The 72,089-nt window shown below is 37.1% G+C and overlaps 4 protein-coding genes and 3 pseudogenes across 4 annotated transcripts in view; all 7 read right to left on the reverse strand.

Annotated features, from left to right (window-relative positions):
- Nucleotides 1–5,842: 5,842 nt before the first annotated feature.
- On the reverse strand, nucleotides 5,843–6,781 carry LOC112912123 (olfactory receptor 52J3). The gene has a single exon (XM_025988862.2). It carries the CDS (start codon nucleotides 6,779–6,781, stop codon nucleotides 5,843–5,845), a length of 939 nt encoding a protein of 312 aa, XP_025844647.2.
- Nucleotides 6,782–13,281: 6,500 nt separating this feature from the next.
- Nucleotides 13,282–14,460, reverse strand: LOC112912091 (olfactory receptor 51L1-like; annotated as a pseudogene).
- Nucleotides 14,461–29,035: 14,575 nt separating this feature from the next.
- Nucleotides 29,036–30,044, reverse strand: LOC112912090 (olfactory receptor 51A4-like; annotated as a pseudogene).
- Nucleotides 30,045–37,923: 7,879 nt separating this feature from the next.
- Nucleotides 37,924–38,856, reverse strand: LOC112912089 (olfactory receptor 51A7-like; annotated as a pseudogene).
- Nucleotides 38,857–48,605: 9,749 nt separating this feature from the next.
- On the reverse strand, nucleotides 48,606–49,550 carry LOC112912101 (olfactory receptor 51G2-like). Its single transcript, XM_025988838.2, has one exon. The coding sequence runs from the start codon at nucleotides 49,545–49,547 to the stop codon at nucleotides 48,606–48,608; it is 942 nt and encodes a 313-aa protein (XP_025844623.2). The 5' UTR covers nucleotides 49,548–49,550.
- Nucleotides 49,551–62,168: 12,618 nt separating this feature from the next.
- Nucleotides 62,169–63,131, reverse strand: LOC112912088 (olfactory receptor 51L1). The gene has a single exon (XM_025988828.2). It carries the CDS (start codon nucleotides 63,129–63,131, stop codon nucleotides 62,169–62,171), a length of 963 nt encoding a protein of 320 aa, XP_025844613.2.
- Nucleotides 63,132–70,555: 7,424 nt separating this feature from the next.
- MMP26 (matrix metallopeptidase 26) overlaps nucleotides 70,556–72,089 on the reverse strand; it is a 4,050-nt gene continuing 2,516 nt past the window's right edge. The window contains exons 4-6 of the mRNA XM_025988827.2: nucleotides 71,388–71,513; nucleotides 70,735–70,896; nucleotides 70,556–70,656 (exon numbers count right to left, since the gene is read on the reverse strand). Coding sequence (XP_025844612.2) covers nucleotides 70,556–70,656; nucleotides 70,735–70,896; nucleotides 71,388–71,513 — 389 coding nt within the window. The remainder of the gene's footprint in view (nucleotides 70,657–70,734; nucleotides 70,897–71,387; nucleotides 71,514–72,089) is intronic.

Genomic DNA, 72,089 nt, shown 5'->3' on the forward strand with positions numbered 1-72,089 from the left:
TAATGAAGAAATGGGAATTACTGGGAATGCTGAATAATTAGATTGCCTATTTCAAATATTAAATTAGCTTTGTGCATAAAAATGTTTATTACTTTGGATGATTGCAAAAACAAAATAAGTACTGAAATGGAAAGAAGAATCTATTCACTCAAAGATATTATACTTCCATTAAAATTAATGTGCATTAGGAGTCTACATATACACACTTTTATTTACAAATGTACATGAAATATATAAAATAATATATGATATATTTTCAATGAACAAGTAAAAAATACAAAACAACGTATTTTGAAATAGCATAACAATGTCAAAATGTTTGGAGGTCACTGCAATACAGATATCATTATTGTCTCTCATTCTAATTTATGGAATTGAAACTGTTTAAGTTTCAATTTCATACAATACTTTAACAATGAAAACTATTAGCTGGAAAAATGACTCCACTCAGACCGATTTCCAATAAGATATACTAAAAAAATTGGTTTCCCATGCTTTTTAAAAACTAACATGGTAGTTTCTGTTGTCAAGATGACAGTTTATGTAAGTACTGTCATTCCTCCCAGAAAGCTTTAGGTATTTTATAATTGATGTTATATATATATTTATCTTTAAAATCAATAGAAACAAAAAATCAATAGAAACAGTTATTAAAGGACAAGAGTGAGCAGTCTAGCAGATACTTGCAAACACGAGGGATAGTTATTTCAAAGATAGGGAGGGATGTGAATATTTTTGTCTTGAGGTTTTCAGAGAAGCCAGAGGCAAAAAGGAGCAAAAGGCAAATTCCTAAAGAATTAGGTGGAGTTCCACTGTAGTGCCTCCACTACACAAAACTCCTTCCCTGGTTGGGTTTTACAACAGATACAGATGCCACAGTGTGTCATCCATATCCCTCTTTCAGATCAGAAGTTCTCAGCCATCTAACTACTGAAAATATAACCTTCTTTACTTCTTCTCTTGCCTCAATGAAACTTCTTTGTCTAACACCACATCCCCTTCCTGGGAAGCCCCCATAATGGCTGGTTGATGAAGAACCATAAGCTTACTCTATTTACCCTAATCAGGACAAATTTGAAGTGACACTCCAGCTCCAGAGACTCCTGTATAAACATCTGGCTGACACTTGCCCTTTCATTACAAATAACTTTCTCCCTCTTTCTTCACCCACCTCTCCCAGGTGCTGATCTTAGGAGCAAAGCTATATTAGTTTTCTAATGCCTCTATGCTAAATGACCAGAAATGTAGTGCCTTAAATCAACAAAAATTTATTTTCTTGCAGTTCACTTGGTTAAGAAGCTGATGCATATCTTGCTGAGGTAAAATCAAGTTTTCAGCAGGTCTGAATTCCTTTCTGGAGACACTAGGGGTAAACATATTTTGTTGCCTTTTCCAGATTCTATAGGTTGCCCACCTTCCTTAACTCATGGCTCTCTTCTCCATTTTCGGAGCCAGCAATGAAAGCTAAGTCCTACACATGTGGTATTGCTCTTACTTTTCTTTAAATATGTGTATGTACCCTGATGTCCATAGCAGCACTGTCAACAATAAAGAATTTCTTTATCTATCTATCTATCTATCTATCTATCTATCTATCTATCTATCCACACACTATATACTAAGTATACTTAGTATATATTAGTTTTATATATACTAATATATATTAGTTTATATATATTAGCTATATATGTATATAAATTTACTGAGCCATCAAAAAAAATTAAATCTTGCCATTTGCAATGATGTGAATAGAGCTAGAGAGTATAATGCTAAGCAATAAGTCAGAAAAAGACAAATACTATATGATTTCATTCCTAGGTGTAATTTAAGAAACATAACAGATAAACAAGGAGGGGAAAGAGAGAGGTGAACTATTAATCAGACTATTAACTATAAAGAACCAACTGAGGGCTGCTGGAGTAGAGGTGGGGGGGGTTAAATGGGGTGATGGGGATTATGGAGGGCACTTATGCTGAGCATGGGTGATGTATGGATGTATTAAATCACTAAATTCTACACTTGCAACTACTATTACAAGGTGTGTTAAATAACTGGAATTTAAATAAAAACTTGTAAAAAATAAATGTATAAATAATTACACAATTGAGTCATCATGTCTCCTTCACTGACTCTTTCTTCTGTTCCTATTATTGTCCACTTTCAAAGACTTGTGATTACATTGGTTCTACATTGATAGTCCAGGACACTTCCTATCTTGAACAACCTTAATCCCATGTGCAGTGTTAGTTCCTCTTTACCTATAAAATTTAACATATTCACAAATTCTAAAGATTAATATGAGGATGTCTTTAAGGGGGCATTATTTTGCCTCCATGAAAATCTCCATCTCAGGATGTGCTTTCTAAGAAACTCAACCTGTGGGATGCCTGGGTGGCTCAGCAGTTAAACATCTGCCTTCCACTCAGGGCTGATCTGGGAGTCCTGGGATTGAGTCCTACCTCAGGCTCCCTGCATGGAGCCTGCTTCTCACTCTGCCTCTGTCTCTGCCTCTCTCTTTCTGTGTCTTTCATAAATAAATATATAAAATCTTAAAAAAAAACAAACAAACACAACCTGCAAACACTGCTTACACAGTGTCTTGGAAGAGCCTACCAAGAAATCACAATGGCAAAGAAAAACTCACAGTAAATAATCACCAAATGTCCAAAGACATTTTTTAAAAAGCTACCAATATAGTAAAAACCTGTGTGAAATAGAATTAAAAATAAACCACTTCAGGTTTTTACAATATATGTAATAGGAAGCCTTAAAGAGATGAAAGAGAGAGAATTACAACCATGAAGAAAGCACAGGAGATTTTTGTTAAAAGGATCAAAAATAGAAACTTTAAGTATTGAAATTAATTATATTAAGGGATTAAAGAATAAAATGGAAACTGCTGAAAATAAAAATTTGGGGTTTTAAAAGTAAACATGTATCTTTAGGACTATAGCTAAATAAATGATGGAACGAAAGAAAAGTTAAAATACATGGAATAAAGATAGGGCATTCCAACTTTATTTTTATGTACTTACAAAAGAATATGGTGGGAAGTGGAGAAGGAAATATTCAAAGAAATAAAGTTTGAAAAGTAATAGGTAAAGAAATATCTGGAAGCAATAGATATATAATATATATCACATAAGAAAATAAGGATTGAATACTGAACATGACTTTTATAAAAATTTATAAATCTAGACTTATAATGAAATTTCAGAACTTTGAAATAAAGATGATTCCAAAAAGAAAAAGAAAAAAATCCTTTCAAAAGAGTGAGAAAATGATTGGCACTGGTTCCATTGATAGCATTAGTTGCAGGAGAACAAAAAAGTTGAACAATAAATTCAGAAAGATGGTGGAATAGAACTTGGTTCCAAAATTCAATAAATTCTTTATTTACTATTCAAATATGAGAGCAGATATACTTAGACATAAAAGTATAATTAAATATTAGCAGACTAAGCAGGGTTGTAGCTAGTAGGAAAAATAGATATTCTCCATAAAGACTGTGAATGCCACAGAAAGAAGATATTCATGAACATTTATTGTAGAAAGAAATAATTAATATATATACATATATATATATATAATCAAATAAAAATGGCCTGGAAACACAGTTCCAGATAATTCCAAAATGAGAGATAGAGGTATACAAGAAGAACAGGACAAGGCAAAAGGGGTATATAATTTTTGTTTTGTTCAGAGTAGGATAGTTATAAATTATTATAATTAGAAAGCCAATATTTGACTAATGCTACAAAGTTAATGAAACAAAGTAAAATTAAGAAAGCAAGAAAGGGGGCACCTGGGTGGCTCAATGATTGAGCTTCTGCCTTTGGCTCGGTGGTGATCCCAGGGTTCTGGGATTGAGTCTTGCATCGGGCTTCCCACAGGGAGCCTGCTTCTCCCTCTGCCTATGTCTCTGCCTCTCTCTGTGTGTCTCTCATAAATAAATAAAATCTTTAAAAAATCAAGAAAGTTAGAAAAAAGAAGGTATTGAAAAATGTGAAATTTTTAAGCGATCGAAAACAGAGATCAAAAAGGCAGAAATATATTCTTATTGATTACAATTCTGCTACTCAATAATTTTACCAAAAATTATAAAACCTGCATAAACTATCTTAAACTTCACCAAAAAAATAAATGCAAGGAAATGCAAGATACTTTCTAATCAAATAATAATAATAGCATGAATACCTACTAAGAGATGAATACATAAGTAAAATCAAATGTTATAAAACAAAACATGAAATGTTTTAATCTATATAAATTAATAACAAATGACCTAACTAAAATACCGTGACTGGTTGTAAAATTTAAAATATCTGTACTGTGTGTCAGAAAAACAAATGATACATTTGCCTCTGGAAAAATAGGACAAAATCTGTGTTGGAGCAGTGTTGAAAGTAATTTCCACTTTAATTCTGTATATAATTGTATTAAGCATTGTGTTTGAGAGGAGTGCAATGTTGAAGGTCATTAATTCGTGGAGTTGTAAGAACAAGGATTTGCATTATACTTTTACTTTAGTTTCTTTTGTAAGTAGTCTGAAAAAGAAATTTTTTTAATGTAAAGACATGTAACAAGTCTGATGATGCAAAGGGTCATTGCTTGGTCTTTGGGAAATATTGAACCAACTAAAAGCGCTCAGTAGTATAAAAAAAAGGCAACTATTCATAGATTCATTTCAGAGCTTATACATTAAGTCAGTGGAGGAACTAGAGATAGATCATGAGTCCAGGATGGGAGCCCTTGTTTGGGAAGATGGAATATTTCAGGGTCAAATGTAGATTGAGAGAACAAAGTGAATAAAGTGATAGGCAAAGACCAACATATTTCACATAGAAATACTAAACATAATTCAATTATAAGACTACACTTGTGTTTATGGACCTTACTACAGTGATAGTCATTAATATGATACTATAGATAAGTAAGAAATAATTTGGGGGTGCCTGGGTGGTTTAGTTTTGCATCCAACTCTTGATTTTGGTTCAGGTCACTAGCAATGTCCTGAGATGGAGCCCTGTATCTGGCTCTGTGCTCAGTGGGGAATCTGCTTGAGATTCTTTCTCTCCCTCTCCCTTTGCCCCTCCCACTCTCTCTCTCTCAAATAAATAAATAATCTAAAAATAAAAAAGAAATAGTTTTGAAATTGCATGTTTGTTTTGGCTATCATTCCATGGAATCTTACATATTTGGCAGATCATTGCACTTCAAGCTACAGATTTGGCAACGATTTTTTTGAACCCATTAACTTGTTTTTTTTTTTTAAAGAATGTAACAGAATGCAACCTCCTAGAAGGCCAGACATTTTGTGTTAACTTGGTTCATGCATTTATCCCTAGCAATTAGAATGAGTCAAGACAACAATAAATACAAAATGAATATAAGTTAAAAGCATAATAAAATGAATGCACAATGAATGGACAAACAAACCAACGCATGATGTAGGACACAGGGTCATATCTCCACTGCCACATTTCTCTAATTATAGAATGCAAAAAAAACGAAAACAAAAACAAAAACAAACAAACAAAAAAAAACAAAACAGTATAACATGTTCTTTGCCCAGAAAAAGAGAAGCTTTATATTATGAAGGACTCTGTGGGAAGACATGCAGACAGAGGCCACACAGCTCCTTCCAAGATAGCCCTTTGAACTTGAGATCCAGTGAAGTTTCCACGAGTTTTAGAATCCATTAGTCAGCAATTATGAATAAATCAACTTGTATCTCAATCTGGCAGTAACAGATTAGGACTAGGAGATGTTTGCTAAAGCAAGAACACACAGGTCTTTGTAGATGGATGAATATCCTTAGTAAAAGAACATGTCATGAGTCTTATTTTTTTATAAAGACATGGAGCACTCGCTCTCGAATCTGTTTGGTCCTTACACCATAAATGATGGGGTTGAGTGATGGTGGGATAACCAAATAGAGGTTGGCAACAAGAATGTGAATGTAGCGTGGTATGTTGTGTCCAAATCGGTGAGTGAGGAAGGAGAACACTGAGGGGATATAGAAAACACAGATGACCCCAACGTGAGAACCACATGTGCTGAGTGCTTTTAGCCGAGCATCCTGTGATGGGAGGCGAAAGACAGCTCGGAGAATGTACATGTAGGAGATGCCAATAAGGACCAGGTTCAGGACAAAGAAGGAAACCACGAAAAGCCCATAGATGGCATTGACACGGATGTTTCCGCAGGAGAGTTTGGCAATGCCCATGTGCTCACAGTAGGAGTGAGCTATCACGTGAGCCTGACAGAAGGGTAGGCGGTAGATGAGGAAGACCATGGGTAGTGTCAGCACAACTGGACGAATCACAATGCACATGCTGATGCCGACCAGCACTCGGGATGTCAAGATGGTTGTATAGTGGAGGGGAGCACAGATGGCCACATAGCGATCAAAGGCCATAGCCAGCAAGACCTCGGCCTCCATGCCAGTAAAAGTATGGATCAAAAACATCTGGGCCACACAAGCTCCAAAGTTAATCTCATGAGCATCAAACCAGAAGATTCCCAGCATTCGGGGCACAGAGGTTGTGGAAAGGGCCAAATCAATAGTTGAAAGGAGGGCCAGAAAATAGAACATGGGCTCCCTCTGCAGGGTCTGCTCCATCTTGATGACTAGCAAAATTGTGGCATTGCCCAGTAAAGCCACGAGGTAAACAGAGCAGAAAGGCAGGGAGATCCAGGCATGGGCCCCTTCCAGACCAGGGATTCCAACGAGGAAGAATGTGGCTGGGTGAAAAATGCTCCTATTGTGGTATATCATCCTGTCACTGGTCAAAGGAGGTGAAGTTGCTCCTCGTCTAGGGGAAAAATGAGAGAGAATGAGAGATAGAGATCAAAAGAGAGATCAGAAGGAGAAGGAGATGCCATGTCAATCACTAGCTTAGTGTTTCAGCATAGAGTTGATGTCATGCTTAATACATAGTAAGTCTGTTACTGAAGGACATATATGAGATATCTCATAGCCATTTGATGAAGCAGGTCAAGGCAACTTTCAGAGTTTCCACCCTGTCTGCTCATTGAGTTCTAATCCCAAACATGGAGTTTTGCAGTAAGCTCAGTGAAGAGATCTAATAGTTGGAGCTTATCATTCATTTTGAAGGAGAATAGGATGTGATTCCACTCTGGAAAATATATTCTGGAGAGTGACACTGGCAACATTAAGACTACAGTTGAGGTCAAGTTAACATGCTACAGGGGTAGTCAAAAATGACTTTAAGCAAAAAAAAAGACTAAGACAAAGAAAGAAAGAAAATATATTTAAAAAATCCATAATGAAAATAAATTACAGATCCAGGTGTATAGGTGCTCACACAATTAAAATCTTAATTCTTTTGACTGATATGTTAAGAAATTCTGACCCAAGCCCAGCACCCTCTCACAGACACCAAATCAGATAATAAGGGCCCCTTGAGATACTGGCCAGGAGTAGAAACAGCCATTGTTTATGATTTACAGACGGCGCCAAGTACCAGTTGGGAAAGAGAAAAGGAGGATTGTGTTCTGCCATTTTCACACTTGCTCACTCTCCACAGCATATCCAGTACTCTCAGAGCACCTATTGATTTTACTGGTGTTAATTTTACCACTGCTATGGAGTGAACACTTGCTTACCAGTTCAAAAACACTGGAAATCTGGATAGAGAAACACAAATGGTTTTGGTACTAGAGAAGGTATTTCTTTTTTTGCAGTTCTCTAGGACAGTCATGTCTCAATAGAGAAGAATCTATTTCCACAATGATCTTCAGAGAAAGATACTTCACAGTTTCAGAAACTACAGAATGCATCAAACAACTCAGAATGAGATAAAGGAACTTGCACTGGAATATAAGGTTCAGCAGTTTAGCCAAAAATAAAGCAGAGATGGGGCTCCTGGTGGCTTGGTCAGTTACATATCCGACTCTTGATTTCAGCTCAGGGTCTTGAGATCAGCATAGACTCTGCTTGAGATTCTCTCCTGCTCCCTTTGCCCCTACTCTTCTCAGGCATGCATGCTCTCTTTTTTTCTCTCTCTCAATAAATAAAATTTTAAAAACATAAAGCAGAGATATCCATTTTTGTCTTTGACATAGCTTCACTTTATCATTTAATTTTTTTTTCAAAATAGGAAACATATCAAGGTAAAAAAAAAAAAGAAACTGTCATTTATTAGTTCAATCCAACAATGAAAGAACAAATGCTACAAAGTGCAGAGACTCTTACTTGTCTGTAAAAATGTCAACACCCTTGCCAAGTAAGAAACCATTGCCTAGAAAAATGATGGCCAAGGCCAAGGTAGAGAGTCCGCGTTGTTTACTATGGAGCAATGCTAGGAGCCCCCTCTCAACAGCAGCTCTCCACTGGCCTCATCCCTTCCTACCGACATGGAAATTTATTTCATCCAACACAACTGACAGGATGATATTAAATGCATCGGATCTTCCTGAGACTTCTAAAAATAATCTTATTATCACCTAAAGATAAGATTTTGTGTTTTTCCTTCCTGCTGCAGTTAGCCATTTGGTCCAGTTCTCAGGCTGCTCTACCCATGTATGTCTGCATTTCCTACAATGCCTGTTCACCAGCTGATTCACCTTTTCCTTCCATAAGGAATCAAGACTTACACACAGCATCGAGCAGCACAGCCCTTAACACCTCTCTCTGAGGAAGCATGGAGAGTGCCTTTATGTTAGGCTTCTAGCACCTAAGGGATATTCCTAAGAAAACATCCCGTTTTAATCCCAGTTTTACACCAAGCTCTGGGATTGAGTCCTTGGAGACTGCTCACAAACCTCTAGATTCTATTCCCCAAACCTAAAATCCCAAGGAACATAAAAGCAACCTGAAGAATATGTAAATAAAAGTTGAAGAGTGGGGATAAAGCACATAATTACTGTCATTTATACTTAACACATGTGAAAAAAGATACACTGTGTCTCCATGTGAATGTGACTATGTGGGTCAATTCTATGGCTTACTGACCTTCTACATATAAAAGAAACTAGCTCATTTATTTATTTAATCATTCATTCATTCATTCATTCATTTATTGGAACTAGCTAATTTAAATTCAAATATTTTAACTAGCATAGAAAGCTTTTTAAAATTTTACTATTTCTTTACCCTAAGTTTTTTTCCAACCTCCTCTCATATAGCTGCTTTGAGTTTCTCCAAGTAGCACTAAAGACATAGATCCATGATTCTTTTCCCACACTATTTTCTATACATTTTCCCTGTCACAACCATGATTTCACTTGTACAAATTTCAAAAGTCCTGTTGATAAGTGCCTACATTTTTATCCTGGAGCCAGAGTGCTGGTGTTCAAGTTCTGACTCTGCCACATATGAGCTGCATGACTTTGGGTGACTCATGTAGCATTTCTGTGCCTCAGTTTCCTTAACTATAAAATGGATGTCAAAATAGTGCCTTCCTCATTGGGTACATGTACATTTGAGATACAAATTAAATGTCTCTGAGGCATTTAAAACAGTGTCCCGTACTTAGTAAGTGGTTAGTTTTATCTTTCTTCTTCTTCTTCTTCTTCTTCTTCTTCTTATTATTATTATTATTATTATATATTTCATCTCACAAGAACAACTGCATAGATATTATTCAGGCAGAGCAACTTTAGGAACCACTTACCAATCACTGTAGCCAGTTTTCTTCTGAAACCTCTGATGATATTAGATATTTACTTTTCAAATTTTAGAATTAATCAGGTATATATCACGTATATCCTATCAGAATGTGATTTTTTTGGACTGAAAAAATAACATCTCTTTATCACACAACTGAAGTTTCCACAAGTGTCCCTAAGACAACAGTTAGGCCTAAGAAATAAAGCACTGACTACAAAGTATGAGAAGTAATATTTTTATTTGACCTTGCCAATCTTCTCCATCATTCTCTACAAGCATTAAAGTTATCTCCTACAAATTTATAGTTTTTGTTCACCTGTACATATACAGTGAAATATTCTCTTGGTTCTAATAAGGTCTTTATATACATAATCAAAATCATAATCAAGACATTTGTTTAACAGCACATTTCTTCCTCCATGAGTGTGAAGCAGGACACACTGAATCTTGAGAGTTGCTAAAAGATATCTTAGATCCATAAAGGGAGCTAAGTTTAGGATCAAGATAAGACACAGAATCTCAACAGCAAATATTAAAACAAACTTGGCCCATAGTAAACACAGTTTAGGCATTCAACTGTTATATAAAACCAGACCAACATCTTTATTGTTGTAAAAGCCAATAAATTATTTTAATGACAAAGAAAATCTGAATTATCTTTTCAGAAACATAAAATGTAAAATATCTCAACAGACTTTATTTCTTTTCTTTTTTTTCTTCTGAAAGACCTCCCCAGCAGTGGCCTCAATTCTGTAGCTCCAATCTGAACTGATGGCTTTTCGTGTGCCTAGTTGGGAATGCCCTACTCTACTCTCCTGTCTTAAATTCACTTTTTTTTTTCATACCTCATGCCTTCTCATTTCACAGACAGCTCCCTAGTTTTTCAGGAACACATCCTGATATAATTTCCAAAGACAGTATGAAAAGAGATATAATTTCAAAATATCTGTATGACTGAAATATTATTTTCCCCTCAACTATGATTGATATTTTGGCTTTAGTCATTATTGGTGGAACTGTGTCCCTCCCTACCATAAATTTATATGTCGAAGTCCCAATATGCAGTATGTTAGAACATGACCTTATTTGGGAATAGGGTCATTATCAATGCAATAATTTAACATAAAACTAGGTCATACTGGAGTAGGGTGAGCTCCTAATTCAATATGACTGATATTATTTTTTTTTAAAAAAGAAGCTCTGTGAGGAAATACATGTACATGGGGAAGGCACCATGTACTCTAGGCAGGAGGCATGGAACAGACACTTTCTCACAGTTCTGAGAAGGAAGAAGCACTGCCAATACCTCCATCTCAGACTGCCTGCCACCAGAGCTCTGAGACAAGAAATTTATGTTGTTTAAGCCATTCAGTCTGTGATACTTTGTTACCACAGCTCTAGTGAACTGAGAGTTATATTGGTTGAAGATGATTTTATAAGCATGATTACAATGATCATTTATGGTCCACATGGAAATCAAGGATTCTGATACCATTGTAATTCACATTTCTTTCAGGTCACTTCTTGTGATTTTTCTTTAGTCTTTGTAATATATTAGTATTCTCTCCTTAAATTTCTGAAAATTCACCCTCATTTACTAAATGAATTGGGCCTTTCTAAGGTATGGATCTATGACATTAAAAGTTGGAAATTATTTTTAATTTTTTGAAATTATATTTAATTTTAAATCTTTATCTTTTTCTTTCTCTTTCATACCTCTTCTTTGTTGACAGTTGGTGTTCTACATTGATATTTTATGTATAATTTTTCCTTATTTCATATTTTAGTCATGATTTCTCTCTTTCTTAATATTATGAGATATTTCTTTAAATGTATTTTCCCATACGTGTGCTAATTATTTAAAAATATGTATATGTGTAGCCATTTAAGAAGTACTCCAGAATTTAAAAATCTTTTATCTTGAGTTTCTGAGTTCTGAACCAAATGGAGGGATGTTTTTAAGTGTCAAAGAACTTCATCATTCATTGACAAGCTACCGATTGAGAATCTTGTATAGATGTATTCGATGATGAGATTCCTAACAGATCCACTAAATTAGGTGGGCCTACTAGCCTCATCATGGTCTGAGAACAGGCACTTATAGGACTAGAACATGCAATCTCTTCCTGTAAAATATAGCAAGAGGCATACTTTATGCTCCTCCCAGGCTGCTGGTTTCCCAAAGAAAGGCACAAAATAAACTGCACTCTTTTTTTTTTTTTGTATTTCTCTAAACATGTATTTTACCTTTATTATTGTGTGCCATAAAGTTACATGGAAATAGCTTTAACCCTTTCAAGACTTTTCTTCATGCTTTGTTAGGAAAGACCAAATACAGCCTTTGATCTACAGATAATTCACTGCATTACTGAGGTAACACCCTCCTAAGTACATGGCCAGATGTTCTTTTTATTACTACAAGGTTTGTCCATACTGTCTGTCAACAATAAGAGCTCTGCTCAGTCATACATAAGACCTGAGAATTGCTCCATTTGTGCCTTTCTTGTGGTTCTTTCCTTGGCCTCAGTAGTTTCTTTGCATTCATACACTGACTGGTACACAGCTGAAGACTTCTGAGGAATGTCCCGAGGTCATATACCTGTCTCCATGCACCTCGCTCCTCTCTAGTCTTCTGCCTTGTAATTCAGGCAGACCATCAGACTCTGGGTTCTCTACCCCTCTCCATGACTTGATAAATTTCCAGTAAGTAAGTAGGGGCAACCTTTAGGCTCATGTCATTCTTCCTTTTGTTACAGATCATTGTCTTTGCTTCCTTAATCTAGTTTCTTAGCACTGTTGTTTTATGAACTTTACCACTGTATTTTAGTTTTTTTATGGTGAGGTGAGGGAGTAAATCTGGTCCCTGTTACTCCATCATGGCAATAAACAGAAATAAAATTTTGTTTTGTATTTAATGTTTGACTGCTTGTATTTGTCCCAAGTTATAATCTGATTGTGTGGGTGAACACAGTCCAAAACCATACATATTCTAGATTTAGTATCATCCTCTTGACCTCAGTGGGGTGAATGCATGCCTGCTTCAGTTTTTCCACTCACTATATGTTGACTTTGTGTGAGCAATCATGACCTAGATGCTTATCTCAACACTGGCAGGTGATTATGATTTCTAATAGCTATACAAGAGAGTAAGTAGAAGACACTCCTCAGATAAGTGGAAAAGGATAATGTTAAGGATTCAGTTTTAGTGATAATATTTGACAGAGTGAAGATTGAGTTTGGCAGGTCTTCAAAATTTCAGGCCCAGTACAGGACAAACCTACTTTCTTGAAACAAGTTTTTCCACAACATTCTGGCACTGGGCAAGGTCACAGACTATAGTAAAGATTAACCTGATTTGGGTCTTTGAATTAGTAAGAGATCTCAATTGTACTATTATTTTCAAAAACAATAAAATGTGCCATTAAAAAGGTTACATTGTTATGTTAAAATCCTCATAATGTATTATTCTTGATGATCTTCATAAAATGCAGGGAGATCATTGGAGCAATGATAAATTTCAAATTTACAAAGAAGAAACTTAGAAATGAGAGAGTTGGGGAATTCTCCAAAATCACATATCTAGGAAGTTGTACAGTTAAGATTCTGATGAAGAAAATTTTCTCCAAATTAATGCCAGGTATTTTCTAAAGACTCTGACTTTGCCTAAACATGTGGAAAATCCCAAAACACATCTGTTTGGTCCTGACCTGCAGATGATGGGATTAAGTACTGGTGGGAGAAGCAGGCAAATGTCAGCCATGAGAATGTAGACTATGGGAGGCAGGTGTTTCCCAAAGTGATGGACCATGCATACCCCTATTAGAGGTACAAAGCAGATAAGCACCACACATACATGAAATAAACAAGTGTTGAGTGCCTTTAGTTGCTTGTCATTAGACACAATGCCTAGCACAGCATGGAAAATTGGGACATAGGAGAGGAGGATGAGGAATGAGTCTGTGCCCAGTGTGATAATGACTACACACAATCCATAGATGTTGTTGATACTGGCATCATAGCAGGATAGTTTCAGAATATCTTGATGCAAGCAAAAGGGGTGGCTGAGGACATTAGCACAACAGTGATGGTAGCGCCTCAATAGTATAGGGGTGGGCATCACAACTCCTGTACTTTGTAGCAAGCAGCCCAAGCCAATATTACCATCATTGGTGAAGATGCTTCAGTAGTGCATCCTCAGTTTTTTTTTTTTAACCACATCTAAGGATTTCTTTATCGTTGATGATCATTACAGAATTTCATGTTCAAAACAGAGCTCCTCATAAGGACCTCACAGATTGGTCTACATGTAAAATATGATTTATACAAACAAAACCCACACATAAAAAGAAATGTTTGGTTGTCCCGGGGAGGTACAGAGATAGGACAGGGGCTATAGGCTACACTCAGGGGCCAGGTCTTCTGAGGAGAAGTGGACGACATATAGCAATGAATCAGTCAAAGGCCATGGCCAGCAGCACTGAAGACTCCAAGAACATGAAGGTGTGGATGAAGAAAAGCTGAGCAAAACAAGATCCTCCTCTGATTTCCTGGGCTTCCCACCATAACATAGCCAATATTGTAAGGAGTGTAGACATGGACATGCCCAGGTCAGTTATTGCCAGGTTGGACAGCAGATAATACCTGGGCTGGTGAAGTGAAGACTCATTCCAGATAACAGAGATGATGATGATGTTGCCTATAAATGCTACCAAGTATGCAAGACAAAATGGAATTGAGAGCCAAGCATGAACATACTTCAGCCCATGGAAACCTTCTAAGGGAAAGATGGGTTCTGTAGCATCACTATTATTCCAGACCACCATGGTGTTGCTTCAGAAGCCCTTTGGATGTGAGAAATGCTGACAAAGTCACAGGCTATTCAGATCGGTGAGTAAATTCTACTGTATTCATGTAAAATCGATCTTCAGTGTTCTTTAAATGACTTACACAAATATAGTATGAAGAAAGACATCCCAGGCATCTGAGTCATCAGTTCAGAAACAGTTTATAAAATATGAAATCTGGTCTCAACTGTGACATTAGGATGCTATCAGGTATACATCACAACCTTGAAAATTTTAATATAAATGCAAAATAGAGAAATGTAAACTTTTAGATAAATTGGTATATTAATACAACAAAATCTAAGTGAAAATAGGGGAGCTGCACTGATCTTCAAATTAGCCTGTGGATCATTTCTGAATCTTATTTTCATTCTTCAAGGGTACCCTGACATCTTTAATCTCACTGTTTTAATATATTATTCTGTTTTTCTAAAAATTAACATATATGTTCTATGAAAATGCAACACAATGAGAAAGGAAAAGGTCATTATGTATAATCTTAACATTTTTAATACCTTCTAGCTTTTAAAAATTTTGCAAAGCATGGACACTCCAGTTGCAGTAGAAGCCATGACTAATTTGTTAAATCTTCAAGAGAAAAGAAAATTCGGGGAAGAGGTAAGAAATGAACATCTGAAATCTCCTTAAATATATGTTTGCATTCATTAAAATAGTAAAAGACAAAATATTAGTGGTGTATTTATCTACTAATAAGAATAATGCTATATAATACATTTCTTTATCACTCTTTATTTCATAATGCTTTTCAGTTTTAAAAAAAGTTGTTCATCTATGTGAACACCTTTCTCAGATAAATCAAATGATTTAACTGATTAGTTCTTTTATCTACACATTATACAATTTTTAATTTCTAATTCATTTACTTATTTTTCCAGGAACCTGAGTAGTCCTGCATATGTGGTTCCAAACCATGCACCAAAGACCTTCTTCTACACTTGTCTTTTATTTAATATTAATAACTGTAGGGTTAAATTTTAAGTCAGAATTTTTTACAACTCTTTTTTATTCATCTTTCCTAATTCTTGATGATGATAATTTGTTACACTTTTCTGTCTGTTATCTGACTTAGACAAACATACCAATCTCCAAATGAATTTTTATTACTCTCAGATAAATTTAAATTGTGTATACAAAATATAAATTCTTTGATATTCCAAGACTTTACCCAATTGAAATAATCAGAGAGCATATGCTGCTTTAGATTCATTATTTTAACTTCTAAATTATTTACCAATGTATGTTCATTTGTTTATGTAGTTGTTTATACTTTGTATAAATATTATTGTATTATTTTTTTCATTTTATTTAATGTAGTATCCCTATATTCTTTGTTAATTTTCCAGGCCACTATTTTTGCACCTAACATTGTATGACTATCTTCATGTAAATCATTTTTTTTTATCATATCTTAAGGTTTTCCTCAGCATAGATTTTCAGAAAGGGGTACACTGAATCAAATAATATAACATTTAATATATACTAGTAACCAACATATACTGATATATATTGCCCAATGCTAATTTAAAAATAATATTTAAAATTAAACTATCATTTCTTGAATAATATGGCACTGGTTCCTCTGTTAAGTATCTATACCTTATCTTGTTTAGTTATTGTAGTAACCATATTAAAGCAAAATAATGAAACACAGGAGTATCTACGTATTTGTCCAAGGTCATACAACTGATAAGTAGAATGGCCAGAAATTCATGAGTCTTCCTACCATCAGCACATGTCTAAATTATGTATGGAATTATCTCCAGATACTACTATTATTTTTAGCCCCTTTTCCAAAAAAAAAAAAAAAAAAGTGATTTTCATTTATTTACCAGTTAGATCATTCTTTTACATTAATGATTATTTATTTGCATTCTTCTATGAATTGTCTTCTTAGGCTTTTTATATGTCAATTATATTTGTTTACTAAATTATAAAAAAAATAATGATTAATTAATCAATCAATTAACCCATTTCTATTTTTTTAAAGATGTTATTTATTTGTTCATGAGACAGACAGAGGGAGAAAGGCAGAGACATAGACAGAGGAAGAAGCAGGCTCCCTACAGGAAGCCCCATGCAGGACTCAATCCCAGATTCCAGGATAACACCCTGAGTTGAAGGCAGATGCTCAACCGCTGAGTCCCTCAAATGACCAGGAGAGAAGTCCACACACATCAGTGCAGGCAACTGAAAGCTTTAAAAAAAAAAAATCTTTGCAGGGAAGTTCTCACCCTGGTTTGGCAAACAGCAGGGATAGATTTTAAGAGGTTGGAGATTTAGGCATTGTTGAGAAGAAGTGTAATATCCTAGTATTTTCTGTGGATTTTTGAAGACAAGATAATTTCTGGTAATAGTTTCTTATAATTTTCTTACTCCATGGCCATTTTGCTTTAAAATTCAAGTTTAGGCAGTAAATCAACAAATCTTTTATTTATCTGTTTCTTCCAAAAGCATCCCGATTTTCCAGCAATTAGTAAGTATTAAATAATATTTTCTCTTTTTTTAAAGATTTTTTATTTTATTTATTCATAGAGACAGAGAGAGAGAGAGAGAGCAGCAGAGACACAGGCAGAGGGAGAAGCAGGCACCACACAGAGAGCCTGACGTGAGACTCGATCCCGGGTCTCCAGGATCATGCCCTGGGCTGCAGGCGGTGCTAAACCGCTGCGCCACCACCGGGGCTGCCCTAAATAATATTTTCTTTAATGCTTTCTTTGGTTTGACCTATAGACTTTTTCTTTCCATCTGTCAAGATGCAATATGTGTATGTATGTACAAGGAAGAATATAGTAGAAAGAACTATATTATTAGATGTTTATAATTACTAAATTCTAACCTTTTTTTTTTTATCACTTTTCAAATTCTTTTCTTCAAAATCTACAGAAAATACGAGGATATTACACTTCTCCTTCTCAACAATGCCTAAATCTCAACCTCTTAAAATCTATCCCTGCTGTTTCCCCAAACCAGGGTGAGAACTTCCCTGCAAAGATTTTGCCTTTTTTTTTTTTTTTTTTTTTTTTTAAGTTTTCAGCTGCCTGCACTGATGTGTGTAGACTTCTTTCCTGGTAGAGGAAACTGAATATTTAATTTATTTCAGGGTTTGGAATCTGAGGGCCCAAGTTTAACACCCTTATGTCCCATATGGGTGTTATGTCCCATAACATAACTGAGAGGTCCAGAAGGAACACAGAATCAGGGCCTCCAGGGAAAATTATAAATACATCTCTCAAGTTCCCAAGTCCAGCATTCCTGATCCATGTGTACCTGCCCTGTTTCCTAAGGGACTGGCATGTCTTTGACTTTTCTGGATGTTTCACTCACCAGTCTAATCTGAAATCTTTTCCGGTGACTCGGTATCAGAGGAAGCTGCTCATCTGTTAACCTCCTATGTTCTATCCTGACCAAGCACAAATAACTCCCCTACCCTCAGCCCCACCCCTAAGGTTTTTCTGTCATAATTGCCAAGCAACCATCCTCTGCGCATGCGGTGCAATCTAATAAGCAATCATATATCACCCAGGACCTGAAACAGAACCTTACCAGAATTTTTGGTAAGAACATTGAAAGATCGCCTTTAAATTCCTCCCTACATCTATAAACACAGTCTCATGGTTCTCAGCATATTGGAGGAGTGTGCAGAGCTGAGCTCAGGTTTTCAATATTGCTGCAAACTATGAGCTCCAGTTTCCCTCCTTCATGATTGAAAACATCCCATCCTTTTTTTCTGAAGTCCCTGATAATCATTTTATTTAAGAAATGCTTACATGGGGCACCTGGGTGGTACACTGGTTGAGCATTTGCCTTTGGCTCAGGTCATGATCCTACGTCCTAGGATTGAATCCCACATTAGGCTCCTCACAAGGGAGCCCGTTTCTCCTTCTACTTCTGTCTCCACCTCTTTCTCTCATGAATAAATAAATAAAATATTTTAAAAATAAATAAATAAATAAATTCTTTTGTATATGTGTATATTTTGACTACTTTGATTCCCATTTCACAGTCTTTGTCCTAGTGTCTCTCCTATTGAGGCTTCATTCTATTTTCACTTCCTTTATTTGTATATTTTTTTATTGGAGTTCAGTTTGCCAACATAGAGTATCACACCCAGTGCTCATCCTGGCAAGTGCCCCCTACCCAGTGCCTGACACCCAGTCACCCCATCCCCCCGCCCACCTCCCCTTGCAACACTCCTTGTTCGTTTCCCACAAATAGGAGTCTCTCATGTTCTGTCACCCTCTCTGATTTTTCCCACTCAATTCCTCTCCTTTACCATATAATCCCTTTCACTAATTTTTATATTCCCCATATGAATGAGACCATATAAAGTTTGTCCTCTGACTGACTTACTTCACTCAGCATAATATCCTCCAGTTCTATCCATGTTGAAGTAAATGGTGGGTATTTGTCGTTTCTAATGGCTGAGTAATATTCCATCGTATACATAGACCACATCTTCTTTATCCATTCATTTCTCGATGGACACCGAGGCTCCTTCCACAGTTTGGCTATTGTGGACATTGCTGCTATAAACATTGGGGTGCAGGTGTCTCGGCGATCACTGCATCTGTATCTTTGGGGTAAATATCCAGTAGTGCAATGGCTGGGTTATAGGGTAGCATTATTTTTAACTCTTTGAGGAAACTCCACAGTTTTCCAGAGTGGCTGCACCAGTTCACATTCCCACCAACAGTGCAAGAGGGTTCCCCTTTCTCCACATCCTCTCCAAGATTTCTTGTTTCCTGCCTTGTTAATTTTTCCCATTCTCACTGGTGTGAGGGGGTATCTCATTGTGGTTTTGATTTGTATTTCCGTGATGGCAAGGGATGCGGAGCATTTTCTCATGTGCTTGATGGCCATGTCTATGTCTTCCTCTGTGAGATTTCTCTTCATGTTTTTTGCCCATTTCATGATTGGATTGTTTGTTTCTTTGCTGTTGAGTTTAATAAGTTCTTTATAGATCTTGGATACTAGCCCTTTCCCTGATACGTCATTTGCAAATATCCTCTCCCATTCTGTAGGTTGTCTTTTAGTTTTGTGGACTATTTGTTTTGCTGTGCAGAAGCTTTTTATCTTGATGAAGTCCCAATAGTTTATTTTTGCTTTTGTTTCTCTTGCTTTCATGGATGTATCTTGCAAGAAGTTGCTATGGCCAAGTTCAAAAAGGGTGTTGCCTGTGTTCTCCTCTAGGATTTTGATGGATTCTTGTCTCACATTTAGATCTTTCATCCATTTTGAGTTTACTTTGTGTGTGGTGTAAGAGAGTGGTCCAGTTTCATTCTACTGCACATGGCTATCCAATTTTCCAGCATCATTTATTGAGAGACTGTCCTTGTTTCAGTGGATAGTCTTTCCTGCTTGTTGAATATTAGTGGATCATAATGTTGAGGGACCATTTCTGGGTTCTCTATTCTGTTCCATTGATCTATGTGCCTGTTTTTGTGCCAGTAATGCACTGTCTTGATGATCACAGCTTTATAGTATGACTTGAAATCTGGCATTGTGATCCCCCTGGCTCTGGTTTTCTTTTTCAATATTCCCCTGGCTATTCAGGGTCTTTTCTGATTCCCCACACATCTTAAGATTATTTTTTCCAACTGTCTGAAGAAAGTCCATGGTATTTTTATAGAGATTGCATTGAATGTGTAAACTGCCCTGGGTAGCACTGACATTTTTACAATATTAATTTTCCAATCCATGAGCATGGAATCTTTTTCCATCTCTTTGTATCTTCCTCAATTTCTTTCAGAAGTATTCTGTAGTTTTCATGGTATAGATCCTTTACCTCTTTGGTTAGGTTTATTCCTCGGTATCTTATGCTTTTGGGGCAATTGTAAAAGGGATTGATTCCTTAATTTCTCTTTCTTCAGTCTCATTGTTAGTGTATAGAAATGCCACTGATATCTGGGCATTGATTTTGTATCCTGCCACACTGCCGAATTGCTGTATGAGTTCTAGCAATCTTGGGGTGGAGGCTTTTGGATTGTATTAGTACAGTATCATGTCATCTGCAAAGAGGGAGAGTTTCAAATTTTCTTTGCCAATCTGAATGCCTTTGATTTCTTTTTGTTGCCTGATTGCCAAGGCTAGGACTTCAGTATGGTGTTGAATAGCAGTGGTGAGAGTGGACATCCCTGTCTTGTTCCTGAGCTTAGGGGAAAGGCTCCCAGTGTTTCTCCATTGAGAAGGATATTTGCTGTGGGCCTTTTGTAGATGGCTTTCAAGATGCTGAGAAATGTCCCTCTATCCCTATACTCTGAAGAATTTTGATCAGGAATGGATGCTGTATTTTGTCCAATGCTTTCTCTGCATCTATTGAGAGGATCATATGGTTCTTGTTTTTTCTCTTGTTGATATGATGAATCACATTGATTGCTTTATGAGTGTTGAACCAGTCTTGCATCCCTGGGATAAATCCCACTTGGTCATGGTGAATAATCTTCTTCTTAATCTACTGTTGGACCCTATTGGCTATTATCTTATTGAGAATTTTTGCATCTGTGTTCATCAAGGATATTAGTCTATAATTATCCCTTTTGGTGGGGTCTTTGTCTGGTTTTGGAATTAAGGTGATGCTGGCCTCATAAAACAAGTCTGGAAGTATTCTGTTCCTTTCTATCTTTTGAAACAGCTTTAGTAGAATAGGTATGGTTTCTTCTTTAAACGTTTGATAGAATTCCCCTGGGAAGCCATCTGGCCCTGAACTTTTGTGTCTTGGGAGGTTTTTGATGACTGCTTCAATTTCCTCCCTGATTATTGGCCTGTTCAGGTTTTCCATTTCTTCCTGTTCCAGTTTTGGTAGTTTGTGGCTTTCCAGAAATGCGTCCATTTTTTCTAGATGGCCTAATTTATTGGCGTATAGCTGTTCATAATATGTTTTTAAAATTGTTTGCATTTCCTTGGTGTTGGTAGTGATCTCTCCTTTCTCATTCATGATTTTATTAATTTGAGTCTTCTCTCTCTTCTTTTTAATAAGGCTGGCTGATGGTTTATCTATCTTATTAATTCTTTCAAAGAACCAACTCCTGGTTTTGTTGATCTGTTCTACAGTTCCTCTGGTCTCTATTTCATTGAGTTCTGCTCGAATCTTTTTTAACTCTCTTCTTCTGCTGGGTGTAGGATCTATTTGCTGTTTTTTCTCCAGCTCCTTTAGGTGCAAGGCTAGCTTGTGTATTTGAGTTCTTTCCAGTTTTTGGATGGATGCTTGTATTGCGATGTATTTCCCCCTCAGGACGGCTTTTGCTGTATCCCAAAGATTTTTGAATGGTTGTATCTTTATTCTCATTAGTTTCCATGAATCTTTTAATTCTTCTCTAATTTATTGGTTGACCGTTTCCTCTTTCAGCAGGATGGTCTTTAACCTCCACATGTTTGAGTTTCTTCCAAATTTCTTCTTGTGATTGAGTTCAAGTTTCAAAGCATAATGGTGAAAATATGCAGGGGACAATCCCAATCTTTTGGTATCTGTTGAGACCTGATTTGTGACTCAGTTTGTGGTCTATTCTGGGGAAAGTTCCATGGGCACTTGAGAAGAATGTGTATTCAGTTTTGTTAGGATGCAAAGTTCTATATGTATCTGTGAAATCCATCTGGTCCAGTGTATCATTTAAAGCTCTTGTGTCTTTGGAGATGTTGTGCTTAGAAGATCTGTCATTTGGAGAAAGTGCCTTGTTGAAGACCCCTACTATTAGTGTATTATTATCTAAGTATGTCTTTCCTTTGGTTATTAATTGATACTTGGCTGCTCCCACATCAGGGGCATAAATATTCATTATTATCTGGTCCTCTTGTTGGATAGACCCCCGAAGCATGATATAGCATCCCACTTCATTTATTACTACAGTCTTTGGGATAAACTTTAATTTATTTGATTTGAGGCTTGGTACCCCAGCTTTCTTTTGAGGACCATTTGAATGGTAAATGGTTCTCCAACCTTTCATTTTCAGCCTGTAAGTATCCTTAGGTCTGAAATGAGTCTCTTGTAGACAGCAAATAGATAGGTCTTTTTTTTTAATCAGTCTGAAGCCCTGTGTCTTCTGATGGGTTCATTTAGCTCATTCATGTTCAGAGTTACTATTGAAAAATATGAATTTAGTGTCATTGCAACACCTATTCAGTCCCTGATTTTGTGGATTATTTCTTTGGGCTTCCTCTTTCTTTTACAGGGTCCCTCTTAATATTTCTTGCAGAGCTGGTTTGGTGGTCACATATTCTTTCAGTTTCTGCCTGTCTTGGAAGCTCTTGGTCTCTCCTTCTATTCCGAATGAGAGCCTTGCTGGATAAAGTATTCTTGGCTGCATGTTCTTCTCATTTAAGACCCTGAATATATCCTGCCTGCCCTTTCTGGTCTGTCAGGTCTCTGTGGAAAGGTCTGCTGTTAATCTAATATTTCTCCCCATATAAGTTAGTGATCTCTTGTCTCTTGCTGCTTTAAGGATTTTCTCTTTATCTTTGGAATTTGGAAGTTTCACTATTAAAATCGAGGCACTTGATGGGATGAGCACTGGATAATATGCACTGTTGGCCTATTGAACTCCAATTACAAATTAAATAAATAAATACACTAAATTTTACTCCCTTTCCAAAAAATAAATAAATAAAATAAAATTGAGATGTTGAACTGTTTTTATTTATTTGGGGCGGGGGGAGCTCTCTATCTCCTGGATCTGAATGGCTGCTTCTGTCCTCAAGTTAGGGAAGTTCTCAGCTATGATTTGTTCTAATATGCTTTCTGGTCCTCTCTCCCTCTTGGCGCCATATGGAACCCCAATTATACATACATTTTTCCTTCTGAGGCTATCATTTATTTCCCTTAACCTTTCCTCATGGTCTTTTGTTTTTCTCAGTCCCAAATTTATATAAAACAGAAATATTTGTCAAAGGCCCCAACACTGACCACTAAAACATAAATGAGCTAAAAGAGGGAGGCATATTGGGAATGAAGCATCTCACAGAATGAACCAGCATGGTATACCACTTGGTTCTGGTTGCATACTGTTCATGTTTTAGAAGGTATTAACTTCCACCATTGTAGAACAAAATGAGGCTGAGAAAACAAAACAAAACAAAAAAAAAAAACACAAAACAAACAAACCAAAAAAAGTATCTTGTATATCTCCCATAATTAAGTTGAGTATGTTGAAGGGAATCTAGAAGTGGAAAATATATCTAGGACCTGTAATTGTAGAAATATGAAAGTCAAAAAGCAAGAAACAAAAATGAAGAGGCGGTAAAATATTGCAGTTATGATGGGTAAAGAGAAAAAAAAAGGAAATTAACAGTCTGATATAAAAACGAGTTGTACTGGAAAAAGAAAGAAGAAAAAAATAGGAGGGGTACTCTCTGGTTCTACATACTGTAAATCCCTTGACTTCCCCTGGAGCTTTCCAGCGCTGCTGGACCAAGAACTTGTTCTTCCCCTATCCTTCCAGCTGGTCTTCTGGGGAAGGGGCTGTGCTGATTCTCAGGTTTGTGCACCGGGGGAGCTGCCCCCCCCCCCCCCGCCGCCGGGGGCCTGGCTCAGTGGGAGCTGTTTATCTTGTGAGGCCTCTGTCCCCTGGCAGCCACGCCTCTCCCAGGCACAGGGTGACACCAGGAGGAACAACACCACTGGCGGTGGTCAGGTCTCCAGCTCTAGAGTCAGCTCCCCCAGTTAGCACCTGCAACATCTGGCCTGGATGCTCTGGGGGCAGGGGTGCTGATCTGCACAGCTTGGGGGTGCCCAGCAGGAGGAGAGTCCTTGCTGTCCTCTGCCCTCCCCGCCTCCGCCCATCCCAGGGGGAGCGCCGGATCCTGGGCTGTGTCCTGGTGCCCCGAAATAGGAGCCTGTGCTGCTGGAATGCGCTCCCGGGGGGTGGGGGGGGGACTCCCGAAGGCAGCAGGGCGCAGCCCCCTCTGCCGGGAGCCCCCACCTGAACCACCGGCTTCCCCCAAGGCCCCGCCTGGGGTGCAGGTGGTCTGTGGCGCCCTCTCCCCCGAGGCCACTTCCTCTATTAATGACCCAGGAACCTGGGGGCTCCACTGCCCCTCCTGCGGCTCTGCCCGGTTTCCCTGCTGAGCACCTTTCTGTCCGGGAAGAATCTGATGGGGATTTTTTTAAGTTCCTGCTTCTCCCGGGCTGGGCTTTCCTCTCCCGGAGGCTCTGGCCACCCGGCCTTAGCCTGGATCCTTGCGGGGCCCCTCCCCCACTGGATTCTTTTTTATTTTATTTTTTTCCGCCTTCCTACCTTGTTAGAAGCAAAAACCCTTCTCTCTGTAATGTTCTGGCTGTTCTCTCTTTAAATCTCAGGTCGAATTCGTAGGTGTTCAGGATGTTTTGAAAGTTATCTAGGTCAGTTGGTGGGGCTGGGTGAATTGAGGATTCCTACTCCTTTGTCATCTGTTTTCACTTCCTTTACCCATTTTCTTTTTTTTCTTTTTTTTTACTCCTGTCTGCTTCCAACTCTTTGCAGGACTTGCCCCTTTCCCTCAGATTTCACTGTCTTGGATATAACCATTGTTTCACATGGCTTTCTCTCTGTGCTTTCTCCCTTAATCATGTTCTTTTCTATCTCTCTTCTGTTTTACTGCCTTTCACCTTGTCTCTTGTTCTGCTGCTATATATTTCTCTACCTTCCTTGATTTAGAGATCAGTACTCTACTCACAACAGATGCTGCAGCTGAATTTTCTTCTGGAAGCCCAGCTTTTCAGAAATTTTGGACCTTTAGGTGCATTAACCATCCCCAAATAATTTAATTAAAAATGAGCAGAAGACATGACATGAATGGACATGGTTATCAAGAACTTTATTTTTCAAAAAAAAAAAGAACTTTATTTTTCATAATGACTTCATTATCTTGTTTTGCATACTAGAGAATTAAATAAAATTTTCTTGTCACATGCATTGTTCTTGTTACCAACTCTCCTTGGAAATTTGACATATGAAAATGATCAGAAAGAAATTAATTATCGTCATTTTAGGATAATTTTAACTATCTTAACTATTTTAAAACTACAGGAAGTTTTTATTTTGTTTTGTTTTTCTGATGCTTATCTGAAACCTCTGGAATCTTCGAAAGGCCAGGGTTTCGGGTCTTCAACAAGGTAAAATGGTCTCAGAGCCCATGGAAAAAGACTGTAGTAGTAGTCCACATTTCACAAACAGATTCTTAGATAACTATCAGTCCCTGGCAGTGGACTGAGTCATGATAGCCAGGACTCTTCATAGTTGAGAGATGGATAGCTTCAGCAGAGTACTAATCCTGGATCTAGCAGAGGAATTAAACAACTCTGGTTGCACTGATGAGATACATTTTATTGTGTTTGTTTTAAATATTATGATTTTTAAAAATGTTCTATTTTGTGGATACATAAAAGGCCCATTTTTCTTCTTAAACTGTCTGCATTCCATAATGATCTAGCAGACTCTGCTTTTGTAAACTGAAGTAAAACCTTTTGAAATGTCTGTTTCTGAGTTCTCCAAATTCAAAAATTCACGTTGAGTATCCTTGCTTTTCACAGCAATGCAGTTATTTCTATAGGTGCAATAAAAGCTTGCTCTCCTTTTTAGCAAGTTTTAATGAAGAATTTGTTCAAAGTGTACAGGGATTGTAGGGGAAATCTGATGGAGAAAGTTTCTTGGACTAGCTTCCTACTGTCCTATAGCAAATATTAGTAGCTTTTCAATCTGAGGTTTCTTTCCTTCTTTTTTTTAAAGATTTTATTTATTTATTTATTTATTTATTTATTTATTTATTTATTTATTTTTGAGAGAGAGAGAGAAAGAGAAAGAGAGCACACAAGTGGAGGATGGGGCACAGGGAGAAGCAGACTTCCTGCTGAGCAGGAAGCCCAACACAGGGCTCAATCCTAGGACCCTGGGATCATGACCTTCATGAACCAAAGGCAGATTTTATCTAACTGAGCCATCTGGGTGCCGCAACATAGACATGCAAACAAGCTCAGCTCTACTGAAGTCTCTGTCCCCTATGGTAGCAATCTGAATAAAATCTGTGATGACTTTGTGAATTGTATGGGAAGCCAAATAGAGTTTTGAGAATTATACACCAGCAGAAATGTTGGCAGTTTATACTGATGGAGACATAAATGAGATGAAATAAAGGAAAGGTGTCAGATTTTTGAGAGGCCACAGGACTGGCCAATACAGCTTTTAAGCTACAAAGTTTCATTAGCCTTTAAGAAAAGGGAGGAATGACCCCCAAAGGTGGTTCAGAGGTTAGCTGGGCTACCAAGACTACCATGAGCCCAGAGAGCCAAAGTTTTGGGGGACAAGGCTATTTCCTCTTTGGTTTCAAAGGACAGGATCACTAGTTTGATTCCAGTAGAACAGACTGCCAATACCCAGAGTTGATGGGGCAAGGCCAAAACTCAGATGGTCTAAAAAGGCAGGGATTTCACCCTGGCAGACCTGGGGGAGAGAACATCAAGCAAAAGAGAATTATACTCAAGACTTTAAGTGTAATGGAATTTGATCCACAAAGTTCTGGATTGGGACCTGTGATCCTTTACTTTTCAATTTATTTTTCTTGGAATGGGACTGTCTATCCTATATCTGCCCTGTTATTGTATTTTTGAAGCAGATACTATACTGGCTTCTCTCACAGGTTCACTGTGAAACTTTTGGATGGATTAAGATACTCAAGAAATAGAAAAACTTCTTGATCTGATGCTGCAGTTTCCTATTCTAGGATACATTTTGGGAACAGGTGCAATTTTGAATGTACATGAAAGCTAAAATGTAGCCAAGCTAGTATTATCCTGAAGTATAAATGATAAGGTGTGAATTAAAGCTTTTAATTTCCTGTTTATGTGAAGTTCATGAAATCAATTTCTCAGAGCCTCAATATCTTCAACTGAAAAAATAAATAGGAATGTTTTATTGAAAGCTGGTTTATTATGAGAATCAAAGAAAATATATGAAAACATGTTGCACATATTAGAGATTCAAAAACAATGTGTATGTCTGTGAAAAGCTTTCATTAATTCTGAGGTACCTTCCAAGGATGGGTTCATTATTATTCACTAAGTATTTGACATTTATGGACTTTGTTTCTTGAATTACTTAAGGATAAAAATATAGGAAACAAGAAATGTGATTTGTGGATAAGATTTGAGTTAATGAGTGGGCATGAGAAAATATGAAAACTCTGTTCTGTGATTATGAGTCTTGAGGTCATGTTAAGAAGGTAAATTGTACTTTTTGTCATTTTTCACAACCAAAACAAAATATTCCTCCATAACCCTATATTATTTTTTAACATTCTTGAGCATCTGTGATATGCCTACCTTTATAATATGCAACTGAAGCCAATTAATCACATCTGGGTGGAGTCTTACTGAACTCCTCAACAAGTAATTTCCTTTTCCCAAATGTGGTCTCACTTACACATTCATTCAACAGCAATTATTTATTGGAGGTTTATTCCACATCAGAAAATATGTTGCATATTAGGTACACAAAGAAAAATAAAATGGATATGGTTTGCCTTTCTTTGAAAGCACACTTTATTCAGAAAGCATAAAGAAAAGATAGAATTACATTTGTGGTCAATAATAATAATAAACAGAATAAAAGATAAAAGAAGCTGGAAAAGAGATTTCAAAAAGAAGGTCATGTTTTGAACTGAGGGTTTAGGGAAGTATTCTACAGTGAACTTCAGTCAAAATGTAACAAAAAAAGTAATAGAAATGAATTATAAGAAATTGGTGCCAAGAACATTCTAAAACTGAAGGTCAGATGTGATGACTCACAAGAAGCAGAGAGCTCTGTAAATTCTACAAATATGTAGAAGATGGAAAGGGCTGGAGTTTGATGACTGTTTGATGATATTGGAGAAGTGGAGAAGATCCAGTCAATGTATGGCCTTTTTGTATCTATTTCATTGCTTTAATTCTATTCTCAAAGAAATAAGAAACTTTACATTTAAAAACATTACATTATTTAATGTTTAAAGATATGACTATTTATATATTAAAGATATGACTCTTGTCTTTAAAATAAAGAATCAATTAGAAAGTAGCAAGAGTAGATGTTTAGAAACTTGTGAGGTTATTATAGAATTTCATTAAAGAGATACTGGTGACTTATACTAGGATGAATAAAATTAAAGTAATGAGAGGAAGACAGACTAAGTTAAAATTTTAGTCTAGACTTGAAAGAAATTAATACAGATGGATTGCATTTGAGAGATGAGGAATCAACTTCTGTATATCCTTCAGAAGGATATACATGGAAATTATTGTGTATTAGCATTTTTGGATTTTATGATAGATGACATCATAAGACATCTATTTTTAAACTGATAATGGATTTTCTTATATCCCTTAAGGGAGGGACCCCAAGATAAGTACTTTCTCTTACCAGTCCTATTTATACTCATGCCCAGTATCACTTATTAATGAAATAAATCTTACATAATTACAAAAAGTGATACTGATTCATCTTTGTGTCAAATATTAGGTTTTCTGAAACTTATCTTGGAAATCTTTCCCTAAACTGACTGCTGTGTTTCCTATTACAAATCACTGTTGTATCTACTTCTGACATAATTTTACTACAATCCTCGCTCTAATTTGCCTAGTTTTCACACAGTACACGATGGGATTCATCACTGGAGGCACACTTGCCATGAGCATATTAAAGACAGGTGAGACATGTCAGACAAAGTGATGGACAATGGCAAGGTTGATGATGAGCAAGTAGAAGATGATCACTGCACAGAAATGTGAAACACAAGTATTGAGGACCTTGAGCTGATCCTTTCAGGATGCAATTCCCAGCACAGTCTTGAGGATCAGGATGTAAGACATAGCAATAAGCATAAAGTCTACCACAAGGCAGAGTGCTTCAAAAAGCCATAGATGACATCAGTTTGGTTATCAGAGCAGGCCAACTTCATGACATCCTGATGGAGACAGTAGGAATAGGATAATTGGGTTTATTTTTTGCTTTTTTGAAATTTTATTTATTGATTCATGAGAGACGCACAGAGAGAGGCAGAGGTATAGGCAGAGGGAGAAGCAGGCTCCATGCAGGGAACCTGACATGGGACTCAATCCTGGGTCTCCAGGATCACACCCTGGGCTGAAAGTGGCACTAAACCGCTGAGCCACCCAGGCTGCCTGGATAATTGGTTTTTATTACAACATTTCAAACTTCTCAAAGTGAAAGGGAAGGGAAGAACCAGGAGGAAACTCTGAAAAAGAAGATCATTCCTATTTTGGCAATTCCGACAATAGTCAGAAAGAAGCTATATCTCAGAGGGTTGTGGATGGCTAGGAAACAGGCAAACGACATGATCAGGAACATTGCGGACTCAAATACTGTGAATCCATGGATGAAGAATTCCTGGGCAAAGCAGGCATTTGGCAGAAATTTCAGAGAATTGAATAGAAGATCCTCCCCATGGTAGGTAGAGAAGAAAGGGACAAGCCCAGTCAGACATGGCCAACATGGAAAGGATGTAATACATGCACTCATTCAAGGAAAGCTTTGTCTTGATGACAAAAAGGTGCAGTTTCCCAGAATAACAAAAAGATACATGCTGCAGATGGAAATAGAGATCCAGGGTATGTGTATATTCCAGCCCTGGCACCCCAACCAAGAGGAAGGTGGTGATTTCAACATATGATGTATTGATAATGAAAATGATAAATTTAGAGGTCTCTTCAGTGAAAGAGAGAGAAATGCTGAATTAGTAAAATATGATTATCTGTAAATATCACAGAAAAATAGTTTTTAAAAAGCTTCTTACAACTTTTTTGACAGAACAAAGCATGTATGTGGCTGCCATATTAAGAAATATACATGCCACTTTGAGCTAGTGTCTTCAAATATCCTACTTGGAAAAATTCTTTTTGGCCATATTTTCCCTATAGAGAAACTGAATCTTTATTTTGCATTCAGATGGAGGTCTGAATTCATTTTTTTTTCTGTAAAATTTTATTTTATTTTTTTTAAATTTTTTATTTATTTATGATAGTCACAGAGAGAGAGAGAGAGAGGCAGAGACACAGGCGGAGGGAGAAGCAGGCTCCATGCACCGGGAGCCTGATGTGGGATTTGATCCCGGGTCTCCAGGATCGCGCCCTGGGCCAAAGGCAGGCGCCAAACCGCTGTGCCACCCAGGGATCCCTCTGTAAAATTTTAGTAACCAATCATCAGTTACCCCCTTTTTTAATTTGTCAAGTATTTTACTTAAATTCTAGTTAGTTAATATATATTGTAATACTAGTAAGTATTTACCCTTTCTGATGGCTGGATATTATTCCATTGTGTATATATATATATATATATATATATATATATACACACACACACACATATATATACAATTAATTTGTATATACAAATTCATACAATTTCATATATATATATAATTTCATATATATATGTGAAAATCTAAAGATACAGCTTCTATTTCAGGATGATAACAAAGAAGAACAAATTAAGCCCAAAGTACAAAGGAATGATAATGGCAAGATCAGAAATCAATAAAATATGTATCTGACATAAATAAAATCAAAACAGAAGTCTGGTTCTGTGAAAAGTTTAAGAATATCCATAAAACTTAGCAACTCTAAACAAGAGAGAAGAGAGAAAACAAGAAATGTGTATTAATAATAAAAACAAGAAACAGATTTTACTAACAATATAAAGGATATTCATAGAATACAATGAATATGATTTTTTAAATATTTTTTACAATAGAGTAGATAACTCAGATGAAATGAACAAATTCTTTGAAAAATACTAATCTCTAAAACAAGAAAACAAAAAGCTGGATAGTTCTTTATCTGTTAATAGCACTTACTTCATAATTTTTTTTTAAAAGCCCTCAAATCAACCCCAGGCTAAGAGGCTACTCTTCTTATTTATATTAGGCATTTAACAACAACAAAAAATAATACCAATATTATACATACTCTGTTGGATAGAGATTAAACACTTCTCCACTAGTTTAATGTGTGATACCTAACCAGACAATTACAGTACAAGAAACAGTAATTGATGGTTAATATATTCTGTGAATATGGATATCTACAAACATAACAAAAGTAGAGGTAGAATACAGTGATATATAAAAAAAATACATTGTGAACAAGTGGAGCTGATCATAGAAATACATACTTTTCCATAATCATGCATATATTTCACACTGACAGAGGAAAAACTGCATTCCACCTCAATAGATAAAATCCTAATACATTGTCTTCACAAAACCTGAGTAAACTAGAAATAAAGGGTACTACCTTGAATTGATAGACATATGTAAAAATGCTAGAGCTGACATTACGATGATTAAATAATGTTGGGCAGGGATCCCTGGGTGGTGCAGCGGTTTGGCGCCTGCCTTTGGCCCAGGGCGCGATCCTGGAGACCCGGGATCGAATCCCACATCGGGCTCGCGGTGCATGGAGCCTGCTTCTCCCTCTGCCTATGTCTCTGCCTTGTGTCTGCCTCTCTCTCTCTCTGTATGACTATCATAAATAAATAATATTAAAAAAAAAGATTTAAATAATTTTGGGCATTTTCTCTCAATGACATGTAAAGTTTATGATGTCCTATCAGTATTCTGTTCAAAATTGCACTAGATATCCAGGGTTGTGTAATGTGGAAAGAAGAAAGGAATGAAAAAAATAAAAATTTGAAAGGATAAAGTAAAAATGCCTGTACTCACAAATGATATGATTGTTTAGAAATCTATAAATAGGGGCACCTGGGTGGCTCAGTCGGTTAAGTGCCTGCCTTCAGCTCAGGTCATGATCCCAGGGTTCTGGGATTGACCCCCAAGTCCGGCTCCCTGCTCAGCAGGGAGCCAGCTTCTCCCTTTCCCTCTGCCACTCCTCCTGCTTGTGCTCTCCCTCTCAAATAAATAAATAAAATCTTTTTTAAAAAAATAGAAATCTATAAATATTAAGAATAAGTTTTTATGATTTTTAATTTTTTAAATTTAAGCTTTATTTTTTTAAGTTTCTATTTAAATTCCAGTTAATATATAGTGTAATATTAGTTTCAAGTGTACAATATAGTGATTCAGCACTTCCATACAACACCCAATGCTCATCACAAGTGCCCTCCTTAGTCCTCATCACTGATCTCACCCATTCCCCTATTCATTTCCAATCTAGTAACCATCACTTTGTACTCTATAGTTAAGAGTCTGTTTCTTGGTTTGTCTTTTTCTCTTTTTTTCCCCCTTTGGGTTTGTTTTGTTTCTTATATCCCATATATAAGTGAAATCATATGGTATTCGTCTTCCTCTGACTTATTTTGTTGACATTATGCTCTCTAGATTGTCATTGTAAATGGCAAGATTTCATTATTTTTTAAGGCTAATATTCCATTGTATGTATATACCACATATTTTTTATCCACTCATCAACAGACGAGAGTAAGTTAGTTTTAAAAAGCCATCCAGCACTATACGAAACTGTGTTCCTACACAATTGAAAAAAACAATTTGTATAAATTTAAATAACACTTATGTCAATCAAGGTATTGAATCAGTAAAGTCAAATGTGTAAAAATAAATAAAATAAATACTTTTAAGATACCTGCACCAATAAATTCAAAACATTGCAGAAGATTTCAAGAAGACCTATATAAAAAGAGAGATCAGGCTTATTGATTAGAAAACTGTGTTGCTAACAATTATTCAGAAAGTAGCATTGACTCAGCACAATTCTAATCGAATCCTAGTAGATTTTATTGTGGAAATTGACAAGTTGATTGTAAACTTTATGTGGAAATGCAGAAAGACCTAGAACAGGCAAGACAAGAAAAACATTGAATGAACCACACCATAAGATCTCATGATTAATTCTAAAGTTGCATTTATTTAGGAGTGTGGTATTGATACAATGTTGGAGGAATACATCAAAAGGATGTAACTGACTGGTCCATGAGCTAAACCTGGGTAATTGGAGGCCCCTCAGCACCCCCACTTGACCCTCAAATGTACATTCTGTACACTCTTTTCACAGTGGGAGCCCTGAAATTTTCAAGGACATAGCTTGGAGGAAGGAATATATTATTGAGACCATGTGGATGGTATATATGACTGAACCCCATTCAAGCTTCTATATATAATTTTAAGGTTCTGGCAGGCAGGTATGGAGATTTACTTGTCTTATGACTACCAAAAACAAGTCTCATATGTTTTTGTGCTTATTAAACCTGCCACCTACCAAACTGGAGGGTTATGTCTTTTTCTTTGTTCTCTGTTTGCCCTACGTGTATGGGGAGCAGTTTCTATTTTACCTGAGAAATTCCTGAGGTTCAAAACCAACACACAAGAAGAGACAGAGTGACAGTGACAAAATTCAATAGGGAAAGGAAGATCTTTTCAAGAAATGGAGCAATTTGTATATATAAATAAATGAATAAATATTAGCTTTATCAGAAATTTCAGCTAGATCACAGATCTAACCATTAAATATAAAAGGAAAGAAAACAAGTAGAAGAAAAAAAATGTTCATAACTTTGGAATAATCAAGGACATAAGAAGACTAGCCCTGAAGTAAAAATAATCACTTATAACAAACAAAAGAGAACTTTTGTTCACTGAAAGACACTTTTAAGATGAAAAGACAAACCATCCACGAGGAATAAATATACTTAAACACAGTTCAATTTGCATTTAGGGAAATAAAAATTAGTATCATAATGATACCATTCATAAATTCTATAGCTGTGATAAGAAAAAACATCTTGAAGATTATCTATAGGAATTTTATTTATAACAGGCAAAATTTGGAAGCAACTCTAATATCCATCAATAGAATATTAGGTTACAAATAATTTTGTAGTCTGATTTAATTGGCCTGCGATGTTACATTTATTACCAGACTTTAAAAACCTCCCAAGTACAAGAGTCCATCAAAATCATAGAAGAGAACACAGGCAACACCCTTTTTGAACTCGGCCACAGTAACTCCTTGCAAGATACATCCATGAAGGCAAAAGAAACAAAAGCAAAAATGAACTATTGGGACTTCATCAAGATAAGAAGCTTTTGCACAGCAAAGGATACAGTCAACAAAACTAAAAGACAACCTACAGAATGGGAGAAGATATTTGCAAACGACATATCAGATAAAGGGCTAGTTTCCAAAATCTATAAAGAAAATATTAAACTCAACACCAAAGAAACAAACAATCCAATCATGAAATGGGCAAAAGACATGAAGAGAAATCTCACAGAGGAAGACATGGACATGGCCAACATGCACATGAGAAAATACTCTGCATCACTTGCCATCAGGGAAATACAAATCAAAACCACAATGAGATACCACCTCACACCAGTGAGAATGGGGAAAATTAACAAGGCAGGAAACCACAAATGTTGGAGAGGATGCGGAGAAAAGGGAACCCTCTTACACTGTTGGTGGGAATGTGAACTGGTGCAGCCACTCTGGAAAACTGTGTGGAGGTTCCTCAAAGAGTTAAAAATAGACCTGCCCTACGACCCAGCAATTGCACTGTTGGGGATTTACCCCAAAGATTCAGATGCAATGAAACGTCAGGACACCTGCACCCCGATGTTTCTATCAGCAATGGCCACAATAGCCAAACTGTGGAAGGAGCCTCGGTGTCCATCGAAAGATGAATGGATAAAGAAGATGTGGTTTATGTATACAATGGAATATTACTCAGCGATTAGAAACGACAAATACCCACCATTTGCTTCAACGTGGATGGAACTGGAGGGTATTATGCTGAGTGAAATAAGTCAATCGGAGAAGGACAAACAGTGTATGTTCTCATTCATTTGGGGAATATAAATAATAGTGAAAGGGAATAGAAGGGAAGGGAGAGGAAATGTTGGGAAATATCAGGAAGGGAGACAGAACATAAAGACTCCTAACTCGGGGAAACGAACTAGGGGTGGTGGAAGGGGGGAGGAGGGTGGGTGTTGGAGGGGAATGGGTGACGGGCACTGAGGTGGACACTTGACGGGATGAGCACTGGGTGTTTTTCTGTATGTTGGTAAATTGAACACCAATAAAAATTAATTTTAAAAAAATAAAATAAAAAAATAAAAACCTCCCAAGTGATTGTAATGCCTTGCAAAGATTGAAAGGCGGGCTTTCCATGGCTCTTATATAGGTGCTATCAGTTAAAATGATTATATATATATATATATATATATATATATATATCAGCAAACTTGTCTGTCTTCTTAAATGTAGCATTCTAAAGATAACTTACCACTTTAATGATGAATTGCACTCTCTAGTAAATACACTAATTCCTAATTCTTTGTGTAGAAGTATAATGGATGTATTTTCTAAGAAATCCCAATAAAATTACTACAGGCCACCATTTGAGTTCATTTCTTATGTATTCTTTAATAATTTATTCCTTAAATCACTTTTTTTTTCCTATTTTTTCTCAGTGATGTCAGTCTGCCATCTTTGGCAGGTCTATGAGACAGATACTGGTTTTATTTGGTTTTCCTTTACTTTATTTAATTTGTTTTGTTCTATTTTTTCCAAATACTATTTCTCCAACCTTCCTAGAAGAAGAAACTACTTCCTTTGTTTATTCCAGTCACAGTGATTGTAGTCATGCCATGACTAAGTTTTGCCAATCACATTGAGTTCATATCCATGGGTAGTATGACCAGTCCTGGTGTAAGAGTATCAAGCTATTCATATTTTTCAGCCCTTTTCTTAAGTCTGTAAGTGAAATTCATAATGAAAGTCCATGCTCTTCTTTGTTAGTGGAGGTGTAAAACATGTCCCCACTATCCATTCCTCCAATGTGTGACCATTTACTCATTATATAGGGGGCTTCATTCAGAATAATGATTGAAGCAAAGAAAAGTTTGATAACTATAAGAGCAAGAGTTGGTAATGCTAACAATGACTTCTACAACTTAAGGATGATGAAGCTCCCCAAGTTCCCACAACTTCTATTTCATATCTGTGAGCCATTGCAATGTCTTACCCTAGAATGTTGTTTTGGGGCACCTGGGTGGCTCAGTGATTGAGCTTCTGCCTTTGGCTCAAGTCGTAATCCTAGGGTCTGGGGATCTAGTCTCTGGTAAGGCTCCCTGCAGGGACTCTGTTTCCCCCTCTGCCTATGTCTCTGCCTCTCTCTGTGTGTCTCTCATGAATAAATAAGTAAAATCTTAAAAAAAAATGTTGTGTTGTTTAGGATAATATGATATAATACTGTCTCTAGCATGGAATGTTTATCTTACTAATATAGGCTTTCTAAATTTTAGGATTTAGTGTGGATTAAATAGTAATGCTTATTACACGTGAGAGTAAATTCAGTTAGATAACTTTTAGTGAAGACCTGGCTAGATCTTATCTATATAATGAGATTACTCCACTTATTTTTAGGATTGCTAAGTATATTCATGTTTGCTTTTATTTTAATTTATACTCAAGTAATTAATTTGTAGAAGTGAACTTTATATTAAACGAGAATTTTCAGGCATACTTTGATAGATCTGTGGCTTTCTTATCATGCTTTATAGTCATGTCTTCAAAATGTTCTAGGACTGCTATATTTTAACAAACATACAATAAATAGTTCATATGTCCCAGGTACTTTTCTAGACACTGACAGAGATAGAAATTAAAATGCTCTACTTTGGTCACATACACATTGATGCAGGATTTAGACAATTAAGAAATAATACTGTGTTTAAAATATGAAACTGGCAAAAAGACAGTGCTATACAAACTAATAAGGAACAGCTCACTCAATATGCATACTAAAGAAGATGGTTTATTAAATATATTGCAAAAAATTTAAAATACAAGTTGATAACATATTTGCTCATCTATCACTGTATTTACATTTAGTACATTTTTCACGGTACTTGAAGATAAGAGCATTTTTATGATTTATTTGACTTGCTGATGAAACACACAACTAGGCATACATATATCACTTTCCCTACACATAAACACACACATATACACACAAAATAGGTGTTTAGGGGATGCTGATGCTGTGCATGCGCGCGCGCGTGAATGTGTGTGTCTGTGTGAGTGATTAATCTTTCAGTTCACTTTAGTTAGAACTGATCATGCCTGAGTTAGAGTTATGTTTGCTTTTTTCCCAAAGGGACATACTAATTTTCTTTTTTTAAGAATAATAAATCTAACATTTTAATCAAATTAAGATGGCACTTTTGTGGCTATTGTGGATATAATCACATAGCTGGTTGTGTGGAGAGGTAAAAGAGTAAAAGGACATAGAAAATGCAATGGTTAATGTATTATAACCCTAAACCATGTAGGATGTTGTTGCTGCTAAATGAAATCAATAATTTGAAATTTGATGAGCCTATATATGAAATATATATTTTTGTCAATCTCTATTACTTCACTGTCATTCTTGGATCCCTGCATTTGTGCAAAGTGAGCTGGGCATTCATTGCAGCTGAAGCTTTCCATCAACCTTTTATCTCACATAATTTCATGAGAATCAGATTTCTAATCTGCTGACTCTTCACAGAGTACACAAGGGGATTCATTAGAGGGGGAACCAGAAGGAAGGTATCAGCTATGACGACCGTAACAACTGGAGAAACGTTTTTGGCAAAGCGGTGAATAATAGCCAAGGTAATAATAGGCACATAAAAGATCAGCACAGCACAGATGTGGGAGATGCAAGTGTTGAGGACCTTGAGATAGCCCTTGTGTGAGGTGATGCCCAGAACAATCTTCATGAACAGCATGTAAGACGCAGCAATGCATACCAAGTCTAACATAGCTGTTAGAGCCACAAGCAGTCCGTAGATGACATTGACTCTGTTGTCAGAACAGGCCAGTTTAATGACATCCTGATGGAGACAGTAAGAGTGAGACAGAAGGCTTTTCTTACAGAATCTCAGCCTCTTCAGAATAAAGGGGAAAGGGAAGACCAATAAGAGACTTTTTATAGCAGATACAAAGCCTATTTTAAAGACTCTTACACTATTCAGAATGGAGGTGTATTTCAGAGGGTTGCAGATGGCTATCAAGTGATCGATAGACATGATGAAAAGTACATGGCTGAGAATCCATGAATGAAGAACTCCTGGGCAAAGCAAGCATCAGGGGAGATTCCAGTGGCATTGAACAAGAAGATTCTCAGCATGGTTGGAAGGGAGGAGATGGACAGTCCCAGGTCAGAAAAGGCCAGCATGGACAGGAAATAATACATAGGCTCATGCAGAGAGGTCTCTGTTTTTATGAAAAAGAGGATAGTGCAGTTACCCCAGGATGGCAAGGAGGTACATGAGGCAAATGGGGATGGAGACTCAAATGTGAGCATGCTTCATCCCTGGGATCCCAGTGAGGAAGAAGGTAGAGATTTCCACTTCAGAAGTGGTAAGGGCTGACATTGCAGTAAAGTGAGATCAGAATGTGGGTCTCAGAAGAGACATCCTACAATGGCAAAAACTAGTTTGCTTAAATGTATATTTGTGTAGTCATTTGTCTAGTCATTCAGGTCAATGGAAATCTTATGATTCCACTTATTCTGCAATAATTCTTAGGATGAAAATAAAACATTTTGTAAAATACAGATAGGAATAATATCATGACACATGTAAGCAGGATACAGGAAAAACATGAAAATGTACCTATCCCTCATCAGTAGATGGATATAAATATTCAAAATGTTTTCCTTAGACTCAGCACGTAAGAAGGAAACAGAAAATTTATCAGCCTCTATTTCCAATAGCATATTTTGTTAGGATAGTGACACTGTACGAATTTGGAAATTATATGGATTAACATAGGTACAAATCAGGAACATAACACTATAAATGCATGGGCAATTATTTAATATTTAACCTTTAAGAAATTGTATTGTTTTAAAAATGATGGTAGGACAATTGCATATAGATATGCAAAATAATGAACTTAGATCCCTACCTCACACTATATACAAACAAATTATATCAAAATATAAGGCTTCTATACAAGAGCTATAATAGTAAAACCATTTGAAGAAAACAAAGGAGTAAATCTTTCTGAACTTGGGTTAGAAAATGGATTCGTATGGCACAAAAAGTATAAACAAAAAATACATAAATTGGACTTAATCAGATTTTTTTAAAAGTTTGTGATTCAAAGTACACTGTCAAGAAAGTCAACAGACTAACCATAGAATAAGAATATATTTGCAAATCCTATATCTGGACATGCATCCAGAATTTAGGAAGAAACTTTACAATTCAATAATGAAGATGTAAATGATCTTCCACACCATTCATCATCAGGAAAATGCAAGTCAAAGGATTGGAAAGTTATAGTAGAACCATTGTCAATATTTTATTTTTTTAATTTAAATTCAATTTGCCAACATATAGTATAATAAACACCCATTATATCATCCCATCAAGTGCCCTCCCCAGTGCCCATCACCCAGCTACCCCACCCCCCCACCCACCTCCTCTTGTGCAACCCATTGTTTGTTTCCCAGAGTTAGGTGTCATTTGTTGATTATTTTTACATCTAGAAGCTGAACATGATGCTTTCCATAATCATACTTAATGAGGCCACATATTGGAATTTTAAAATCCATACTGATTGTAAAATTCATCCTGTGATATGATAAGGGTGTAAGAGTTTTAGATCATGAGAAATGTTGCTAGGAAAGCAATGTATTTTTTTTCTACATAGTGAACATAAAAGTGAAAAAGTGAGACTGAACATTTCTAGTAGTGATCACAGTATAATCCTGGCTAGAGACAGGTATTAATTACCTGTCTCCTATCTTTCCATGACTAATCTCTTCCTTATGTCCCAGTCAACTTCTTTCAATTTCCAGAATACCATGTTGTTTCAAGTATTTTGCTTTTATGTATCATAAAAACGTCCTTCTTTTCCTCGCCTGCATGTCCAAATACTAAATTAGATATCATGTCCTTTAGAATCCTTTCTTGGACTATTTCTTCACCTTACATTCCAGACAGAGTGCTTTTCTTTATGACCTTTTGCCTGTTTATCATATGATTATTTATTTGACATTTATTTCACATCTTTGCCTCCTACTTTGCTGATGTCTTTGTGCTCAGGGTATATTTCATGTTTATCTTGATGTTCCTGGATGCTTTCACGCATTTGGTTCTCAGTAAATATTTGTTGGATAAATATAAATGATTGTTCTTAGCTAGAGGCTGAAGGAATGAAGTAAAATGGAGCACCTATCCCATTCCTCTGCAAACCTTGGCTTACTATCCAATTTGCATACCTGAGGAATTCTGGAAAGTCAATGTTAATTACAAGTGGAAAGACACCAACTAAAAAGGGAGCATTTAAGTAAGAAAGATACATTTTAATAGAACTGGTGCCTGGTTACCTCTGGGCTGGCATGAAAGCAATTTTATGGAAGATAACTTATTGACATTATTTTAAAAAACTGTAAATATTTCAAAGCTTTAAAGGCACATTGCAGATAAACATAAATTTAACACACATGATTTGCTTTTATACCAATTCCTGATCACTAGGGAATTAATGCTATCCCTTAAAGTGGTACATAAGTCATTTGTTTATTATGCTGCCTCATTCTTTCTTGTCCTCTCTTGTTCACACGTATGTTGCAAAAGTCTTGTAGATTTCTTTTGTACATAATCAGTATCAAGTTTTGTTATGTTGCCTCTCTTTTCTAAACATGCTTATACCCTCATACTTGCTTTTATATTTTTCTCCATTCCTCTTTTTAAGATTGATTGATTGATTGAAGAGTGGGTGCGAGCCAGGGTAGGAGCAAGATGGGGAGAAAGGATCTCAAGCAGCACAGAGCCCCATATAGTGCTCCACCCCAGGACCCTGACATCATGACCTGAGCTGAACAAAGCCAAAAGTCTGACACTCAATGACTGAGCCACACAGGCACTATGCAGTCCTCTCTTTCTCTTGCACATATTGTTATGGGTCCACATCTATCTCCTGTACCATTTTCTTATCTCTACCTCACAGTCCATAAATTGCTGCACATGCCTGCTCTGTTTCTGTGACCACTTTTGTTGAGCTTTTAAATTTTTTCCCCTAGGTTTAATCCCATTTTTTTAGTTAGAATGCCTTGCTTAGTTTAACTTCTGTCTCTATGTCACCAGTCAGCAATTTAGTGATAAATGTATCCACAGAAAAATATAGTTTTGAAGTATATGAATGTGGAATCATACACTAATGGAGAATACACAGGAAGTTCTAAATGCAATTAGCATATGAAAATATAATAACCGTATAAACAACTGGTTTAACAGTTACTACATTTACATTTGGAAGGTACTCATCAGCAGTTCCAAGGAGGCTATAGGTGTTGCACGGATGTTACAAAATGCCTTTGTGTCAGCACCAGATTTGTCTTTCTGTAATGTCAGTCATTCTACTTCCCTTAAGAAAATCAGAATAACCCAACCTCCCCAAGTCAAATACCTTGACTGAAATGCAAAGCCCTATATTCTCCCCTATTAGGTATACAAACTCACACTTCCATTCTCTTGGACTGCCTTACACCCCCACTCAAGTCCTCTGTTGGTATGAGTGGGTTGATTTAGCCCCTAAACACACATGTCATAAAGCTCCCTGCATCCATATAATTGCTTCAGAAGATGATCTGAAGTGAAAGAGTGCAGTGATCTATGCAAAGCCATCATTTCTTTAAAGGATCCATATTTTTATATAATAGTATAACATTTTGATTTTACATAGAGCAACCTAGGGTAGAACTTGACATATTCAATATTGCAACACTTGTTTTTCTCCTGCTTGAATAGGGGTTGTTTTGTTGTTGTTGTTTATTTGTTTTCATCCTGACTACCGAGTGAACACAAATTAACCCAAACTTGAGGTCCAGCGCTGAGTAATGACAGTAATAGTAACTTAGGGTTATTAGTATTCTCTTGCTGATAATATTTCTGCTTTTCTTCCTTCCTCTAGCTGATGGTATCCCATATAATCATTTTGATATATACTTATATTCAATAAATGAATTAAAAATGTTATCCTCAACTTGGAGGCTTCTATATTAAAATTAAATGATAAAATGAAATTTGTACAAAACCCACTCACACATGATTAATTAAAATCTATGAACTCATAGATAAAGCAGTTTTCCCTTTGCAGTATGGGATGGCATGATCCAATCAGTTTAGGGCCTGAAAAGAGCAAAAAGGTAGAGGGAAAAAGAATTCAGTCCTTCCTGCCTGAATACTTGAGCCAGGACATCAGTCTTATCTTTTCCTGCCTTAGCACCCTGGTGCTCAGGTCTTCAGACTCAGATTGAATTATGCCACCAACCTCCTAAGACCCCCAGCGTATAAAAGGCTGACTGAGAGACTTCTCAGTCTCCATATATAATCCTCAGTGGCCAATATATATCCTATTGCTTCTGTTTCTCTGGAGAACTCTAACCAATACAATGGTATTAACAAAGTCTTAAGTATATCCTAAGATTTAAGCTGGCGTTAAACGATAAAATATTAACATTTTATCAAGGACACATTTTATCCATCTTAATGCTCTTGACTGATGAAATCTAATTGGAACACTAGGGTTTTTGGGTACTTACCAAGATGTGGGCTATTAGATCTACACTTCAGGCTCAGAAATATAAACCAAGAATGAAGCCACTCCAATCCCAGTCTCAGGTACACAGGATTATCATAACACCCCAATACTAGTCCTTCCTTCCTGATGCTTTGTGAGTGGCCTCTTGGGATGATAATACAGAAGGCTACCCTCAGAGGGAATAAAAAGCCCAGCTGAATACTTTAATGAATGCTTAACTGGATTCAAGGAGAGTCAGGTGAATTCCCATAATGCAAATGCTTTAGTCATTTTTTTAGGAAAAAAAAAAAAGAGATTATGAGAGTGTACCAGTCCCAGGTCCATTATGCTGAATTAATTGCTCCCTTGCCTGTAGTTTCAGAGCATTCTGTTCTTGGCATTTTCCCAGCAGTTGTCACATTGTATATTCTATGTCATTACGCTATTGATAGTACAGTTAGGTTATTGAGTTTTTTTTAATTCTTTTTTTAAAAAAGATTTTATTTATTTATTTGAGAGACAGAGGGAGAGGGAGGAGTAGACTCCCCACTGAACAGGGTGGAGCTCAGTCCCAGGACCTTAAGATCATGACTTGAGCCAAAGGCAGTTGCTCAACCAGCTAAGCCACCCAGACATCCCTGGGTTTTATTTTATTATTATTTTTTTCATCCCTGGGTTTTAATTCTGAAAGGAACAAACTGTTACTTTTAAAAGATAAGGGAATAGTATTTACTTTTAAAATACTTCCTGATATTGAAAATAAATAATATTGACATGTTTAATACAAAAGTGAGGGATGCCTGGGTGGCTCAGTGGTTGAGCATATGCCTTTGGCTCAAGGTGTGATCCTGGAGTCCCAGGATCAAGTCCCATATCAGGCTCCTTGCATGGAGCCTGCTTCTCCCTCTTCCTGTGTCTCTGCCTCTCTATGTGTGTCTCTCATGAATAAATAAATAATTTTTTTTTAAAGCACCCTGGTGCTCAGGTCTTGGGACTCAGACTGAATATGCCACCAACTTCCTAAGATCTCCAGCTTATAAATGGCTGATTGAGAGACTTCTGTTGACTGTTGACCTCTCTCTTCCCTCTACACCTATAACCAAGGGTAATATCCATTGACTATTTAAAATGATTGATTTCATGAATCTCTCTCAACATAGACACACACATACACCACACACACAAATTTTTTTGAAGTAATTTATTTAGAATGGAGATATTTCTACATTCACTGTTATTCAGCTATCTTTTTCAATAAATCATATGTAGAAAGTATATCATTACATACATATGCAGCCACATTATTCCCTTTGGTTGAATGGTAATATATTCCACAAACAGATTTTACTTTTATTTTAAGTGTGGATCTCCTAGACTGAGGTTTAGGTGATGCACCTAGGGATCACTTTGTGTAGAAAAGGAAGTGTCCTGAGACTGGAACATAAACAGAACCATTGGCAGTGGTGAATTAGGGCTGGTCAGGAGATTGACAGAAAAGGATGAAAGACCAGAGTTCAGGAAGTCTGGGGTGGCAGAATGATGTGGGCATATGTTGTGAAGATCTTTGCACCACATGTTACTGCTCAACAGAGATTAGCCCCCATGGAAGAGGAGCCAAGCTGACAGAAGAGCATAATCAGTTATCAGTCATCCTCTGGCTTCAGCCACCACAAGTGCTTGCACAATGGCATGTGAAATTGGAGGCCACAGAGGATGCTATACAGTTTCCCAAGGGTCGAACGCTATGGAATCCCACATAACCAAGACTGATCTAGCTACTGCCACTGCTAAATGTCAGACCTTCTAGCAACAGAGACTAACTAATGTCCAGAATTTGATATGGTGCCATTTCTCATGGTCACCAACTAACCACTTCATGACAAGTTGGCTACATCTGTCCTTTCAATCCTGCAACAGGGGGCAGTTTGATCTCACAAAACAGACATGCATTCTGCGTGTGAGATTGTCTTTCCGTCTGCAGAGCCTCAGCAGCATCACAAAATGTTTCATCCACTGGCACAGGATTTCATCAAACATTGTATCAGACCAGGGTACAACTAAAGAAGTGAGAGAGTAGGTTCATGACTATTCAATCCATTGGTTATATCATATACCACAAGTTATTGGCCTAACAGAGCATTCACACAGCTTACAAAAGGCACATATCAGCTCAAACAGCATGCTAGGTGATGGCATCCTCTGGGAGTCAATTTATGCACTGAATCAAAGACCTTCATATGTGCCAGAATCACAATGGGAAGAGAACATGGGTCATAGAAGATATTGTGCCTTCTGTCCAAACAATGACTGTGTGCTCAGAGGTCCTGGTGGTAGAGATGGAGTGTACTTTTTCCAGCAAGATTTACATTTAATTATAAGCTATGACTACCATCTGGGAATTTGGGGCTCTTGGGCACAAGACTAGGAAGCAAGAAGGCATACCATATCAGCAGGTGTAATTAACTCTAATCCTCAGGAAAAGTTAAGGTTGCAGTTACTCAAATAAAAATGCCAGTTCATTGAGTTCTGTCTGAAGATCATTATTAATAGACAATGCTCACTCCAGAGCTCTCTCCAGGGTTGGACACAGCTTTGTCAGGGCTACATTGCAATTCCATTTTCTCTGTCCAACCCTAGTGCCTTATATTTTCCTTTCAGTAGCATTGAAGATCTTATAAATGCATTATATCCCAAATGCTTTCTCAGGGTCTATTTCCAGAGAACACATATTGCCAAACTTTTCTAAGTGTTGTGCTATTTTATACACTCTGAGCAATGTATGAAATTTCAGAAAATTTCGTCCACAGCCTTGATTATTATTTCAGCTTTTTTTATGTTAGCCTGCCTGAGTAGCCCTATGTATTTCTTCGTGATTTTAATTTGTATTCCTCTAATTTTGGAACACATTTTTACGTTTATTGGCTATTCATATATCTTCCTTGGTGAAGTGGCCATTCAATTCTGTCCATTTTATACTAGGATGTTTGTCTCTTTTTAAAAAGATTTTATTTATTTACTTGAGAGAGAGAGAGAGAGAGAGAGAGAGAGCAAAGATGGAAAGGGAAAAGCAGACTCTCACTGAGCAGGGAGCTCAATGTGGTACTCGATCCCAGAACTCTGGAATCATGGCCTGAGCTGAAGGCAGACACTTAACCGACTGAGCCACCCAGGCTCCCCTAGGCTGTTTATCTTTTAATTAAGTTGTAGAAATTTATTCTACACAAATAATTTGTCATGTGTTTTACAATTATTTTCTCCCAGTTTTTGGCTTTCTATTTTCTAGTACTATGTTTGATGCACAGGATATTTTAATTTCATTAAATCTAACTTATGAATTGCTTCTTCTTAGATAACAGTTTAAGATTATAGTCAAATGCAGGCTAAAAGTAAGTGGTCCATATTAAAATTTGAATCTATACAAAAAAAGGCAAACATCGGTAAAGGTAATTTCATAATAATGAGAAACAGTTTAAGTGCATATCCTCTCTTCTCTTAACTTCCTTAAAAAGCAATTTCATACACTACCACAAATTAAGGAAAATGGAATAGAGTTATATGGAATAGCAGTTTAAATGTTCCTATATATCACTGTAATTAAGCTAGTATACATCAGAAGATGATTTTGGTAAGGTGATTGTGGTAAGCTCTATTATAATTGCTAAGGAAAATTACAAAAAATATCTAGTGAAAAAGTCATTGAAAAAATTAAGATGCTATGTAGGACAAATATTAATTTAAAGCAAAAGAAAGTAGTAAAGAGAGAACAGAGAAATTTAAAAATAAAATGAGATGGAAAAAAATGAAAAATTAAATGGCAGATATAAATCCAACTCATCATTGTCAATAGTACCATTGAAGGTAGTGGACTGAGCAATCGAATCAAACAGGAAAGTTTGTCAGACTAGATAATAAAACATTCCCCAACTATGTGCTTTCTTCAGGTTACATATACAAATGGATTGAAAGTAAAAGAATGGAAAACAAGGTACCATACAAAAAGCAACTACAACAAAGCTGGCTGTACTATATCAGGAAAAAATAGACTTTGGTACCAAAAAAATAAAATAAAATATACTATACATAAAGAGGGTCACTTTATAATGATAAAAGGGAAAGTATAACAATGATAAGTATATACTCACATAATAACAGATCAGCAAAAATTCTGAAGCAAAAATTGACAGAAACAAAGGGAAGAATAAACAATTCAAGAATAAAAGCTAGGGGCACCTGGGTGGCTCCAATGGTTGAGCGTCTGCCTTAGGCTCAGGGCAAGATCCCGGGGTCCTGGGAGTCCCACATCAGGCTTTCTGCAGGGAGTCTGCTTCTCCCTTCTCCCTCTTCTTATGTCTCTGCCTCTCTCTGTGTATGTCTCATGAAAAAATAAATTAAAACTTTAAAAAATGAAATAAAATAAAATAAAATAATTAAAATAAAATAATAGGTGAAGACTTTACTACCCCCACTTTCTCACTATCAATAGTTGATAGAACAACTGGACAGAAGATCAATAAGGAGATAGAAGACTTAATACTATAAACCACTCCACTCAACCATAATATGCGTTTTTCTCCAGTGCTTATGGAACATTCTCCAGCATAGACCATATACTAGATCATAAAATAGATAGATATAGATATAGATATAGATATAGATATAGATTTTAAATGATAGAAATAACATAAGCAATGTTCTCTGACCACACAAAAATATGTACAAGAATATACATACTGGCATTATTCATAATAGACAGAGGTGCCAACAAACTGAATGTTCATCAATGGTCTGAATGAGAAACAAAATGTATGATATACATTCTAGTGAGTTTGAGGATCCAGAGTAACTAAGGAAAAGGCTTGACCGTGAGATGGCAGTAGCACAGTGAGGTAGGAGAAATAGGGGAAATCCTATACAGCAGACCTTCCAGGGGTAGTGGTCAGGGCCACCAACCAAAGGGGAAAAGAATCAAGGAACTTCTGATATAGAGGGCAATTGGAGAGAGGACATGTGTTTCTTTTTTTAAATATTTTAATTATTTATTCATGAGACACAGAGAGAGAGAATGGCAGAGACACAGGCAGAGGGAAAAGCAGGCTTCACGCAGGGAGCCTGGTGTAGGACTCGATCCTGGGTCTCCAGGATCATGCCCGGACTGACAGCGGTGCTAAATCACCGAGCCACCCAGGGCTGCCCAGGCATGTGTTTCTTGACAATATGTTTCAGCATCATGGAAGGTAGTGTCTGAGCCAGAGAGCCCCAAAGGACGGCAGTGGTTTGGAGTCTTTTTTTTAATTATTATTATTTATTATTTTTTTATAGATTTTATTTATTTATTCATGAGAGACAGAGAGAGAGAGAGAAAGAGGCAGAGACAGAGGCAGAGGGAGAAGCAGGCTCCATGCAGGGAGCCTGATGTGGGATTTGATCCCGGGACTCCAGGATCACACACTGGGCTAAAGGCAGGCACTCAACCACTGAGCCACCCAGGCGTCCCACTAAAATTTAAATTGAAAATTCTACACTAGTATGAGATACTTTCATAATTATAAAGGAGAGGATGATGAAAAATGTGTTTCAGAGTCTCTTGCACCTAAGCTTTCTGTTGCTTGAATTTCCTGAGGATTCTGTCACGAATCTGCTTGGTCTTGACACTGTAGACAATAGGATTCATGAGGGGTGGAACCAGCAAGTAGACATTGGCCATGAGCACATGGACAATTGGGGAAGCATTCTGCCCATAGCGACGGATCATAGATAGCCCAATCATTGGTGTATAGAAAGTGAGTACAGCACATATGTGGGAGATGCAGGTGTTGAGCGCTTTAATCCTCTCTGTCTTGGAGGCTATACTCAACACTGTGCCAAGGATGAGGATATAGGAGAGGAGGAGAAGCACTGAATCAAGTCCCATGGAGCAAATGACCACCATGAGGCCATAGATGCTGCTGACCCAACGACTGGATACAGTTGTTTTTATCAGATCCTGGTGTAGGCAGAATGGGTAGGAGAGAATATTGACAGGACGATATTGAAGCCTCTTTAGGAGGAAGGAAGCTGGAAAAACCAGAGCCAAGGCCCTTACAGCAATTGCCAACCCAATCCCAATGATCACACCATTGGTTAGAATGGTCACATAGCGCAGGGGCTCTCGGATCGCTACAAAGCGGTCAAAGGCCATGGCCAACAGCACAGCTGATTCAATAATTGAGAAAACATGAATGAAGTACATCTGGACCAGGCAAGCATTAAAGGAGATCTCCCGGGCATGGAACCAGAAGACACTGAACATTGTAGGCAAGGTTGTCGTGGATAGGCCCAGATCAGTCAGCGCCAGCATTGATAGAAAGTAGTACATTGGTTGGTGGAGGGAAGACTCAGTTCTGATGATAACTAGGATGGTAATGTTTCCTACGATTGAGGTGGCATATACCAAGAAGATGGGGATAGAAATCAAGCTATATCTGCTTTCAAGGCCTGAGAGGCCTGTTAGGAGGAAGCGAGGGTATAGGACAGAGCTATTGAAGACAGACATCACAGTGATGGAGGCTCTTTCAGTCTAAGTCGGAAGACCAGAACCTGGAACAATTTGGGTACAGTCAATATGGCAAGAAGTAGCAGTATTCTGAAGCATGTTGCTCTGCATAGATTCTAATATCTCCTTTGCTCATTGTATATAATTACCATCTGTATTTATTATTTTCCCAATTAACCTATTTCATCATTGTATATTTATTGAAAACTTATTTTATAAAAAGAAAACTAGTAGTGCTAAAATGTAGAAAAATTAAAAACTACCTTCAAGTACTTATAACCTAGAAAATGGAGACATCTAAAATTAAAGTAGTAGTTTAATGTAAGTCCCTACAAAACACAGAAAGAAGAACCTAATCTGACCCAGAGATGTCAGGGAAAATTTATTCAAGATGATTCTTGAATTAGGTAGGTTTCGAATGAGAAGTATGAGATAGAGGGAACAAGGGGCTGTGTTGAACATTCTGTGCTGATTGACACCCAGATAAATGCTGAAAAATATTAGCATTACAAGTGTAAATGAATGCAGTTGAGCAAAACAATAGAATAGAGTGGCTCTTCAGATGGTTATTAGAGAGAAGACTGAATAGAAATGGACTAGAATTTCTGATGGAACTTGCATATAAATATGAAGAGCTTAGGCTTAATCTTCGGAGACACAACATAGTCATTTTAATAAAAAGTAAACAGTATGACCAGATTTACATTATATTGCTGTTAAAGTAGAATTAATGTTAAGAATAGACTAAAGATTTGGCAAAAGAGAAGGCAGGGGAATGCTTTAGAAGACTATCATAGTAATTAAAAAAAAAGTGGATGAAAGAAAAATGTGGGATGATAAAGGATAAATAGATATAAATGTTATGTAGGGGAAAAAATACTAGTTGGTGATCATTGGTAGGAATGAGAAAACGAAAATAACCCATGACAAATTCAGTTATTTGGTGGATTTTTGTGTCATCTATTGAAACAAACAAACAAACAAACAAACATTCAAAAGGACATCATGAAAAGTGTGTGAAACTGGCAGATAAGATTAACTTAGGTTAATTAGGATAAATTTGAAGCATGTGTGTCAAGGGGACAGTGGTATATTGAGTTCAGTAGAGAGTTGTAAAAGGGGAAATCATCCTCAAGAAAATTCGAAGGATGACTAATAGAGAAAAGAGAGAAAAAAATCTTAAAAGAAAAATAAAAACAATAATAACAAAAAAGAACACATGGCATGTTATAAGAAGAGTGTAAGACTTTAGTGCTCAGGGCTTGGGGACCCAATAGATGGAATGCACTGTAGGGAAAAAAAAAGGGACAGAATTTACCAGGAACTAGGGAAAATGAGGTCTTATAGTAAGAGCCCTAAAGGCCAACTATTTAGCAACATGATGGCCACCCAGTTACTTTGGGCACTAAACATAAAAAAAATTTTTTTTCACTTAGCATATTTAAAATCAGAGTTTCTCTAAATTTCATGTGGCCCCCAACATATCCTGCTCCACTATTAATTACACTTCATAGTTTTCTCTGGCAGATTTAATAAAAATAAGCAATTCCCTCACTCCCTATAGTGTTCACAGGAGCTTTTCCACTCTGATACTATCTTCCTTCCATTTTAGGAGAAATAATGATGAAGAAAAGAACTGCTTTACATACCTTCATCCTGTGATGTATATACTATACTATTCATAACATATTAAGCAATTCTGGTCTTTATATACCTCCCTCTTTGTCCTAGCTTTTTATGTCACAAACTTCTGGTCTGTTTCAACATCACTTGAACAATAACTGTTCATGTTGGCACTTGAGTGTGCTTATTTTCTTTTTCCTTGATACCCTTCCTCAAATATTTCAATATCTTCAGAGACTTCATCCTGCCCAGGTATACCAAGTCTTCCCTCTTAGATCACTTTCTCCTACTATTTCAAATTAAAGATTCCTCTGACTTAGGATATTCACAATCCATCTTCCATAAATGAATCTATTTAGACACAGCACACTGTTCTCAGTGGCTACTCCTCTAGATCCAGAGGAAGTCTGTTGACAACTGTCATTCACTACCTCTATCATTTTGGACAGGTTACTAAACTCTGAGTTTAGTAAAAAACTGGGATCTTTATTACCTTGCTTAAGAGATTACTCAAGAGGGCAGCCCCGGTGGCTTAGCGGTTTAGCGCCGCCCTCAGCCCTGGGCGTGATCCTGGAGACCCGGGATCGAGTCCCATGTCGGGCTCCCTGCGTGGGGCCTGCCTCTGCCTGTCTCTCTCTCTCTCTATCTCACATGAATGAATAAATAAAATCTTAAAAAAAAAAAAAGAGATTACTCAAGAAAATGTATCTAAAGTTCTTGGCACAGAATCTGAGACTTTGGGGCTTAAATGAAGAAAAAGTCTTAAGACCTTTGGGAAATATCTTGGGCTTAAGTGAAGCAAAATGTTAATGGAGATGCTGAAGTATCTACAATCTTAAGCATATCAGCCAATTACAATAGTAATCCTAAGGTGGGTGTGACCTAGATTATCAGTTATCACTTATAAAGATATTACTCCTGAGGGCTTCTCCTGAGAGTTATCTTGCCTAATTCATTTTTCGGCTCATAATATTGCCAAATGTGTAGGATATATGTGAGAGTGTAACAGAGATGGTACTCAAATCACCATGAACATCATCATCATCATCATCATCATTATTTTTAACGATATAATTTTTAGTTAATATCAGATAGCAATGTTTCAGAGAACAGAGATATCAGAACATGGATTCCCATCATGTGCACTGTCTACATCTGGAGATAAATTTACAATGGCATCCCATTCCAGAGCTCTTCTGAGCAGCCTTTGAAGATGATACTCTGGTTCACTTTTGGGGAATGACATTCTATACCTCTAACTTAATCTTCAAACTGTGAATTCACATGAACAATGGCCAGTCTTACCTCTTGACTTATCCTTCTACTTCCTGGATTCTTCAAATATATTAGATATTAATCTCTTGCCTATTTTTCTCACTTCAGAAGCCTTCCTTAAGCATACCTGAGTCCTCAGGTATAGACAGCCATTCACCCTGCCACAGATTCGCTGGGTTCTAGCCTGTCAGGCCTAGGGACTCTGTTACAGGTAGAGAAAGCCACTGAACATGGACATAAGAGAAGAATAAAAATCACAATGGCAGATAGCTCTTCAAGAAAGCATAGATGTCCTGAGCGAGGCATTCATTTCTCCTTCAGCAACTCCAGAGCCAAGATAACATGTTTGCTTTCAGCATCTTTGACTCTATCCAGCTAGGTACTTTATCCACACTACACTTGGCTTTAACTTCTCTAAATTCCATTCCTCCTCTTGACTAACCAACCCCTCAGGACCATTTTTGTTGTTGTTTATGTAAATCTCAGAGAGGATAAATGCCACTGGAGATTTTACCCTGCTCAGAGAAAGGAGATGATTATGTGAAATCCCCAAACTGAGAGTCCAGATTTGAAGCAACTGAACAGTGTTCCTGGGATCATCTGATGGAGAAAAACAGTGGATTTAGTCAGAATAATGTACTATAAAGAAGACTGTGCTCTGAATAGCCAAAGACAGCAGTTATCTAGCTATTGAATGTTGGTAAAATTATAGTAGTCTCCCCTTACCTGCGGTTTCCAAAAGAAAATATTAGCAAATCTAATCCAGTGATTGCATGCACACGTGCACACACACACGTACACATATACACACACTCTGATTCTTTTGAATTTTTATGATAATACATAATACTAAATAATTTTAGTTTACTAAAATATTTACATAATACTAAATATTAAATTTAGTCAAATACTTTTTTCTTCATCAGTCTGGAAAAACAAATGATTTCCTCCTTTTTCTGTGTTTAATTCAAACATCAAGGTTGTTTTTTTTTAAGATTTAAAAAAAATTGTTTTGAGAGAGAGCATGAGAGAAAAAGAGATAGAGAGAGCACAAGGAAGGAGGCAAAGGCAGAGGTAGAGGGAGAAGCAGGGTGCCCGATGCAGGGTTCAATTCCAGGACCCTGAGATCATGACCCGAGCTGAAGCAGACCATTAACTGACTGAGCCACCCAGGTACCCCCAAAGTTGTTTTATATGCAAAAATCACCCAATGTAATTCACTATATGTAATATAGTGAAAATAGCATATATAGAAAATAAATAAAAATTAAAAAAAAAAAGGATCCCTGGGTGGCGCAGCGGTTTGGCGCCTGCCTTTGACCCAGGGTGTGATCCTGGAGACCCAGGGTCGAATCCCACGTCAGGCTCCCGGTGCATGGAGCCTGTTTCTCCCTCTGCCTGTGTCTCTGCCTCTCTCTCTCTCTCTCTCTCTCTGTGACTATCATAAATAAATAAAAATTAAAAAAAAAAAAAGAAAATAAATACAGTATATATGTAGCATAGTGAATATGTTATATATATAATTTAATGAATATAAGATTCATGAAATATATTAAATAAAAGGGAAAATCACTTGAAAATCTAGATTGATGAGGAAAGATATTTGACTAAATTTAATATTGATAATGCTTAATAAAACATAATAAACTAAAAAAATGAGAACTTTCTCGATCTGATTTTAAAAACAACAATAAATTTGATGTCCAGTTTCTTCTGGTTCCTCATGTGAGAAGCCCAGAGTCACCACTCTGTCCTAAGAATTAGGAAAAAATAGACTGAAAATCAACATCTCTTCTTGAATCCATGAGAGAGGAGAGGACACAGAGCAAATTACCCCCACCAAGAATGGTGAGACAGGGAATATAGAGAATTCCTTTACTCTTACAGAGTAGAGGCTCACAAGAAAGATGACTTCAGAAACCATAACTAGGGTAGAAAAATCAGAACTAAATTAAAAGGTGGCTGGAGGCTCAGTGTGGACAAGTCTGGGAGTTAAAAACCATAGGAGCACCCAACAATGGCAGGGAGTTTGGGATAAAATTGTGATATTTGCCTCCAAGAGCTTTTCAAAGCTCCCACAGAAACATCAGAGAAAAATATTTTCATGCTCCAAGCAGGTAGAGGGGAAAAGGAAACATTTTTGAACTATATAATGACACTCTGTTCCTTTTAACAAGGCCTTAAGGGAAACTAGTCAACCAGAGCCTAACCTGCTAGGATTTTTTAGCACCTGACCAACCTTGGGAAAGAAGACTACCCAACTCCAATCCCCTCTAGCTTTCCATGTGGGAGAAGAAAACACCCAACTCCAGTCCATCCTAGCCACCCTATTTCATCTGAGGGGGGAGAATTAAAACAAATAAAACAAAACTGAGAAACACTTGTGAAGTTCAAATTCCAGGGAATAGGCTCACAGAAAGATTGAAATTTAATCATAGGACTATAGGATACTTCCCCTCCCCCATATCTTACCACATATTAATAAAGGCCCATTTAGAGCAGTTCCTTTTACCTGGGATATCATGTCCAGCTGTGGGAGTGGAGAAGAACATGCTAAAAGGCTGAAAATACAATTTGAAGAGATTGAGCAAGCATCAGAATTAGGCATGACAGGGATGGTGGAATTATCAGACCAGGAACTTAAAACCCCTATGATCAATATGCTAAAGGCGCTAATGGATAGGGACACCTGGGTTGCTCAGTAGTTGAGCATCTGCCTTTGACTCAGGGCATGATTCTGGAGTTCCGGGATCTAATCCCACATCTGGCTCCCTGCTTGGAGCCTGCTTCTCCCTCTGCCTGTGTCTGCCTCTCTCTGTGTCTCTCATGAATAAATAAATCTTTTTTAGAAAATAAATAAAAAATTAGTAAAAAAGGCTCTAATGGATAAAGTAGAAAATATGCAAGAACAGATGGGAAAGATAAGCAGAGAAATGGAAATACTAAGAAAGAATCAAAAGGAAATGCTAGAGATCAAAAGCACTGTGACACGAAAATAGATGACTTGAAGTGCTTCTTAGTACACCAGACATGGCCGAAACTAGTAGAAGATAATATAAGAGAAAAAGTACAAGACCTTGGCTATGGCGATGACTTTTTAAAGATGAGATCAAAATTAAAAATCCATGAAAGAAATAATTGATAAATTGGACTTTATTGAAATTGAAATTTTCTGCTTTATGAAAGATAGTGTCCAGAGAATGAGAAAACAAGCCACAGACAGAGAGAATATTTGCAAAGATGTATCTGGTAAAGAACTGATATCCAAAACATAAAAAACTCTTAAAATGCAACAATAAGAAAACAAACAACCCAATTAGAAAATGAGGCAAAGACCTCTATAGACAGCTCATCAAGTAAGATATGCAGATGGCAAATAAGTATATGTGACATGCTCTACATCATGTTATCAGGGAAATTAAAATTAAAATAACAATTAGATACCACTACACATCTATAAGAAAGGCCAAAATCTGGAATGCTGACAACAGCAAATGTTGCCAAGGATATGAAGCAATAAGAACTATAGTTCACTGCCATTGAGAATGCAAAATGGTATAGCCACTTTGGAAGACATTAGCAGTTTCTTATAAAACTAAATATTCTCTTACCATACAATCCAACAATCATGCTCTTTGGTATTTACTCAAACAAGTTTAATATTATGTCCATACAAAACCTGCACACAGATGTTACAGCAACTTTATTAATTGCCAAAACTTTGGAACCAACTAAGATGTCCTTCAGTAGGTGAACAGACAAATATTCTTTTTTTTTCACTTCAATTTTTTATTTCTTTTTTTTTACATATTTTTAAATTGGAGTTCAATTTGCCAACATATACCATAACACCCAGTGCTCATACCATCAAGTGCCCCCCTCAGTGCCTGTCACTCAGTCACCCCCACCTCCCACCCACCTCCCTTTCCACCACCACTTGTTAGTTTCCCAGAGTTAGGTGTCTCTCATGGTCTGTCTCCCTTTCTGATATTTCCCACTCATTTTTTTCTCCTTTTCCTTTATTCCTTTTCACTATTTTTTATATTCCCCAAATGAATGAGAACATATAATGTTTGTCCTTCTCTGATTCACTTATTTCACTCAGCATAATACCCTCCAGTTCCACCCATGTTGAAGCAAATGGTGGGTATTTGTCATTTCTAATGGCTGAGTAATATTCCACTGTATACATAGACCACATCTTCTTTATCCATTCATCTTTTGATGGACACCGAGGCTCCTTCCACAGTTTGGCTATTGTGGACATTGCTGCTAGAAACATCGGGGTGCAGGTGTCCTGGCGTTTCACTGCATCTGTATTTTGGGGGTAAATCCCCAGCAGTGCAATTGCTGGGTCGTAGGGCAGATCTATTTTTAACCCTTTGAGGAACCTCCACACAGTTTTCCAGAGTGGCTGCACCAGTTCACATTCCCACCAACAGTGCAAGAGGATTCCCCTCTCTCCACATCCTCTCCAACATTTGTTGTTTCCTGCCTTGTTAATTTTCCCCATTCTCACTGGTGTGAGGGGGTATCTCATTGTGGTTTTGATTTGTATTTCCCTGATGGCAAGTGATGTGGAACATTGTGTCATGTGCTTGTTGGCCATGTCTGTGTCTTCCTCTGTGAGATCTGTTCATGTCTTTTGCTTATTTCATGATTGGATTGTTTCTTTCTTTGGTGTTGAGTTTAATAAGTTCTTTAGAGATCTTGGATACTAGCCCTTTATCTGATACGTCCTTTGCAAATATCTTCTCCCATTCTGTAGGTTGTCTTTTAGTTTTGTTGACTGTTTCTTTTGCTGTGCAGAAGCTTCTTATCTTGAAGTCCCAATAGTTCATTTTTGCTTTTGTTTCTCTTGCCTTCATGAGGTATCTTGCAAGAAGTTGCTGTGGCCAAGTTCAAAAAGTGTGTTGCCTGTGTTCTCCTCTAGGATTTTGATGGAATCTTGTCTCACATTTAGATCGTTCATCTAGTTTGAGTTTATCTTTGTGTATGGTGTAAGAGAATGGTCTAGTTTCATTCTTCCATGTGGATGTCCAATTTTCTCAGCACCATTTATTGGAGAGACTATCTTTTTTCCAGTGGATAGTCTTTCCTGCTTTGTCGAATATTAATTAACCATAAAGTTGAGGGTCCACTTCTGGATTCTCTTTTCTGTTCCATTGATCTATGTGTCTGTTTTTGTGCCAGTACCACATTGTCTTGATGACCACAGCTTTGTAGTACAACCTGAAATCTGGCATTGTGATGCCCCCAGCTATGGTTTTCTTTTTTAATATTCCCTGGCTATTTGGGGTCTTTTCTGATTCCATACAAATCTTAAGATGATTTGTTCCAACTGTCTGAAGAAAGTACATGGTATTTTGATAGGGATTGCATTAAATGTGTAAATTGGCAAAGAAGAAGTCAAACTCTCCCTCTTTGCAGATGACATGATACTGTACATAGAAAACCCAAAAGACTCCTCCCCAAGATTGCTAGAACTTATACAGCAGTTCGGCAGTGTGGCAGGATACAAAACAAATGCCCAGAAGTCAGTGGCATTTCTATATGCTAACAATGAGACTGAAGAAAGAGAAATTCAGGAGTCTATCCCATTTACAATTGCACCCAAAAGCATAAGATACCTAGGAATAATCCTAACCAAAGAGGTAAAGGATCTATACCCTAAAAACTATAGAACACTTTTGAAAGAAATTGAGGAAGACACAAAGAGATGGAAAAATATTCCATGTTCATGGATTGGAAGAATTAATATTGTGAAAATGCCAATGCTACCCAGGGCAATTTACACGTTTAATGCAATCCCTATCAAAATACCATGGACTTTCTTCAGAGAGTTGGAACAAATCATCTTAAGGTTTGTGTGGAATCAGAAAAGATCCTGAATAGCCAGGGGAATATTAAAAAAGAAAACCAGAGCTGGGGGCATCATAATGCCAGATTTCAGGTTGTACTACAAAGCTGTGGTCATTAAGACAGTATGGTACTGGCACAAAAACAGACAAATATTCTATGGTAAATCCAGACAAGTGACAATTCAGCATTTAAAATAAATCAGCTATATAGAAAATTAATAATAAAAAAGTTAAAATTAATAACATAGGAAACTAATATTTGGAAAAATTAATATAGAAAGGTAATAATTAAATAAAATCTATAATACAGAAAAAGAAAACATTATTTCTCTGCTTTTGTGACTTCTTTTGATGTCTATGAGTCCAGAAGTCTTCTGGTTCAATATTTACATAGAATACACCTCACCTCTTCTGGCAGAGTAGATTAGGTATTCCAAAATCCACAGGTCAAACCTCATGATTTTTGTAACCCAAATAACAGAGGCTAGGAAAAACAGTAGAGGCTGACTTTTTAAGAAATTATAATTTGAATAAGGTAATTTGACCTAATGCCATTTAAATCTTTGACACAAATAAGCTTAATAAGCAGCAAGAATTTCGTCCCCTGTATATATGAAATTCCTATTCTCAACCTAGCCACATGAGAGCCTCCACAACCCTTTTCTGTCTTTGCTTACACACAATACTAGTAAGTATAGGAATAAGAATTATTATCCTTCTCCTAGGCTCATACACAGACTTTGGCCTTTTTTAAAACTTAGAATAAGAAATCATGGCTCTCTTCTCTATATTGTTCCATCTTCCTGCAAAAGGACGTTTTTGTGAGAATCTCATTTCATCTTTCATCTTTGTCAAAGGTTTTCTGGAACTTCTCATCTCAGGGTTCTCTAAGAAAGCAGACTTCAAGGTAAAATTTATTATGCAATATACTTCAGGTGGAGAGTCTGTGGGGTAAGCATTCTAAAATGAAAAGGGATAAAGTCAGATTGCCAGAAGGACAAACTGAGCTGTGATTCAGGTCTGATGCCAGTTTTGGTGAATACCACAGAAAGTTCTCCAGTTAAAATTGTCCAAATGAATTGTTTTACATTAGATTGAGCCAAAAGCCAAATAATAATAATAATAATAATAATAATAATAATAATAATAAAGCCCTTTATGCCTTCTAGCTCAGTGATTGGTTAGGTCATGACCTTGGGCGAGGCTCTTGTCTGCAGCTGAGGGAATCCTTGAAGGGGCTGAAAGTCAAAGTGTGTCTCTACTGACACACTTCCAGCAGCTGAGGCTACAAATCCTATACTGAAGTGAGATCTGGGCATGCTCATGTCATTACAACTCATTTCAGAACCATGTCTCTTTTGAGGTAACGTTTGGGCAAGTCTCAAGTTTCTCCTGGAGATGGAGGTATATTCCTAGCACATGCTCTTTCTATAGTCTTTCTCTTTCTTCATGCCACCTCTTCCTCCTAGAATACCTTGCCCAGTGGTGTGCTGGTAAATGCTTAACAATCAACTCTCTAGGAAAAAATTTTAAAGCCCTGGTATGTAGTGTTTGCTTATTTCTGTTGTGTAAATATTCCCATTATGACCAATCTCAAACTACCAGTGTTTTATAGAACATAGATTTGGAACAAGATATTGCACAATTGGCATTCATAAGCCACTTTCTTTCATACTTAGTCTAGCTGGCAGGAATGAATTTGACCCACAAGGCACAGCCAAAGTGTAATTATTTCAATCCCAATCTTAAATAACAATATTGTACTATTTACTTATTTCAATGATAGCATCTGTTAACTTTACTAATCCATTTATATGTGTCTCTACTATTAAGAATTAATTATTTAACATTAAGACTATTCATTCTGTGTTTTATATATCCACAGTGTTGAAAGCAGTAAGTGCCACAAGAGGTATTTCATGTTTCTTTGTATATTTTTCTTGGATGAGTGAATAGGCCATATCATTTATACTTACAACTATTTTATGAGTACTTATGATGTTTGGACAAGGCCAGCCCCACCCAGAGTGCTGTATTAGTGTAGCTGTCATGACCTCATGCTCAAAAGCTTTTCAGTACACCTAAGAAGAAAGTGAATATATATTAAATAATAAAATATCACCAATGAAAGCATATGTGTAAATCATCTTAGTGAAGAAGAAAAATAACAGGTTATTGGCAATAAAGAAATTGATAAAGATGAAATTGAAGATCTAGACAGATATGTAGAATAAGAGAACATTTTATTAAAAGATAAGGATAGTTACTTTGCACAGTTCCCAACCCAGTCACTGATGAAGACATGAAATTCTGTGCTGTTGAATAGGGAATCTACACATTTGCCTAGGTATTTAGACTGTCAGGCTTTCTAGAGCAACTCCCATATGTCTGCCTCAGTATTGGTTATAAATTGAAGAAGCTGATAGATCTAAGGTGGCTAGGGGAGAAAAGACACACCATTGTGCAATGGTGAAGTTAAAACAGTCGATAGCCAACAGTCACAGTAGAAGTTCAAAGTCTTGTAAAGAGCTCAAATTCTAGGGGACCCCTGGGTGGCACAGTGGTTTAGCGCCTGCCTTTGGCCCAGGGAGACCCGGGATCAAATCCCACGTCGGGCTCCCTGCATGGAGCCTGCTTCTCCCTCTGCCTGTGTCTCTGCCTCTCTCTCTCTCTCTCTCTGTGACTATCATGAATAAATAAATAAAACCTTAAAAAAAAAAAAAAGAACTCAAATTCTAGGACATCTGAGTGGCTCAGCTGGTTAAGTAGCCTGCCTTCAGCTCAGGTCATGATTCCTGAGTCTTGGGATTGAGCCCCACCATGGGTTCCCTGCTCAATGGGGAGTCTGCTTCTTCCTCTCCCTCTGCCTGCTGCTCTGCTTGCTTGTGCACTCTCTCATGTTCTCTTTCTGTGTGTGTGTGTGTGTGTCAAATAATAAATAAATACAATCTTAAAAAAAAAAAGAACTCAAACTCCAAACCTGCCCCAAGAAGTCAGAAATCTTTTCTTTTTTTAAAAAAAAAAAGATTTTATTTATTATTTTATTTATTTATTTATTTATTTATTTATTTATTTATTTATTTATTGAGAGACACACACACAGAGAGAGAGAGAGAGAGAGAGAGAGAGAGACATAGGCAGAGGGAGAAACAGGCTCCATGCAGGAAGGTGTATGCAGGACTCGATCCTGAGACTCTAAGATCACGCCCCGAGCTGAATGCAAACGCTCAACTACTGAGCCACCCTGGCATCCTCAGAAATCTCTTCATAAAAATATGACCTTTTGTCATGAGAGACACAATATGAGCAAATGAGAGACAGATTGGATTTCTGGATCATCAATGTGAGAAATTATATAAACAGTTGTATTTTATGAAGAAAGTTATTCCTATTATTGGAATTCATATTAATAACATAATAACATCAACAAATAACATCCAAAGTAAATTTTTTAAAGATTTTATTTATTTATTCATGAGAGACACAGAGATAGGGAGAAGCAGGCTCAATGCAGGGAGCCTGATGTGGGACTCAATCCTGGGTCTCCAGGATCACACCCTGGGCCAAAGGCGGTGCTAAACCACTGAGCCACCCGGGCTGCTCAAAAGTAATATTTTTTGACACACATTGCCTTTTATAAGTCTCATAATTATTTTGGGGATAGAAAAGAACATACTTACCACAATTTGGCTATGAAAAATGTGAATCTCCTAAGAGTTGTTAATGAACTGAGATCACATATGTAGGAAGTAAAAGAATTATAAATTTAAGCAGATGATCAAGTCCCAAATATTTTACTTCTCATCTACTCAGACAGCTTCCTCGAGATTTTTCAGTGGGAAAACCTGAGGAAAGAGGTTATTTAAAGCCTCCTCCCTAGTCTTAACTTGTGGAAAATTCTTATACGAATCTGCTTTGTCCTGACACTATAGACAATAGGGTTAAGTACTGGGGGGAAAAGCAAGTAAATATCAGCCATGATGATGTGAACTATGGGAGACAGATGTTTCCCAAAGCGATGGACCATTGACACCCCAATAACTGGCACAAAGAAAATGAGCACCACGCAGATATGGGACACACATGTGTTGAGTGCCTTTAGCCGCTCTTCATGAGATGCTATGCCCAGCACAGCATTCAAAATCAGGACATAAGAAAGAAGTATGAAGACTGAATCCATGCCCAGTGTGGTGATGACTACACACAGTCCATAGACACTGCTGATCCTGGCATCTGAACAGGACAATTTGAGAACGTCTTGGTGCAAACAGAAGGCATGGGAAAGGGCATTGACGTGGCAGTAGTGATAACGTCTCAGTAGCAAAGGTGTAGGAAGTACAACTCCCATGCTTCTTAGCAAGCAGGCCAAGCCAATCTTGCCTATTACACTGTTGTTAAGGATGGTGGTGTAGTGCAGTGGACGGCAGATAGCAACAAAACGATCGAAGGCCATGGCCAATAGCACCGAAGACTCCAGGAATGTGAATGTGTGGATGAAGAAGAGCTGAGCATAGCAAGCACTTGCCTGGATCTCTCTAGCATCCAGCCATAACACAGCAAGCATGGTGGGAAGTGTGGACATGGACATGCCTAGGTCAGTCAGTGCCAAGATGGAAAGAAAGTAATACATGGGCTGGTGGAGTGAGGACTCTATCCAGATGACAGAGAGGATGGTGACATTACCAATAAATGCTACCAAGTACGCAAGACAGAAAGGGATTGAGAACCAAGAATGAACACACTCCAACCCAGGAAATCCCTTCAGAATAAATATGGGCTCCAGAGTGTTATTGTTATTCCAGACCACCATGGTGACCCTTGGCATATAGTGAAGAATGTTTCCTGTTTTCCCTTTTTATCCCTCAAAGTTATCCCTTGTGAACATAAGCAGTGCAATCAGGACACAGTATATCTTTCCTCCAATCTCACAGAGAAAGGAAGGAGGTACCTCTTATGGTTCTTATATGAAAAACAGTTCTCAGTACCAAAGAGCACTAACTTCCAGAACAAAAAGTGTGTACCACACAAATCTGGTCATCTCTGACAAGAATGCTGATGAATTTGCACTGAGGACACTAAAAATTGAAGCAACAGAAGAGTAGATAAAGAAATATTTACCAAACCTTATACAAATTAAAACAGAGAAAAGTCAGAATAAATGTCTATGGATTTGCATAAGTTTCCTGTTAGTGATGCTCTTGGGTTCATCATTTGTGGCTTCTGGGCTATCTCTTAATTCATAATTGGGCTATTGCCAAGGACTCAACATAATTTCCCTTCATATTTGCTTTTATACAACACTTTACCATATTTTAAAATTGAGACTATTTAATATTTTAATAATAAAAAATAAATACCACGTTATATTAAAAGGGGACATGTAAGAGAGTAAAGTCCATAATCCTGGCACACTTGCATATTTTTTAGCTTTTTAATATAGCAGTTCTTCCTTAATTCAGATTCCTCACAGTAGGAAGAAAATACATATTATGATAAATATATTGAAAGACCACAATGTAACTATTAAACTCTTTCTATATGCCTTCCCACAAAATAAAACAATATATTTAAATCAGATATTTGTTGGTAATAATGAGTAATACCTACTTCATTTCTGTTGATCTTTTCTTGCATTTTTTTCTTCTCAAAATTATGTTTATAATCTCATTTTTTAAAACACTCAAACTAAATATTAAATGTTTTCCCAATTTTATGATCCATTTGCACATCCATGAATCCATAGCAATACTGGAGATGTAATCTTTAGCATCCACCATCAATGCCTCTTAGAAACAACCAAGTTCTTTGTCCCTTTGCAAAATAAAATTCTAATATCTGGTTTTACTTTCCCTGAGCAATCTTCACTGTGTTAGCCTCCACTGATGCTGGCCTTGCTATTCCTGGGGCTGATGGCATTGGGTACAACAGCTAAGCCCTATGGGGTTCTCTGCCCCTTCAGTTCTCTGCTTCCTTATTTTAGCCTTGTCTAATGCCATTGACTATCCTTGAGAAAATTCTTCATGTACTCCATCCTTTTTTTCCTCTCTCTCTTTATAAAGAGAAAGAGAGAGAGAGAGAGAGAGAGAGAGAGAGAAGGAGAGAGAACATACTTGAGAAGCTAGGGGGAGGAACAGAGGGAGAGGGAGAGAGGGAGAGAGAAAATCCTAAGCAGGCTCCTTGCCCAGTGCTGAACCTGACTTGGGGCTCAGTCTCATGACTCTGAGATCATGACCAGAGCCGAAATCAAGAGTCATAGGCTTAAACAACTGAGTCACCTGAGTGCCCTTACTTACCCCATCCCTTAAAGACAGATATCTCTGCTGCAACATCTCAGGATCTCCCTCATCCTTCCTTGTAGACTCTTATTTTCTGGACTCTTAAAATTCTATACAGATTTCAGGTCCGGCCTGAAGTGAAGATCTTTCTAAATGTAGCCCCAGATTGGTCCATTGGCTCCATTTGTCCAGCACTAACCTTTTATTGCCTCTATTTAATTTTTTAAAAATTCTTTTTAGTCCTCAAATTTTCACCTCTTGATGGATTTTTATCTGCATTTTATAGTGTAAACACTGAAAGTCCTCAGCCTGAACAATTTATAATTCCAAAGAAAACTTTGGCTTGGCATCTACAAGCTGGGGAACAAAAGGAAATACCAAGCCATCCTCTTCCTGCAGTAGGACAGACTTGCCATTTTCTCCTTTTTCCCCCAAATCCAGGCATCCCATTGTCTAGGAGGAAGAAACCTCCCTGGTCCTCTTCATAAGCCCCAAGTGGTCCAAACTGAGCTTTCACTGGGTCCTTTGTCTTAGAGAAAGCAGGCTGCATCTACCAGGTAGACTACCAGTTCCATGCATTTCTCTTTCTTTACCTCCAAGCAACATTTTTTTCTCTAGTCTACTGAAGTCCATAACTGACTTTCTTTTTCCTCTTTTCACCCATAAAACTTTTTTTTTACATTTCTGTTCTAAATCTCAGCTCATGAAAACATTCTAGGCATTAGCACTGAAGTGTATAGCACACATGGGCATGTGCACACACGCACACATTCACTCCCATACACACAAAAAGAGACTGTATTGTGGCCACAAAAGAAAAGTAGTTTACTTTACTCTATGTCAGGAAATCATCCTATGTTTTCTCTTCACTTTATTTTTTTAATTCTTAGAGAAGTTGCAGAAAATAAAGTGGATCACTGGTATTTTGATATACCTTTCTCTGTGATCTGAGCCCTCTAAACTCAGGTTGCAAGGTTTAGAAAACTTCAGTTGCAGGCCTGTGCATGTATTTAAAGCTGGAACAGGTGGGAGTATCCCTATTTGTGCTCTTTCTCGTCCTCTCTCATTGAGCATGCCATGGCTTTCACTTTTTTTTTTTTCAGTCCTTTTATGGTTGTCCTTTCTCTGTTCATTTTCTTATGACTCTATTTCTGTTATTAACAATGATTCTTTGGGGTTCTTGACTTATTTGAACACAATTTAGTCACAGTAAATTGAAAAAGAAATAGTCATAAGAGGGTGAGACTGATATCAAGACATTTCAAGGGCAAAGCATGAAGACTTGCATTACACACTCACCTATTCCAAGTAATAAAGGGAGAGGCACTGAGGGTGAGAACCCAGTCTCTCTGGGGTCTTGCTTGGGGTCTTCAAAACTGTCTTCTCCTCACTGACCAGCCTATCTTAAAATCATTGAAAGAAGATATTATGATATGTCATACATTTCAAATTGTCTACCTCCAAAGAAAATGACACTCACTTTCCCCTCCTACATAAATTGTGCATTTTCCTAATGATTTTACTCTCTTCAGCCTTTGTATGTTAACACACACTGTGCCAAAATCTACCTATTGTTTATTGGTAATTTAAAAATTACACTTACCAAAAAAAAAAAAATTACACTTACCTGAAATTTACACATAAGGTAATCACATCAATATAAACGTCTAATCATGCAATCAGGAGCCAGTTTCCCAAAGGATCGAGTTTCATTGTGTTTTTTCTCTGCCTAGACTTTCCTCTGCTAGAGGTAAAAGCATATTCTCTTTCTGTTTCTATCTCTGGGGCTTTCTCTCTCTCTGCCATTTAATTTACTTTCTAAGCATCTTTATCCTTTCTAATCTTCCCCCTGCTGCCAGTTTCTTCTATTTTGCTTCACCTAAATTTATGTTGTTTCACAAAAAGCTGTAACTAGATCTTTTTCCAGTCCTTTTATTGCTTCTCATTTATCTGCTTTTAGTTCTGTTTTTGGTTTATCTCTCACCTAAGAAGAACTCCCTACTCTTTCTGAAGGTCACTCCTGTACTGATAACTAACAGATGCTACTGTTTTGATTCTTCAGGAACCTCAGGTCCTGAAAACCTTTGATTCCATGAATAGTGAGGCTTGAATATTCTACCTCTCTATAAAAACTCCTGGTTTCTCCTAGGATAGAAAGTGGGAGTGATGTCAGAATCCGATAGGTCCCCAGAGATGAAATAAACAACCCTAATCACAGCTGTGCCAAGAACATATGATTATGATCCTGAAAATTGTATAAATGGATCCCTGGTTCTCTCTACCACTCCCAGTCCTCTCTTTCAAATGTTACAGTTTTCTCTTCTTGAATGAGCATATGCACAACTACTCCAACCCAGAAGGATACTGAAACTTCAGTTTCATTAGGGGCATCCATATAGAACTGTGGTAATTAAGTGCAGAGAGGCCCCTCTGTTATAAGGTATTTACAACTTCTCACCAAATAGGATGTTCATCGGTTGTGTACTTAATAATCATTTATTTATTTATTTATTTATTTATTTATTTATTTATTTTTATTTATGATAGAGAGATAGAGAGAGAGAGAGAGAGGCAGAGACACAGGCAGAGGGAGAAGCAGGCTCCATGCACCGGGAGCCCGGTATGGGATTCGATCCCGGGTCTCCAGGATCGCCCCCTGGGCCAAAGGCAGGCACCAAACCGCTGCGCCACCCATGGATCCCTTAATATTCATTTATTAAACAATAGGATTCAAGTCCTCATACTAAGTTCTGTAAAGGCAAAAACCATTCATCACTACTTCCACTGTGCTTAATATAGAGCATGGCTTCCTATTACATTCTTTTTTTTTTTTTTTTTTAAGATTTTATTTATTTATTCATGAGAGAAACAGAGAGAGGCAGGGACATAGGCAGAGGAAGAAGCAGGCTCCCCAAAGGGACCCCGATGTGGGACTTGATCTCAGGACCCCAGGATCATGCCCTGCACCAAAGGCAGACGCTTGACCACTGAGCCAACCAGGCACCCCTTTTTTTAGCTTATTACTTGGCTATCCACCTTTTTGCATTTACTTATAAATGTTGTCTACAGCTTATCAATTTCTACTAAGCTATATATTGGGATTTTCATTGTGAATTTTGGGAGAATTAAAATTTTTAGGTTACCAGGTCTTCCAATTCAAGAACACAGACTTCATTTAGGTAGTTATTTTTTTCTCAATATTGTTTTATACTTTTAAAATATGATTTATATGATTCATATTATTTTCTTTTATTATCCTATTAAAGTGATTAATTATATTGATTGATTTTTAAATATCAACTTCACATTTCTAGAATAAACCCAAATTGGACATGTTACTTTACCTTCCCTAATTTATTGCCAGGTTTAAATTGTTAATGTTCTGTTTAGGATTTTTACATCTATGTTCATCAGTAAGCATGCCCTGAAATTTTTCTTACTTACAATGCTTTTGTCATATTTTGCAATAAGATTATGCAGAGCTTGGGAATAAGCTACGAAAGTCATTTTTTTTCCAATTGGGAGATTTTGCATATGGTTGGCATGATGTCTTTATTAAATAGCTATCCAGGGGTAGATTTTACATATAGTTTTGATAGATAACAGTTAAAAGGAGGTTCAGATTTTCTTTGTCAGTTTTGGAGCTCCTTGTGAAGAAATATAATTTTAGGTTATATTTTTAAACATTTACAGGGCTACCTAGATTTTCTATTTCTCCCTTTGCCTATTTTCATAAGCTATGGTTAACTAAGAATGTATGTTTTAGGTGTATATTTTTATATCTATTAACTAAAAGTTATTCATTATGCATCTTTATGATATTTCAATGTCTTCAGGAGCATCCACATATTGTCTTTTCTCATTACTGATGTTGGTTTTATGTGCATTCTCTCTTTTATACTTGCCAGTCCATATAGCAGATAAATAATTTCATTGATCTTTAAAAAAATCAATTGTCAGAGGTTAAGTTCTCCAAAAGTAATATTTTTTTAAAGATTTTTTTTTGTTGTTGTTTATGCATGAGAGACACAGAGGAAGAGGCAGAGACAATAGGCAGAGGGAGAAGCAGTCTTCCTGTGGGGAGCCTGATGCAGAACTTGATCCCAGGACCCCGGGATCACCACCTGAGCCAAAGGCAGATGCTCAACCACTGAACCACTCAGGCATCCTTTCCAAAAGCATATATTAAGAGAATAGTGAAAGGGATTAAAAGGGAAAGGAGGGAAACTGAGCGGGGGAAAAATTAGAGGGGAAATAAACCATGAGAGACTCCTAACTCTGGGAAACAAAGAATTGCAGAAGGGGAAGAGGGTGGGGGGATGGTGTGACTGGGTGAAAGACACTAAGGAATACACTTGATGTATGAGCACTGGGTGTTATACTATATGTTGGCAAATTGAATTTAAATAAATTTATTTTTTTACATATTAAGAAATTATATTTGGGATGTAAAATGTAAAGTGTAGGCATTAAGGCAAGGTCACCCCAAAATGTGCCACTTTGGCAAATTGATTATTTTATTTTTTAAAGAATTTATTTATTTATTTATTTATTTATTTATTTATTTATTTATATTTGAGAGAGAGCATGAATGGGGTAGGTGCAGAGAGAGAAGGACAAGCAGACTCTACACTGATCTCAAAACCCCACATGTGGCTCAGTCTTACAATCCTGAGATCATGACCTGAGCCAACACCAAGAGCTGGATGCTCAACCAACTGAGTCATTCAGGTGCCCCAGCATATGAATTATTTTAAATAAAAGTTTCTTAAGGAACAACCAGTACAGAAAGAGCTCTCTGAATACCCTCTACCTGTGTCCCTAGAAAGCAGGAAGTATACCCTTCTCCTTTGTGAAGGGTGCCTTTCCTATACCAAGTTAAGAGACATCTTTATCACCAGAAACCAGGAATTTAGAGCTGAGAAAGATGTATAAACTATCCTTGTTACTTTTTACCAATGTACTGTCTCAGCTCAAATTCTGTTTAGAGTTCTTCACTAATTTGAAGCTCCCAAACATAAAAGTTTTCTTTGTCCTGTCAATTCCTCACAGATTTATATTTTTTTTGTATAGAAAGTGTAAAAGCTACCTGCTTGGGCATTTCTTTGGGTTTCAATTTTATCATTGTGCCTCCATGTACATGTATTTAATCTTTGTTTTCTGTCTCCTGTTAATCTGTTTCATGTCAATTTCATTCTTAGACCAGATGGAAGAAATTTATTTTTTTAAAAGATTTTATTTTTTTATTCTTGAGAGACACACAGAGAGTGGCAGAGACACAGGCAGGAGGGAAGCTCTCCTGCAGGGAGCCTGATGTGGAATTTGGTCCCAGGACCCTGAGATCACAACTTGAGCCAAAGGCAGATACTCAACCACTGAAACACCCAGGTGCCCCCAGATGGAAGAAGTTTAAATGGTTGAGAAAAATTGTCCTTCCTCAATAATACCTGAAAACTGTGCTGCCAAGCACTAAAATGGTTTACATTCATTACAGCACTTAGACTTATGACCATAGATAATTACAATGATTTAACAAATGCAAAACTGAGTTATAAGGAAGTTAAATAATTTGCTGAAAGTCTCAGAGCTAATAAGTGGATAGGTCACCATCCTAACACTTGGTTTCTATAGCTGCAATCTTCAATACAGCATAAATTGCATTCCTCAAACACTACCCTTGTAATAACATATAGAAGGTTTATTCCTAATCTTATTTTTTCTTATCTTTTCAGCTAATTTGAGAGTTCCATGCCAAAGTTCTCTGCTAAAGTTCTTCATTCTATTATACTCTTCTCTCTCATCTTGATCACAGTGAGTTAATATAGGAAATGCTGAGACATACCAAATTGTAAGAACAAATTTTTAACCCTAAAAACCATCTTTATTGGGACCCAGAATGTTCTGAACTTTGACTCAGCTGCCTTGATGAGGTTCCATTCTTTAGGGGTCTGTTCAAGCAGTCTCCAAGGATGTGTTAAGGCTTTGAGTTCTTTGTCTTCCAGTGAAGCCACTGAAACCCAGGTTGAATGATTCTTCTGTGCCAGCACTGGGGCATTTCAGATGAACATCTTTCTCCTTATGAGGACAGAAGAAAACAGTAAACTCCAAGTAGAATTTCCTGCCCAGATACCCTCCCTTCCAGCAGGCACAGACCGTAGAGTTGCTGGATTCTTTTGATATCATCACCATCAAGATGGAAGGTTCTAGGGTCCCGATTCACATATCTAGGGTACATTATGGAGTTCAGACTCTTGGAGTGAAGCAGGCCCAGAGAATGACCTAGCTCATGAATGGCAACCAGGAACAGATTGAACCCTGAAAAGGTACAGACAAAAGTATAAATATTAACTATAAATAAATAAGGCAGAAAAAAGAGGGAAGAAAAAAAAGAGAGAACAGAAAAGGAGGAAATAACAAATGTTAGAGAGCAAGAAAAGGCAAGCAGACAGGGAAGGAATCTAGATGGGAAATAGAATGGCAAAATAGATGGCCAGATGAACTGGAAGTGAGCAAGAAGCATGCAGAAAATTGAGACACTGATGAATGGAAGCAAAGATATAAAGAGAGAAAAGCAAATGTGACAACGTATTTATGATAGGAGCATCTTTGTTCAGAAATGATCCCACTTTCTCCCACTCAAATAGGAGAATCAATTCCTCAGCCAAATCTTCCCACCTCCCCTGGCCATGCCAAGTTCTTTCCTTTATTCTCTGTACTACATTCTAAGCCTAAGGGAAAACCATCATTACCAAAACCTGTGCTCCCAGAGAGTTCTAGCATTCCTACCAGGTAAGGTCTTTCTTTACCTCTGTATGAAGTTGACCAATGTTCTCCTCTGTCAAAGTGGATAACTCCTGGAGCTCTAGAATTTGGTAAAAAGGCATGACCTAAGACACCACCTGGTCCATCAAAGGGCCAACAATCTCCATGGGCTGTGGATAATGACAGAAGCTATTGTCACAATGAGAGATCAGGGAAATGGTGGGAGTGGTTTTGGTAAGCCTTAGTGCCTTAGAGTACCGTGCAACTGGATACTGCTAGAGATATGAGAGGCCTAAGGCACCATCTGTGCAGGACAATGGCGTGACAGCAAAAATCTAGCCACTCTCTATCTTCTGTGGTAAAAGAAGAGAAGAGGCAGAGATTGAGTGAAGGTTATATGTGACACAAAAACTTCTTCTCAAAATGGAAGGAAAACAGAGAAGGAAACTTAGACTCTGCAGTGTTTTATCAACAGGCTGAACAGGATGGATTTAAACAGATTTGAGGGCTACACAACCACCTTTGACAGACAAATATATAGTCACCCTTTTTTACTCTGTTCACACCACGGTGTATCTCCTCTCCTACCTCCTGCTGCATTGTACTAAAAGATGTCTTCTCTGTATCATACTTATTTATTTCCATTAGGTTTGCCTGATTTTTTTTTTCAAAAGCTAGACTAGATGGACTAGATTTTTGTTTATGGATTGAGACCATTTTCCCTTTACATGGGACACCACACCCCC

This window comes from Vulpes vulpes, chromosome 11 (genome assembly GCF_048418805.1).
Source record: "Vulpes vulpes isolate BD-2025 chromosome 11, VulVul3, whole genome shotgun sequence".
Taxonomy (NCBI): domain Eukaryota; kingdom Metazoa; phylum Chordata; class Mammalia; order Carnivora; family Canidae; genus Vulpes; species Vulpes vulpes.

Bases quoted from the DNA above. Each gene is read 5' to 3' on its own strand.
- LOC112912123 (XM_025988862.2), bottom strand. From the start codon at position 6,781: ATGATATACCACAATAGGAGCATTTTTCACCCAGCCACATTCTTCCTC.
- LOC112912101 (XM_025988838.2), bottom strand. From the start codon at position 49,547: ATGTCTGTCTTCAATAGCTCTGTCCTATACCCTCGCTTCCTCCTAACA.
- LOC112912088 (XM_025988828.2), bottom strand. From the start codon at position 63,131: ATGCCAAGGGTCACCATGGTGGTCTGGAATAACAATAACACTCTGGAG.